Source organism: Sceloporus occidentalis, unplaced genomic scaffold (genome assembly GCF_023333645.1).
Source record: "Sceloporus occidentalis isolate IW3139 unplaced genomic scaffold, rSceOcc1.0.p SCAF_2, whole genome shotgun sequence".
NCBI lineage: Eukaryota > Metazoa > Chordata > Lepidosauria > Squamata > Phrynosomatidae > Sceloporus > Sceloporus occidentalis.
Window position 1 is genome coordinate 145,875,687 of NW_028316982.1, and position 72,089 is coordinate 145,947,775.

Genomic DNA, 72,089 nt, shown 5'->3' on the forward strand with positions numbered 1-72,089 from the left:
CAGGAAAACACTATCCAAGCCCTCCCTGAGACGGATGGCCATCCAGCCTCTGTCTCAAGACCTCCAAAGAAGGAGACTACACCACTCTCCAAGGCAGCAGCATATTCCACTGTCAAACAGCTCTTACTGTCAGCAACTGCCTCCTAATGTTGAGCTAGAATCTCTTTTCCTGTAACTTGCATCCATTGTTCTGTATCCTGTTCTCTGGAGCAGCAGAAAACAAGCTTGCTCCCTCCTCAATATGACATCCCTTCAAATATTTAAACAGGGCTATCATATCACCTCTTAATCATCTCTTCTCCAGGCTAAACATCCCCAGCTCCCTAAGTCTTTCCTAATAGGGCTTCATGGTTTCAAGACCCTTCACCATTTTAGTCGCTGTCCTTTGAACACCGTTCCAGCTTCTCGACATGCTTTTTGAATTGTGGGGCCCAGAACCGGACACAGGATTATTCCAGGTGAAGCCTGACCAAGGCAGAATAGACTGGAATACAGTCGGCCCTCCTTATCCATGGAATTTTTATCCACAGATTTAAAGAGCAAACCTTGATTTTCCATTTTATATAAGAGACACAATTTTGCTAGGCCATTTTATTCAGTGGGGCTTGAGCACCCATGGACTTTGTTATCCGCAGGGGTTCCTGGAACCAAACCCCAGCGGATAATAAGAGCCCACTGTACTATCATTTGCCTCAATCTAGATACTACACTTCTGTTGATGCAACCAAGAATTGCATTGGCTTTCTTAGCTGAAGCATCACACTGACGGTCTACAAAGACTCCTAGATCCCTTTCACATGAAATTCCTAAGCAACCAGTCAGCTGCCAAGAATTAAACGCTGAGATTTTACTATTGAAATCAAAGGGGTCTTCCCGTTTCTGAACTTTGACTGCCAGTAAGTCTTTGGGGGTGAGGGTTTGACTCAACCACACGATTGGACTTGAAGGATCGCCAACTACCTCTTGGCAATGCTTCTTTGCAAAGGTTATCACAAATGGTCAAGAATTCTGGAAGTCCAAATCATCTGTCCCAAGTGGGGAAATCTCTCCCAATATAAAGGAGATATTTGTGCAAAGCAGAAGGAGAAAGAGGATTCAGGCTGCTAATGTGGTGTTGGACTAGGAAGTAGGGAGGCAAGGGTTCAAATCCTGCCTCGGCCATGAAAACCCAGTGGGTGTCCCTGGCCAAGGCACACTCTATCAGTCTCAGAGAATAGCCATGGCAAAGACACCCCCCCTCCCCCCGAAGAAAGATGCCAAGGAAGCCGCCTGATAAATTGGAAACAACTTCAAAACACTTGGTCTAAAATTGGATGGAACCACAATAGAAGCGCAAAGAGGCCCCTGGCCATGTGCCGAATGCGAGGGAGGGGTGACCAACCTCTGCCTGACATCTGAAGTGCCTTCATCCATTTCAGCTTCCAGATCAGAACAGCCGTTTAAGAGCCCCAGAGGCTCTGGCCGGCCGGAATCCCTCTTTGGGAACTGAGCTGACAATGGGAAATGCCCTCACAGCAGCGATTCCATTTCAAGCCCGGGCTGCTGCCACACTGCAGAATCAATGCAGCCTGACACCGCTTTTCCTGCCACGGCTTCATCCTATGGAAACCCTGGGATGCCCAGTTTGCTGTGGCACCAAAGCCATCTCAAAAACACTACACATCTCAGGCTTTCTGTAGCGCTAAGCCACGGTGCTTGAAGCAGCGTCAAACTGCATTCATTTCCACAGTGTAGATACAACCCAAGTTTCCAGTGCAGGTTTAACTTTGGGTGCGTCTGAACTGTAGAAATAATGCAGCTTGACATTGCGGTGGCTCCATCTGATAGAAATCCTGGGATGTGCAGTAGTTTGCTGTGGCACCAGAACTCTCTGAGAGAGAAGGCTAAAATATCATAAAAAACTGCAAATCCCAGGATTCCATAGGATGGAGGCTCAGCTGGTATGAAACTGATCTAATAATGGGATGTCGTGTGATGTAGACACAGCATTAATGAGTGCTCTAGTTTACAGTCTGGAGGAAGGATGCTTTTGCTAATTCCGCAAATCCCAATAAAAGGCAAGGGGCTCCCATCTTGTGACTTGATGGACACAAAGAAAGAGAGTTTCCCATGTTCTATGCCTTGGATCAGCCCCTCCTAACCAACAGCCTGACAGAAGAGAAAAGCAGGTTAGAAATACTGTAAACACATAAAAATAAAAATAACTTGGTTTGTTTTGGAGAATCCATGGAGAAGGAAAGGGAACTGATTTTATCAATACAATAAAACAAACGTTACGGTCTTATGCTATAAGACCAAATATCCACATCGTGGTCATAGTGGCCTCATGCAATTAGACTTAGAATTAGGAAAATTTCTCCTGCCAAATTCACTCTTTCAGTCTCAAAGGTGCTGCGAGAAACTGATTTTACAGAGTAACAAGGGCATATATCTTTGAGTCAACCATGACAGCTCAGCAGAACCCTGAGGTCTTATGAAGTCACAATGGGAGATCAGCTACATGGCTCAAAAGGTTCCAGAATGCATCCACTTGGTCAGATGGGCTTTGAGAAGCCAACATGGCTGGATCCAGTCGGCTTCTTCTCCTAGTTCTGCCGTTGTTGGTCTTCTGCCTGAGAGGACAAGAAGACCCCACTGTAGAAGAAGAATCTTTCCTTCTACGGATCTGCCATGGGGCCCTTGAGTCTTTTTGTGGATGTGGATTTTGGTGTTCGTGGATGTGGCTGGCTAAGCCACTCCTGCAGCCTTGAGGAAGACCAGCAGCGAAGTCAGAAGCAAGCCTTCCCTCTTCCCTCAACTTCACCAGGAGCACAGAAGGCAGCAGAGGCCAGGCAGAAGCAGGAGGGCATGGCAGGAGTAGAAAGCTTCAAAAGCCACTCCTCCAACCCTCAGGAAGACCAGCAGCCAAACCAGAAGCAAACCTTCCCTCTTCCACCAACTTAACCAGGGGCAAGGAAGGCAGTAGCGCCAGGCAGCAGCAAGCGAAGGAGGAGTGGCAAACTTCAAAAGCCACTCCTGTAGCCTTCAAGAAGACCAGCAGCCAAGCCAGAAGCAAGCCTTCCCTCTTCCCCCAACGCCACCAATGGAACAGAAGGCAGCAGAGGCCAGGCAGCAGCAGGAGGGCGTGGCAGGAGTGGTAAGCTTCAAAGGCCAGTCCTCCAGGCCTCAGGAAGACTAGTAGCCAAGCCAGAAGCAAGCCTTCCCTCTTCCCCCAACTCCACCAAGGGCACAGAAGGCAGCAGAGGCCAGGCAGCAGCAGGAGGGTGTGGCAGGAGTAGGAAGCTTCAAAAGCCACTCCAGCAGCACTCAAGAAGACCAGCACCCAAGCCAGAAGCAAGCCTTCCTTCTTTCCCCAACTCCACCAGGGGCACAGAAGGCAGCAGAGGCCAGGCAGCAGCAGGAGGGCATGGCAGGAGTGGTAAGCTTCAAAAGCCACTCCTGCAGCCTTCAGGAACACCAGCAGCCAAGCCAGAAGCAAGCCTTCCCTCTTCCCCGAACTCCACCAGGGGCACAGAAGGCAGTAGAGGCCAGGCAGGAACAGGAGAGCGTGGCAGGCATGGTAAGGTTCAAAAGCCACTCTTCCAGCCCTCAGGAAGACCGGCGGCCAAGCCAGAAGCAAGCCTTCCCTCTTCCCCCAACTCCACGAGGGGCACAGAAGGCAGCAGAGGCCAGACAGCAACAGGAGAGCGTGGCCGGAGTGGTAAGGTTCAAAAGCCACTCTTCCAGCCCTCAGGAAGACCAGCAGCCAAGCCAGAAGCAAGCCTTCCCTCTTCCCCCAACTCCATGAGGGGCACAGAAGGCAGCAGAGGCCAGGCAGCAGCAGGAGGGCATGGCAGGAGTGGTAAGGTTCAAAAGCCACTCTTCCAGCCTTCAGGAAGACCAGCAGCCAAGCCAGAAGCAAGCTTTCCCTCTTCCCCCAACTCCATGAGGGGCACAGAAGGCAGCAGAGGCCAGGCAGCAGCAGGAGGGCATGGCAGGAGTGGTAAGGTTCAAAAGCCACTCTTCCAGCCCTCAGGAAGACCAGCAGCCAAGCCAGAAGCAAACCTTCCCTCTTTCCCCAGCGCCATCAGGGGCATAGAAGTCAGCAGAGGCCAGGCAGAAGCAGGAGGGCATGGCAGGACAGGTAAGCTTCAAAAGCCAATCCTCCAGCCATCAGGAAGACCAGTAGCAAAGCCAGAAGCAAGTCTTCCCTCTTACCCCAACTCCACGAGGGGCACAGAAGGCAGCAGAGGGCAGGCAGCAGCAGGAGAGCGTGGCCGGAGTGGTAAGGTTCAAAAGCCACTCCTCCAGCCCTCAGGAAGACCAGGAGCCAAGACAGAGGCAAGCCTTCCCTCTTCCCCCAACTCCACCAGAGGCAAAGAAGGCAGCAGAGGCCAGGCCGCAGCAGGAGAGCATGGCAGGAGTGGTAAGGTTGAAAAGCCACTCTTCCAGCCCTGTGGAAGACCAGCAGCCAAGACAGAAGCAAGCCTTCCCTCTTCCCCCAACTCCACCAGGGGCACAGAAGGCAGCAGAGGCCAGGCAGCAGCAGGAGAGCGTGGCAAGAGAAGGATGCCATCATGCCTTTCCAAGCTGTGCCACTCGGACGTTGGGTGTGGACATTTCCCCATTTGGGGCAGGACAATCTCACCGGTTCCACCCAGGCTTAAATTGTCTCATCCAGATCGGGCTGCCTTTTCCGGGTTCAAGTCACCGGACGCATCTCTGCACCAATGGGGAAGACGAGGGGAGCACTAGCACCCAAACCTGGGTATGGATTGAACTCTAGGGCTTCAACTCTCATAATCCAGCTGGGTGCTTTGAGCGCTGGCTGGATTCAAACCTCTGCTTAACCAAAGAAGGAAGTAACGAAGAGGAGGAAGGGGTGGAAGGAAGAAAGGAAGAGAGAACTGTATCTCCCAGAAGCCCCTGCCCACTATGCCCTTCCATCCTGCCACTGCTGGTCAGTTGGCTGGCGCTTAGGAGAGCCCAGCCAACTGACCAGCAGTGGCAGGATGGAAGGGCATGGTGGGCAGGGGCTGCTGGGAGATATAGTTCTCTCTTCTTTCCTTCCTTCCTTCCTTCCACCCCTTCCTCCTATTTCCTCTCCCTCTTTCCTCTCCCTCTTTCCTCTCCCTCTTTCCTCTACCTCCTACCTCTCCCTCTTTCCTCTCCCTCTTTCCTCTCCCTCTTTCCTTCCCTTCATCTCCTTCCTCCTCTTTCCTCCTCTTGCTTTCCTTCCTCCTCTTTCCTCTTCTCCTTCATCATCTTCTTCCTTTCTTTCTTTTTTAAAAATATATTCGTTATTAAATTTTTAAAAAGAAATAATATATAAAATTTAAACACACACATACAATTCATTTTCTTTCATAACAAACCACAGAGAAATCTAATTATATGTCTAAACCATATCAATTCTTCATTCTTTTTACTTGACATCTCCTGCCTTCTAGTATTAAATGAGGTCTCCAGACATTATTAACAGTCAAATATATTTCTTACAATCTAAAAGTAAATCTACTGCATTTTCAAGAAGTATCTACAATCGCATACATGATTGTAAAGTCCATCTATTTGGAGTTGCTTTAAAGTACAGTAACTATTTAACAAATATTTTTATCACTACAGTCCAAAAGTAAAGTCTTTTCCTCATTCTGTTTTTTAAATTTTTATCAAAGGCTCCCATTGCTTTTCAGACGTATTCATTGAATTCTTCTTTAATAAATGTCTTAATTCATCAGTTTCTATAACATCATACAATTTTATCAACCGGTCCTTTACATTAGGTATTGTCTTCATTTTCCATTTCTGAGTGTAAACCATTCTGCCAGCTGAAATCATATAAAATAGTAGTTTCCCATATTTTTGTTATAATTTATCATCTGAGATAATATTAAGTAAATACATTTTGGGGTCTTTTTCTATCTTTTCTTCTAATAAAATTTGTATTGACTTATGTATTTCATCCAGTATTTTTTAGTTTCAGCACATTCCCAGAACATATGAAATAGCGTACCGTGTTTTTTCCTCAGATTTCCAACAAATTTTCTTTGTGTTTTTCAACACTTTTGCCTTTTTAAAGGGGCTTTACCAACGTAAATATATCTTACAATAATTTTCTTTGTCATTAACACATAAAGTATACTTTAATCTCTTCACTCCTGGTTTCTCCCACTGATCAAAATCTATATTTTGTCCCAAATGTTGCACCCATTTCACCATCTGGGTTTTGACTCATCCATTCCCTAATTCATTATCTTCTTATTGAACTTTTTTTTCCTATTCCATATCCGCTTCGCCAATTGCTAAAGTCTCAACACCCATTATAAACCTTTCCCTAATCTGTCTAAAGTAAACCAGGTACAGCTAATACCTTCTGATATCAATTGCTTTGTGACTTTATTTGTATGCCTTTTGGCTTTTTGATCAATCAGATCTTCATACCTTACCCATTTTTCTTGGCTTAGCTGGACCCAGTTACAAAACACTTCCTTTTGCTTGTTAGAATCTAATTTAGTATAAAATAGATATCCATACCATCCAAAAAGAAGTTCTAGTCCCTTCCTCCCTCTCTCCCTCCTCCTTGCTTTCCTCCTTTTCTACTCCCTCCCTGTCTCCTTTCTTTTCTCTTTCTTTACTCCCTTCCTTCCCCCTTTCCTTCCTTCCTTACTTCTTTTTCTTTGTTCTTTCCTTCCTTTCCTACCTCCCTTTCCCTTCCTTCCTTCCCTCCCTCCTTCCCACTTCCCCTCCTTCCTTCACTCCTTCCCCTTCCCCAATTTCCTTCATTTCTTCTCCTTCACCTCCTTCCTTCCCTTCTTCCCCTTCCCCTCTCCCTGCCTCACTTCCCATGAAAGAGGAGGACTCCCAATAATTCAGAAGGCAGCAGAGGCCATGCAGCAGCAGGAGGAAAAGGCCGGGATGTAAGCTTCAAAAGCCACTCCTCCAGCCCTCAGGAAGACCAGCAGCCAAACCAGAAGAGAGCCTTTCCTCTTCCCCCAACTCCACCAAGGGAACAGAAGGCAGCAGAGGCCAGGCAGCAGCAGGGGGACATGGCAGGAGTGGGAAGCTTTAAAAGCCACTCCTGCAGCCCTCAGGAAGACCAGCAGCCAAGCCAGAATCAAGCCTTCCCTCTTTCCCCAACTCCACCAAGGGAACAGAAGGCAGGAGAGGCCAGGCAGAAGCAGGAGGACATGGCAGGAGTGGTGAGCGTCAAAAGCCACTCCTGCAGCCCTCAGGAAGACCAGCAGCCAAGCCAGAAGCAAGCCTTCCCTATTCCTCCAACTCTACCAATGGTGCAGAAGGCAGCAGAGGACAGGCAGCAGCAGGAGAGCATGGCAGGAGTGGTAAGCCTTAAAAGCCACTCCTCCAGCTCTCAGGAAGACCAGCAGCCAAGCCAGAAGCAAGCCTTCCCTCTTCCCTCAACTCCACCAAGGGCACAGACGGCAGCAGAGGCCAGGCAGAAGCAAGAGAGCATGGCAGCAGTGGCATGCTTTAAAGGCCACTCCTTCAGCCCTCAGGAAGACCAGCAGCCAAGCCAGAAGCAAGCCTACGCTCCTCCCCCAACTCCACCAAGGGCACAGAAGGCAGCAGAGGCCAGGCAGAAGCAGGAGGACATGGCAGGAGTGGTGAGCGTCAAAAGCCACTCCTGCAGCCCTCAGGAAGACCAGCAGCCAAGCCAGAAGCAAGCCTTCCCTATTCCTCCAACTCTACCAATGGTGCAGAAGGCAGCAGAGGCCAGGCAGCAGCAGGAGAGCATGGCAGGAGTGGTAAGCCTTAAAAGCCACTCCTCCAGCTCTCAGGAAGACCAGCAGCCAAGCCAGAAGCAAGCCTTCCCTCTTCCCACAACTTCACCAGGGGCACAGAAGGCAGCAGAGGCCAGGCAGCAGCAGGAGAGCGTGGCAGGAGAAGGATGCCATCAATGGGGAAGACGAGGGGAGCACTAGCACCCAAACCTGGGTATGGATTGAACTCTGGGGCTTCAACTCTCAGAATCCAGCCAGGTGCTTTGAGCGTTGGCTGGATTCATACCTCAGCTTAACCAAAGAAGGAAGTAACAAAGAGGAGGAAGGGGTGGAAGGAAGGAAGGAAGAGAGAACTATATCTCCCAGCAGCCCCTGCCCACTATGCCCTTCCATCCTGCCACTGCTGGTCAGTTGGCTGGCGCTTAGTGGAGCCCAGCCAACTGACCAGCAGTGGCAGGATGGAAGGGCATGGTGGGCAGGGGCTGCTGGGAGATACAGTTCTCTCTTCTTTCCTTCCTTCCTTCCACCCCTTCCTCCTCTTTCCTCTCCCTCTTTCCTCTCCCTCCTTCCTCTCCCTCTTTCCTCTCCCTCCTTCCTCTCCCTCTTTCCTCTCCCTCTTTCCACTTCCTCTTTCCTCTCCCTCTTTCCTTCCCTTCATCTCCTTCCTCCTCTTTCCTCTTTTTCTCCTCTTTTCTCTCCTTCCTCCTCCTTCATCCCCCTCTTGCTTTCCTTCCTCCTCTTTCCTCTTCTCCTTCATCATCTTCTTCTTTCCTTTCTTTTTTAAAAATATATTCGTCATTAAATTTTTAAAAAGCAATAATATATATAATTTAAACACACACATACAATTCATTTTCTTTCATAACAAACCACAGAGAAATCTAATTATATGTCTAAACCATATCAACTCTTCCTTCTTTTTACTTGAGATCTCCTGCCTTCTAGTATTAAATGAGGTCTCCAGACATTATTAACAGTGAAATATATTACTTACAATCTAAAAGTAAACCTACTCCATTTTCAAGAAGTATCTACAATCGCATACATGATTGTAAAGTCCATCTATTTGTGGTTGCTTTAAAGTACAGTAACTATTTCACAAATATTTTTATCACTCCAGTCCAAAAGTAAAGTCTTTTCCTCATTCTGTTTTTAAATTTTTTATCAAAGGCTCCCATTGCTTTTAAGACCTATACTTTAATCTCTTCACTCCTGTTTTCTCCCACTGATCAAAATCTATATTTGGTCCCAAATGTTGCGCCCATTTCACCATCCGGGTTTTGACTTGTTCATTCTCTAATTCAATTTTTAATAACATTTTATAAAAAGTGTTGGTTCTATGATTATCTTCTGATTGAACAATTTTTTTTCCTATTCCATATCCGCTTCGCCAATTTAGCAAGTCTTAACTTCCATTATAACCTTTCCCCAATCTGTCTATAAGTAAACCGGGTACAGCTAAGACCTTCTAATATCAATTGCTTTGTGACTTTATTTGTATGCCTTTTGCCTTTTTGATCAATAGGATCTGCATATCTTACCCATTTTTCTTGGCTTTGCTGGACCCAGTTACAAAACGCTTCCTTTATGGATGCCCATTTAGGAAGGACTGAACAACATTTAGGTTTAATATTCAACCAATACTCTTAATTGCTTCTTAGAATTTAATTTAGTATAAAATAGATATCTATACCATCCAAAAAGAAGTTCTAGTCCCTTCCTTCCTTTCTACATCTCTCCCTCCTTCCTTTCCTCCTTTTTTACTCCCTCCCTCTCTCCTTTCTTTTCTCCATCTTTACTCCCTTCCTTCCTTCCTTCCTTCCTTCCTCCCTCCCTCCCTTTCCTTTCATCACTTCCTCCCTCCCTTCTCTGTTTCCTTTCTTTCTTTCATGTCTTCCTTCCTTCTTTATTTCCTTCCTTCCTTCCTTCTTTCCCTCTTTTTTCTTTCCTTTCTTACCTACATCCCTTCTCCTTCCTTCCCCCTTCCCCTCCTTCCTTCACTCCTTCCCCCATACCTCCTTCCTTCCCTTCTTCCCCTTCCCCTCCTTCCTTCCCTTCTTCCCCTTTTTCCTTTCCCCTCTCCCTCCCTCCCTTCCCATGAAAGAGGAGGGCTCCCAATAATCCAGAACTAGACTCTGGGAGCCAGAGGCAGAGAATAATGATGGGTCTCTGCTGGTGCTTAGCATGGCCCTTCCTTCCTTCCGTCCGTCTGCCTGCCTGCCATCTGCAGCAGAGAATGGGATGATGATGATGAACCAGCTCCCGGTTGATGAGCCCAGCAGCAGGCCAAAGAGGCAAAACCAGCAGCAGAGAGTCCAAAAAGGCTGGCGAAAGACAGTTTTAGTATGGTTATTTTATAATAAAAAAAAATGGTTATGTTAAATAGTAATTTGTGTGTTCATGCTCTTTGCTGTGTTTTTTCTTCAGACCTTCTGACCTCCCAATTTCTCAGCTGCTTTTAATAATGTACCAGTTTCTCTTTCCCTTTTCTCCTTCATCCTTAGCTTCCTTCCATTGCAAACTCCCCAGATATCCCAGTTAATCCTTTCCCTTCCCACTGTCTTGAATTATCTGTATTCCTGCACGGCCAAAGAGGATTGGCTTATATCACCCTTAGTAGTACCTTTCAGTTCTAGGATCCTATGTATTCCTGCACCGCCAAAGAGGGTTGGCTTATATCACCCTTACTAGTAACTTTCAGCTCTAGGATCCGATGTATTCTTGCACGGCTGAAGAGAGTCGGCCTATATGGCCCTTAGTAGTAACTTTCAGCTCTCGGATCCTATGTATTCCTGCACGGTCTAAGAGGGGTCGGCCTATATGGCCCTTAGTAGTAACTTCCAGTTCTCAGACCCTATGTATTCCTACACAGCCAAAGAAGGGTGGCCTATATAACCCTTAGTAGTAACTTCCAGCTCTCGAATCCTAAGTATTCTTGCATGGCCGAAGAGGGTTGGCCTATATGACCCTTAGTAGTAACTAAGGATGCGAGTGAACAATGGAGATTCAACTCAGATTCCTCCTGGATTATTTTCACCGTGTGAATAACCCCCGAGTTTTTTTAAAAAGATCCGCATCATCGGTAGTGTGAATAATCTTTTTTTCTAACAGCCTTGTTAACCAGAGGTTGGATGGCCATCAGTCGGGAGTGCTTTGTTCATGTCTTCCTGCATGGCAGGGGGTTGGACTAGATGTAATATTGGCCCTTGCGGTCTCTTCCAGCTCTATGCTTCTATGAGATTTGTTCAGAATAGGTTTGCCATGGCCCTCCCCTGAGGCTGAGAGAGTGTGACTTGTCCAAGGTCACCCATTGAATCCAAGGCCAAGGGGGGAACTGAACCCTGGTCTCCAGAGACATAGGCCAACACTCAAACCACTCTGGCACTCAAAAAGCATGTAGAGAAAGCAGGGCTGACTTCCCACTCTGCAGGCGTGCTTGCCTTCAACTGGCTGGGACTGGCATCCAAGTATTAGGATGGTGCGGCTCAGCTGCAAGCTTAGGTTTACTTCTCCTGGGAACAGGCACCTGGAGAGTTCAGAAATAGTGGTTTCTACACACGTGCCTACCGAAATAATTACTTTATTTATGTGTCACCTTGTTTGTTATTGTTGTTGTCGTGTGCCTTCAAAGTGTTTCTGACTTATGGCAACCCTAAGGCAAAGGTATCATGGGGTTTTCTTGGCAAGATTTGTTCAGACTGGGTTTGGCACGGCCATCCTCTGAGGCTGAGAGGAACCCAGTGGGTTTCCATGGCCAAGCTGGATTTGAATTCTGGCCACCAGCATCCTAGTCCAACCCTGAAACCACCCACACCTTGAAATAATTATTTGATTTATCTGTCTCCTAGTAAGTAAGTAAATGTTTTATTGTGGTAATAGGCCAGTATATGATAGCTGATTCCAATACGATTACAAACATCTGAACATTTAAAAAACATAACAAAGTAAAACAAGGCAAAATTACCTGTGAAATCATAAAAAGAAGGCAATTCCAAATTAGTATTTAGCTGACAGAGGTGGGGCCTTTCTAACCTAAAAGGGACCGGCACTTCATTATTATACGAACCCTTAATAACTCCGTGTCTCAATTCAGCGAAGGCATCCAAGGTGACTTACAAATGGTTCATGAAAAAGATTCGGGTTGCCATGTAGGCCCTACACCAAAATACTGTGCTGAACTATGACTATAGTAAAGATTCTGTTCTAATACAATAACGTTCAAAACAATGGCCCCATGCAAACAGGCCAAAATAAAGCTGCTTTGGGTCACTTTGGAGGTATGATGTTTAAAGATGCATGCTTCCTAAGAGGCCAGAAGCCATGCCAAAGGCACGCTCCAGTCCTAAGGTCTGGAGTGCAGCTTTGGTGCAGCTTCTGGACTCTTAGGACGCATGCATCTTTTGCTCCAAAGTGACTAGAAGCAGCTTTATTTTGGCCTGTCTGTATGGAGCAAATGATAACTTTATTTGACCAACCCAAATGCACATTGTACATGTAGCTGGCTTTCAAAGCTCCCCTGAATTCTTCATTAGACAAAGTTGTTGAAAATCATCCAGGAGAAAAATTGTTATAAAATGAAAATGTTAGTCACAGAAGTTCTAAATACCATTTTAAAAATGCCGTTTTGGGAGTCTCTGCATGAGAGAAAGGAGAATGGAAAACTCTGTCCCTGTTTAGATCCCCATTCAGCTGTGAAAGTAGCTAGGTGGCCGTGGGCTTCACTGTTTGGCAACTTAACAGCCCTTGGCTGGTTGAAGGTGGAGGGCAAAGCACCGGTTTGAACTCCTTGGTGAAAAGATGGCATTAAAAGTGAAAAACAAACAAAATTCTGTGGCTAGCAGACTATTTTTAAAATGCCACAGTATCCTGTAGTCTTTGGCAGGAAGGATTAACCAATTGCCCATCGAGAAGGATGTTGATCATTTTGGTGAACACTTATGTCCAGTAATAGATTCCTGAGACTGAATGTAGAAAAGGGCGATCACAAAACTGGCTTCCTGTGTATCCAAAAGAGAGAAGGGAATTAGATGGCAAGACAGAAGGCAGCAGAAAAAGAGGAAAACCACATTCCAGATGGATAGCTGAAGCCATGACAGCAACACTAGAGCAGGGCAGTAGATGATCATGGGATTTGGCAGTCTCTCGTTCGTAGGGTTGTCATAAAACAAAGTTGACTTGATGGCAGTTAAGAACAAACAATATGTCGATAGACTGCAACTCCCATCATGTCTCACAATTGCCTATGCTGCGTACGGCTGCTCTGACTTGTAGTCCAAATGCATCTAGAGGCATCTGAAATTTGTGTGATAGGGAGAAAGCCACCTTTTTTTCCTTCTTTTTTCTCTTGTAAAAGGTACAGACATTCTGCGAAGAAATAAAAGCAGGAACGCTGTGAAGAGTTCTTAAAGGCGGATCAAATTTGCTTCAAAATGTCCTCACTTTTTAAGGTTGACATCTCTTACTAATAATGCCCAGCTCCATCACACAAGGGGTTTGAGGAGACTGCTCTAAAGCAATAATTGCGTCTGATGCAGGGAACTGGAAAGATGGGGTATTTCCCCCCAGTGTGCCAGGGACCAGTCCCCTATTTGTGCCCATTGACTACAACTCTTTGCTTCTTTCATGGAAACTCACAGCAGACCAGCAGCTAAGATCTCACAGATTGGCTCCAAACGCTCCAGGAACCCATGATGATACAGTCTCAGCGCTGTCTCCCAACAGCATCCTTGAGCCGACTCAGAACTCCTTTTCAGACAAATAATGAAGAGAATGGTGGGATACAGACCGCTGCTTTGCGACGGTCTCCCGCCGGCGCCATTTGCTCCGTGCGGGAGCTGCAGCAGCCAAACCGCGCGGCTCCCGCACGGAGCAAAAAAGAAGCTCCATTTCGGAGCTTCTTTTTGCGGTGCCTTTATGACATCGCGAGGCGCCGCTGGCGCATTCGTGACATCTTAGGCGCCGCAACACGTGTGGACGCTATGCGTCCAGTACGTAAACATGGCGGCCCCCATGTGGAAGGGGCGCCACCATGTTGTACGTATTCTATACATACTAGGGTTAGGGGTGTGTGGAAGCACCGCCCCTTCCTAACCCTAGTACGTATAGAATACGTACTATATGGCGGTTTGTACCCCGCCAATATTTGTACAGAAAGAATTTTCTTCACCATTGAGGTCTAAATGACATATGATAATGGAGATCCTTGACAGTGATCTCCTCACCCAAAAATTATAAGTAGTGGGGGGGGGGGGATGTAAATACACTCATCACTCCACATTTGCTGAGGTTAGAGGCGCAGGACCCCCGTGAATACAGAAAAACTGCAAATAACAAAAACACTTGTTTTTACCTGAGAGAACACCTATCTAGGAATCTCTAGGTCCTCCAGTGCAACTCTGTGGTCAACATCTGCTAGACCTTGACCACAGAATTAAGCTGGAGGAGCTACAAATGTCTAGTGGAGTGTTCTCTCTAGGAATCTCTAGATCCTTCAGTGCGACTTTTGGTTAATGTTGGCCACAGCGTTGCATTGGAGGACCTAGATATTCCTAGAGAGAACATATTAATAAAATCCATGAATAATCAAATACCCAAAAGTCAAAGTCGCAAATGTGGAAGGACGAGTGTGCAAATGGGTCTGATTGATATCACATTTGACTGAGTGGAGGGAGGAAAGGACTAAACACATTTATGGGCCTTCAAATAATTTCTTAGGGCGACCGTAATGTGAAGGAGGGTTTCTGGGCAAGAGTTGTTCAAAGGGGGTTTGCCATTGCCTTCCTCTGAGGCTGAGAGTGTGTGACTTGCCTAAGGTCACTCATTGGATTTCCAGGGCTGAGTGGGGATTTGGACCCTAGTCTCCCAGGATCCTAGGCCAACACCCAAACCACTACATCACACGAGCTAAACACAGGGACCCATCAAGTTCAGGTCTCCTCTACGCTTGTTGTATAGGGTATGTTTTTTAAGTTTGAATAGTGTGACTCTACAGAAACCACCTATCCCATTCTTAACACAGACATCCAGATGAATTTATGTTGTTCATGATTTCAGAAATTAGCAATTCTTTTTTAAAATTTTGCTTTTCAAATTGGTTCTCTTATCACTCAGTTTTTACATGTGAAATAAATCACAGGTAACTATTATGAGGGTGCGTTCCTACATTTCTTCCTGTTACATAGAAAAGCTATAGATGGGATTTGGGTTATAGTATCTACTTAGTTAATGTGAGATAACAATTATGATAAGGAGTCTAGAGTGGGGGAAAAGAAAAATAGTATGGGGAAGCTTAGCTATTGCTGAGTTACACTAGAGAACTAGAACAAGACTACTTTTCAGTTCTGAAAGGGACTACAGCACTCCAGTTCTAAAATATAGAGATAGAGCTTGTCGTAGTGATGGGAGATTGACACTGGATGATCAGGTGGCCAATTTTTTGATACTATTTCATATGATATCCAAATCACATTTGGAAATTGCTAAATTCTTTTCTACAGAGATATCCCTGTACCAGGGAGTCCAAAAGTCCAGTTTTTCCCAAAGGGAGGATAGCACTGGTGCAGGCGGCATCATGACGCAACTTTTCAATTTCTGGCAGAACTTGCTGATCCAGAGGCTCTACACAGAAAATGCTTCATATTATTATTTCCCCTGCACTTTAAGTACTCTTACTCACCCTTTGTCATTTTTCTTCTTCTTCTTCTTCTTCTTCTTCTTCTTCTTCTTCTTCTTCTTCCTATTATTATTACTGTGGGTCCTTGTTATCTGCTGGGGTTTGGTTCCAGGATCCCCCCTGGATAGCAAAATCCATAGATGCTCAAGTCCAATTAAATACAATGGGGTTGGTAGCACACCCGTCCCCTCCAATACAGGCCCCTCGGAGGACTCTGCCTGTTGAACCCAGGGGACACTGCAGGGAGCTGCTCAGCTGTGCAACTCCTGTGTAGGAACAACTGTGGAGCCTGATCGCTTTAACATCTGCGAGGAGGGAGGGGTGTGCTGGTGAGAACGGCACACTCAAAAGCCGGCATGCTGGACCTCTCCCCTCCATTACAGGCCCCCCGGAGGACACTGCCTGCTGAACCCAAGGGACGCTGCAGAACAATAATCCATATGTTGCCCTACAACTGCGTTCGCCGGCTCCCTCCCCGTTTCTGACCCCAGGACTCAGCATATGTGCATTTGTTTTTGCTTTGTGCCCCAGGACTTGGTTTGTGTTATCGGCCCTGAGGAGCACTGAAGTGGGGCTAAGTGGGTTGGTGTATGTGATTGGATAAGTTTGTGATAGCTTGAGGAATGTCCTTAATACAGGTTCTCCTCCAGTTATTAATTACGTCACACACTGGTTATGGGATTGGTGGAGAGGTGGGGTGTATTTTGATCATGTTGATGGAGCTCAAATTGAAGTAGTGTGGGGCAAGAGGAGATATAGCGGTAGGAGGGTGGAATCACAATATAAGGGAAGACAGGATCGATATTTAATACCTATCCTGCCCTCCATCCACCCTGCTAACCCAATAGAACCGAGGGTCAGTCCAATCGTACCACAGACGCTGTCTCTGCTCCTGTGCAATGCCAGGTCAATCAAGAATAAGATCCACATTATTCACAACCTTCTGGAGGATAGGAACTGTGACCTGGTTTGCAATACTGAGACCTGGCTGGCGGCAAAGAGTACTGCAGTGAGGGCACAGGCTCTCCCAGCCGGGTATGTTGTTAAGGAGCACACCAGGTTATGTGGGCGGGGGTGAGGGTGGAGGTGTTGTCTTCCTCCATAGAAACACTCTTACCCTAACCAGGAACCCCGTCCGGAAGATGGACTTCATCGAGTGTATTTACCTGATCCTGAAGGCTAGGGACAGTCTTCCATCCACCCCGTGTGCTAACAGACTCCCTGGCCGAGCTGACACAGCTGGTCTCGGAACTGGTGTTCGAGTCCCCCAGACTTCTTGCTCTGGGGGACGTCAACATCCCTTTCGAGGCTGGCTCTCAAGATCTGACAGGTGCAGCTCGGGAGTTCATGGCTTCCATGATGGCTATGAGCCTGTCCCAATTAGTCTTGGGTCCAACGCATTGCGCGGGTAATACGCTCGATGTCGTCTTTAGCACAGACGGGGACAATCCGTGGGCAGAGGTTGGTGGTACCTCTGCTCTATCATGGAGGGATCATTTCCTGGTTGAGATTCGACTTAAGGCATCTACCTTAATCCCCCCCGGGGGTGGAGGACCTATTAGAATGGTCCACCCTCGAAGGCTGATGGAACTCAAAAGGTTTCAAAAAGCCTTAGAGGGGCTTATGGTTGGATCTGACAGCGACTCTGTTGATGCCCTGACTGACATCTGGGATAATGACCTTTCCAGGGCTATATACAGCATCGCTCCTAAGTGTCCTTTCTGGCCCGCTTCTAATAAGAAACCCTGGTACACGGAAGATCTCAGGGAAATGAAGCAGGCTGTGCAACGACTAGAAAGCAGCTGGCGGAGACACCACTGTTTGTCCGATAAGACACTCCATCGGGCTCTTTTGAAGTCTTACGGAGTGGCAATAGGTGCAACAAAACATTCTTTCTATGCTGCACGTATTGCGTCTGCGGAGTCGCATCCAGCAAAGCTGTTCAGGGTGGTTAGGGAGCTAACTCAGCTCACCCCCGCCCTGAACCCTATCTTAGAACCAACTAAGGCCTGCTGTGACAACTTTAACAACTTCTTCGCAGATAAAATCTCTTGGATAAGGGCTGATCTCGACGCTGGCACTTTATCAGAGACAATAGTAGAGGTGTCCAGAACTTCCCCTGATAAGAAACAACTATAGGCCGGTTTCACTATTGTCATTTTTAGGTAAAGTGATCAAGAGAGCGGTTGCCTTCCAACTCCAAGCTGTCTTAGATGAAACTGATTATCTGGACCCATTTCAAACTGGCTTCAGAGCGGGTTATGGAATTGAGACTGCCATGGTCGCTTTAGTCGATTATCTCCGTCTGGGTATCGACAGGGGAAGCGTGACCTTGTTGGTGCTCTTGGACATCTCAGCGGCTTTCGATACAATTGACCATGGTATCCTTCTGGAACGCCTGAGGGAGTTGGGCATCGAGGGCACTGTGCTCCAGTGGTTCCGATCCTACCTCTCGGGCAGATGCCAGATGGTGCAGTTGGGGGACACTTGCTCTTCTAAGAGGGAACTCACATTTGGTGTCCGTCAGGGTGCTATTTTGTCCCCCACTTTGTTTAACATTTACGTGAAACCGCTGGGAGAGATAATCCGGAGACACGGGATGCAGTGTTATCAGTATGCTCATGACACCCAAATATGCTTCTCTGTGCCCCCGACTGATTCAGTGACTAAGGATGGGGTCTCTCCTCTGAACACCTTCCTGGAGTCGGTAAAGGGCCGGATGAGGGAAAACAAACTCAGTTTGAATCCAGAGAAAACGGAAGTACTGGTGATAGGTTCCCCAGGCCCGGGGAAGGAAGTTTATCTACCTTTCCTGAATGGGGTCACACTTCCCCTGAAGGACGAAGTACGCAGTCTAGGAGTACTTCTGGACTCGTCTCTGCAGTTGACATCTCAAATAGATGCAACGGTGAGAAGTGCTTGCTATCAACTTCAGTTGATACGCCAGCTGCGACCCTACCTGGGCCAAAGGGACCTTGAAACTGTGGTACATGCTCTGGTAACCTCTCGCTTAGATTTCTGTAATGCGCTCTACGTGGAGCAATGCTTGTACCAAGCCTGGAAGCTTCAGCTAGTACAAAACATGGCAGCCAGATTGGTCACTGGTGTTTCCAGGTTTGACCATATAACACCTATTCTGAAAGATCTGCACTGGCTGCCTATTTGCTTCCGAGCACAATACAAGGTGTTGGTTATTACCCATAAAGCCCTACATGGCTTGGGCCCGAGTTAATTGAGGGACCGTATCTCCCCATATAATCCGCCCCGCACACTCAGAACAACCAGGAAGAACTTGCTAGAAATTCCATCATCTAATTATGCTACTACATCCCAGAGGGCCTTCTCAGTAGCGGCCCCACAAATCTGGAACAATCTTCCCGAGGAACTCCGCCTGATCACCTGTCTAAAAACATTCAAAAAGAGGCTAAAAACTTTCCACTTCTCTCAAGCCTTCCCCTCTGAAAAATGAAACTAGTGTACTTTGATCCCATCAACTTTCTGCCTCACCGTTTCGAATGATTGTTTTAGATTTGTATATTGTATATTGTGGGTCCCTGTTATCTGCTGGGGTTTGGTTCCAGGATCCCTCGTGGATAGCAAAATCCATGGATGCTCAAGTCCAATTAAATACAATGGCATTGGTATTATTATTATTATTATTATTATTATTATTACTGTGGGTCCTTGTTATCTGCTGGGGTTTGGTTCCAGGATCCCCCGTGGATAGCAAAATTCATGGATGCTCAAGTCCAATTAAATGCAATAGGGTTGGTTGTTATTATTATTATTATTATTATTATTATTATTATTGTGGCTCATTGTTATTTGCTGGGGTTTGGTTCCAGGATCCCCTATGGATAGCAAAATCTGTGGCTCCTCAAGTCCCATTAAAAACAATGGCATACTGAAATGGTGTCCCTTATATAAAATGGCAACATGAAGACTTGCTATTTGGAACTTATATTTTTTGGACTAATTTCAATCCATGGATACTTCAATCTGTGGATAAAAAAACCCCGTTTGATATTGAGGGCTGACCGTTTTCGTGTGTTTAGCTTGCATTTTGTCCTACATTTTTCTTGAAGGCCCTACATTTCACGGTGCCTGTCCTCCTTTCTCTTTAGAATATCTGGTCACTTGGGTACCATGGCCTTCCTAACAGATTTCTTCTCATATATTAAGCACTGGTGATCAGATGTTAGGATTTTGATCTCATAAAACATCCAACGCCGCTGTGATCCTCAGGGGAGGAACTACTCTGGATCCCACCACCTTCACACTTAATCAGAATGAGGGACAGGGCCTTCTCTATGGCTGCTCCCAGGTTCTAAGAATATGGCTGCAATTTGGCATGGGACTTGGGTCTTTGTAAGGGTACTTACATGTGTGGAGAACATAATTAAGTACTTTTGCAATATTCGTCTTCACTTCAGGGGCTACTGTGACATTACATCATCGAGACAACCGCTGTGCAATAGTTGAGGGTGGAGTGACTCATGCACCACGGACCCAATGTGCAACAGGCACTGATGGGCATTGAGGCAATCCTGATAGTCATCCAGATGCTAGCTAGGAGGTGCCAGAATGCAAAAGGGATGCCTAATGTGGATTCTCAGTCTTGCTGCTATTTAATTATTGCCTTTTTGTAATCCTAAAATCATAGAGTTGGAGGAAACCCCCAAGGACCATCCAATCTAACCCCATTCTGCCATGCAGGAAAACACTATCCAAGCCCTCCCTGAGACGGATGGCCATCCAGCCTCTGTCTCAAGACCTCCAAAGAAGGAGACTACACCACTCTCCAAGGCAGCAGCATATTCCACTCTCAAACAGCTCTTACTGTCAGCAACTGCCTCCTAATGTTGAGCTAGAATCTCTTTTCCTGTAACTTGCATCCATTGTTCTGTATCCTGTTCTCTGGAGCAGCAGAAAACAAGCTTGCTCCCTCCTCAATATGACATCCCTTCAAATATTTAAACAGGGCTATCATATCACCTCTTAATCATCTCTTCTCCAGGCTAAACATCCCCAGCTCCCTAAGTCTTTCCTAATAGGGCTTCATGGTTTCAAGAGCCTTCACCATTTTAGTCGCTGTCCTTTGGACACCATTCCAACTTCTCGACATGCTTTTTGAATTGTGGGGCCCAGAACCGGACAAAGGATTGTTACAGGTGAGGCCTGACCAAGGCAGAATAGACTGGAATACAGTCGGCCCTCCTTATCCATGGATTTTTTATCCACAGATTTAAAGAGCAAACCTTGATTTTCCATTTTATATAAGAGACACAATTTTGCTAGGCCATTTTATTCAGTTCGCCTTGAGCATCTGTGGACTTTGTTATCCGCAGGGGATCCTGGAACCAAACCCCAGCGGATAATAAGGGCCCACTGTACTATCATTTGCCTCAATCTAGATACTACACTTCTGTTGATGCAACCAAGAATTGCATTGGCTTTCTTAGCTGAAGCATCACACTGACGGTATACTAAGACTCCTAGATCCCTTTCACATGAAATTCCTAAGCAACCAGTCAGCTGCCAAGAATTAAACGCTGAGATTTTACTTTTGAAATCAAAGGGGTCTTCATGTTTCTGAACTTTGACTGCCAGTAAGTCTTTGGGGGTGAGGGTTTGACTCAACCACACGATTGGACTTGAAGGATCGCCAACTACCTCTTGGCAATGCTTCTTTGCAAAGGTTATCACAAAGGGTCAAGAATTCTGGAAGTCCAAACCATCTGTCCCAAGTGGGGAAATCTCTCCCAAAATAAAGGAGATATTTGTTCAAAGCAGAAGGAGAAAGAGGATTCAAGCTGCCAATGTGGTGTTGGACTAGGAAGTAGGGAGGAGGCAAGGGTTCAAATCCTGCCTTGGCCATGAAAACCCAGTGGGTGTCCCTGGCCAAGGCACACTCTCTCAGTCTCAGAGAATAGCCATGGCAAAGACACCCCCCCTCCCCCCGAAGAAAGATGCCAAGGAAGCCGCCTGATAAATTGGAAACAACTTCAAAGCACTTGGTCTAAAATTGGATGGAACCACAATAGAAGCGCAAAGAGGCCCCTGGCCATGTGCCGAATGCGAGGGAGGGGTGACCAACCTCTGCCTGACATCTGAAGTGCCTTCATCCATTTCAGCTTCCAGATCAGAACAGCCGTTTAAGAGCCCCAGCGGCTCTGGCCAGCCGGAATCCCTCTTTGGGAACTGAGCTGACAATGGGAAATGCCCTCACAGCAGCAATTCCATTTCAAGCCCGGGCTGCTGCCACACTGCAGAATCAATGCAGCCTGACACCGCTTTTCCTGCCACGGCTTCATCCTATGGAAATCCTGGGATGCCCAGTTTGCTGTGGCACCAAAGCCATCTCACAAAAACTACACATCTCGGGCTTTCTGTAGCGCTGAGCCAAGGTGCTTGAAGCAGCGTCAAACTGCATTCATTTCCACAGTGTAGATACAGCCCAAGTTTCCAGTGCAGGTTTAACTTTGGGTGCATCTGCACTGTAGAAATAAGGCAGCTTGACAGTGCGGTGGCTCCATCTGATAGAAATCCTGGGATGTGCAGTAGTTTGCTGTGGCACCAGAACTCTCTGAGAGAGAAGGCTAAAATATCATACAAAACTGCAACTCCCAGGATTCCATAGGATGGAGGCTCAGCTGGTATGAAATTGATCTAATAATGGGATGTCGTGTGATTTAGACACAGCGTTACGGAGTGCTCTGCTTTACAGTCTGGAGGAAGGATGCTTTTGCTAATTCCGCAAATCCCAATAAATGGCAAGGGGCTCCCATCTTGTGACCTGATGGACACAAAGAAAGAGAGTTTCCCATGTTCTATGCCTCGGATCAGCCCCTCCTAACCAACAGCCTGACCCAGGAGAAAAGCAGGCTAGAAATACCGTAAATACATAAAAATAAAAATAACTTGGTTTGTTTTGGAGAATCCATGGAGAAGGAAGGGGAACTGATTTTATCAATACAATAAAACAGATGTTATGGTCTTATGCTATAAGACCTAATATCCACATCGTGGTCATAGTGTCCTCATGCAATTAGACTTAGAATTAGGAAAATTCCTCCTGCCAAATTCACTCTTTCAGTCTCAAAGGTGCTGCGAGACACTGATTTTACAGAGTAACAAGGGCATATATCTTTGAGTCAATCATGATATCTCAGCAGAACCCTTAGGTCTTATGAAGTCACAATGGGAGATCAGCTACATGGCTGAAAAGGTTCCAGAATGCATCCACTTGGTCAGATGGGCTTTGAGAAGCCAACATGGCTGGATCCGTTCGGCTTCCTCTCCTAGTTCTGCCGTTGTTGGTCTTCTGCCTGAGAGGACAAGAAGACCCCACTGTAGAAGAAGAATCTTTCCTTCTACGGATCTGCCATGGGGCCCTTGAGTCTTTTTGTGGATGTGGATTTTGGTGTTCGTGGATGTGGCTGGCTAAGCCACTCCTGCAGCCTTAAGGAAGACCAGCAGCGAAGTCAGAAGCAAGCCTTCCCTCTTCCCTCAACTTCACCAGGAGCACAGAAGGCAGCAGAGGCCAGGCAGAAGCAGGAGGGCATGGCAGGAGTAGAAAGCTTCAAAAGCCACTCCTCCAACCCTCAGGAAGACCAGCAGCCAAACCAGAAGCAAACCTTCCCTCTTCCACCAACTTAACCAGGGGCAAAGAAGGCAGTAGCGCCAGGCAGCAGCAAGCGAAGGAGGAGTGGCAAACTTCAAAAGCCACTCCTGTAGCCTTCAAGAAGACCAGCAGCCAAGCCAGAAGCAAGCCTTCCCTCTTCCCCCAACTTCACCAGGGGCACAGAAGGCAGCAGACGCAAGGCAGCAGCAGGAGGGCATGGCAGGAGTGGTAAGCTTCAAAAGTCACTCCTCCAGCCCTCAGGAAGACCAGCTGCCAAGCCAGAAGCAAGCCTTCCCTCTTCCCCCAATTTCACCAGGGGCACAGAAGGCAGCAGAGGCCAGGCAGCAGCAGGAGGGCATTGCAGGAGAGGGATGCTTGAAAACTCCTCCATCTCTCAGGAAAACCAGCAGCCATTCATGAGGCAAGCCTTCCCTCTTCCCCCAACTTCACCAGGGGCACAGAGGGCAGCAGAAGCCAGGCAGCAGCAGGAGGGCATGGCAGGAATGAAAAGCTTCAAAAGCCACTCCTCCAGCCCTCAGGAAGACCAGCAGCCAAACGAGACGCAAGCCTTCCCTCTTCCCCCAACTACACCCGGGGCAAAGAAGGCAGCAGAGGGCAGGCAGCAGCAGGAGGGCATGGCAGGAATGGTAAACTTCAAAAGCCACTCCTCCAGCCCTCAGGAAGATAGCAGCCAAGCCAGAAGCAAGCCTTCCCTCTTCCCCCAACTCCACCAGGGGCACAGAAGGCAGAAGAGGCCAGGCAGCAGTATGAGGGTGTGGCAGGAGATCAAAGCTTCAAAAGCCACTCCTCTAACCCTCAGGAAGACCAGCAGCCAAGCCAGAAGCAAGCCTTCCCTCTTCCTCCAACTCCACCGGGGCACAGAAGGCAGAAGAGGGCAGGCAGTGGCATGAGGGTGTGGCAGGAGGGGAAGCTTCAAAAGCCACTCCTCTAACCCTCAGGAAGACCAGCAGCCAAGCCAGAAGCAAGCCTTCCCTGTTCCCCCAACTCCACCAGGGGCACAGAAAGCAGTAGAGGCCAGGGAGCAGATGGAGGGTGTGGCAGGAGTGGTAAGCTTCAAAAGACACTCCTCCAGTCTTCAGGAAAATCAGCAGCCAAGCCAGAAGCAAGCCTTCCCTCTTCCGGCAACTCCACCAAGGGAACAGAATGCAGCAGTGGCCAGGAAGCAGCAGGAGGGCATGGCAGGAGAGAGTTGCTTCAAGACTCCTCCATCCCTCAGGAAGACCAGCAGCCAATCAAGAGGCAAGCCTTTCCTCTTCCCACAACTCCACCAAGGGCACAGAGGGCAGCAGAAGCCAGGCAGCAGCAGGAGGGTGTGGCAGGAGTGGTAAGCTTCAAAAGCCACTCCTCCAGCCCTCAGGAAGACCAGCAGCCAAGCCAGAAGCAAGCCTTCCCTCTTCCCCCAATTACACCAGGGGCAAAGAATACAGCAGAGGGCAGGCAGCTGCAGGAGGGCATGGCAGGAGTGGTAAGCTTCAAAAGCCAATCCTCCAGCCCTCAGGAAGACCAGCAGCCAAGCCAGAAGCAAGCCTTCCCTCTTCCCCCAACTCAACCAGGGGCAAAGAATGCAGCAGAGGGCAGGCAGCAGCAGGAGGGCATGGCAGGAATTGTAAGTGTCAAAAGCCACTCCTCCAGCCCTCAGGATGACCAGCAGCCAAGCCAGAAGCAAGCCTTCCCTCTTCCCCCAACTCCACCAGGGGCACAGAAGGCAGCAGAGGCCAGGCAGCAGCAGGAGAGCATGGCAGGAGAAGGATGCCATCATGCCTTTCCAAGCTGTGCCACTTGGACGTTGGGTGTGGACATTTCTCCATTTGGGGCAGTACAATCCCACCGGTTCCACCTAAGCTTAAAATGTGCCATCCAGGTCGAGCAGCCTTTTTCTGGTTCAAGTGACCAGATGCAGCTCTGCACCAATGGGGAAGACGAGGGGAGCACTAGCACCCAAACCTGGGTCTGGAGTGAACTATGGTCTCCAAATCTCAGAGTCCAGCCGGGTGCTTTGAGCACTGGCTGGATTCAAACCTCGGCTTAACCAAAGAAGGAAGTAACGAAGAGGAGGAAGGGGTGGAAGGAAGGAAGGAATAGAGAACTATATCTCCCAGCAGCCCCTACCCACTATGCCCTTCCATCCTGCCACTGCTGGTCAGTTGGCTGGCGCTTAGTGGAGCCCAGACAACTGACCAGCAGTGGCAGGATGGAAGGGCATGGTGGGCAGGGGCTGCTGGGAGATACAGTTCTCTCTTGTTTCCTTCCTTCCTTCCACCCCTTCCTCCTCTTTCCTCTCCCTCTTTCCTCTCCCTCCTTCCTCTCCCTCCTTCCTCTCCCACTTTCCTCTACCTCTTTCCTTTTCCTCTTTCCTCTCCCTCTTTCCTTCCCTTCATCTCCTTCCTCCTCTTTCCTCTATTTGGTCTTCTTTTCTCTCCTTCCTCTTCTTCCTCCTCTTGCTTTCCTTCCTCCTCTTTCCTCTTCTCCTTCATCATCTTCTTCCTTTCTTTCTTTTTTAAAAATATATTCGTTATTAAAAAATTTTAAAGGAATAATATATAAAATTTAAACACACACATACAATTCATTTTCTTTCATAACAAACCACAGAGAACTCTAATTATATGTCTAAACCATATCAACTCTTCCTTCTTTTTACTTGAGATCTCCTGCCTTCTAGTATTAAATGAGGTCTCCAGACATTATTAACAGTGAAACATATTACTTACAGTCTAAAAGTAAACATACTCCATTTTCAAGAAGTATCTACAATCACATACATGATTGTAAAGTCCATCTATTTGTGGTTGCTTTAAACTACAGTAACTATTTTAGAAATATTTTTATCATTCCAGTCCAAACGTAAAGTCTTTTCCTCATTCTGTTTTTTAAATTTTTATCAAAGGCTCCCATTGCTTTTCAGACGTATTCATTGAATTCTTCTTTAATAAATGTCTTAATTCATCAGTTTCTATAACATCATACAATTTTATCAATCGGTTCTTTACATTAGGTATTGTCTTCATTTTCCATTTCTGAGTGTAAACCATTCTGCCAGCTGAAATCATATAAAATAGTAGTTTCCCATATTTTTGTTCTAATTTATCATCTGAGATAATATTAAGTAAATACATTTTGGGGTCTTTTTCTATCTTTTCTTCTAATATAATTTGTATTGACTTATGTATTTCATTCCAGTATTTTTTAGTTTCAGCACATTCCCAGAACATATGAAATAGTGTACCGTGTTTTTTCCTCACATTTCCAACAAATTTTCTTTGTGTTTTTCAACATTTTTGCCTTTTTAAAGGGGCTATACCAACGTACATATATCTTACAGTAATTTTCTTTGTAATTAACACTTAAAGTATACTTTAATCTCTTCACTCCTGTTTTCTCCCACTGATCAAAATTTGGTCCCAAATTTTGCGCCCATTTCACCATCTGGGTTTTGACTTGTTCATTCTCTAATTCAATTTTAATAACATTTTATAAAAATGTTGATTCTATGATTATTTTCTGATTGAACATTTTTTCCTATTCCATATCCGCTTCGCCAATTGCTAAAGTCTTAACATCCATTATTCTATCTTTCTTTATTTCCTTCTTCCTTCCTTCCTTTTCATTCCCTCCTTCGATTTTTCTTTCTTTCATTCATTACCTCTGTCCTTCCTTCCTCCCTCCCTCCCTCTTTTTTCTTTCCTTCCTTTCCTACATCCCTTTTCCTTCCCTCCTTCCCACTTCCCCTCCTTCCTTCACTCCTTCCCCCTTCCCCGCTTTCCTTCCTTTCTTCCCCTTCCCCTCCTTCCTTCCCTTCTTCCCCTTCCCTTCTCCCTCCCTCCCTTCTCATGAAAGAGGAGGGCTCTCAATAATCCAGAAGGCAGCAGAGGCCAGGCAGCAGCAGGAGGGTGTGGCAGGAGTGGTAAGCTTCAAAAGCTACTCCTACAGCCCTCAGGAAGACCAGCAGCCAAACCAGAAGCAAGCCTTCCCTCTTCCCCCAACTACACCAGGGACAAAGAATACAGCAGAGGGCAGGCAGCTGCAGGAGGGCATGGCAGGAGTGGTAAGCTTCAAAAGCCAATCCTCCAGCCCTCAGGAAGACCAGCAGCCAAGCCAGAAGCAAGCCTTCCCTCTTCCCCCAACTCAACCAAGGGCAAAGAATGCAGCAGAGGGCAGGCAGCAGCAGGAGGGCATGGCAGGAATTGTAAGCGTCAAAAGCCACTCCTCCAGCCCTCAGGATGACCAGCAGCCAAGCCAGAAGCAAGCCTTCCCTCTTCCCCCAACTCCACCAGGGGCACAGAAGGCAGCAGAGGCCAGGCAGCAGCAGGAGAGCGTGGCAGGAGAAGGATGCCATCATGCCTTTCCAAGCTGTGCCACTTGGACGTTGGGTGTGGACATTTCTCCATTTGGGGCAGTACAATCCCACCAGTTCCACCTAAGCTTAAAATGTGCCATCCAGGTCAAGCTGCCTTTGCCGGGTTCAAGTGACCGGACGCAGCTCTGCAACAATGGGGAAGACGAGGGGAGCACTAGCACCCAAACCCGGGTCTGGATTAAACTCTGGGGCTTCAACTCTCAGAGTCCAGCCAGGTGCTTTGAGCGCTGGCTGGATTCAAACCTCGGCTTAACCAAAGAAGGAAGTAACGAAGAGGAGGAAGGGGTGGAAGGAAGGAAGGAATAGAGAACTATATCTCCCAGCAGCTCCTGCCCACTATGCCCTTCCATCCTGCCACTGCTGGTCAGTTGGCTGGCGCTTAGGAGAGTCCAGCCAACTGACCAGCAGTGGCAGGATGGAAGGGCATGGTGGGCAGGGGCTGCTGGGAGATACATTCTCTCTTCTTTCCTTCCTTCCTTCCACCCCTTCCGCCTCTTTCCTCTCCCTCTTTCCTCTCCCTCCTTCCTCTCCCTCCTTCCTCTCCCGCTTTCCTCTCCCTCTTTCCTCTCCCCCTTTCCTCTCCCTCTTTCCTTCCCTTCATCTCCTTCCTCCTCTTTCCTCTTTTTTCTCCTCTTTTCTCTCCTTCCTCCTCCTTCATCTTCTTCCCCCTCTTGCTTTTCTTCCTCCTCTTTCCTCTTCTCCTTCATCATCTTCTTCCTTTCTTTCTTTTTTAAAAATATATTCGTTATTAAATTTTTGAAAAGAAATAATATATAAAATTTAAATACACACATACAATTCGTTTTCTTTCATAACAAACCACAGAGAAGTCTAATTATATGTCTAAACCATATCAACTCTTCCTTCTTTTTACTTGAGATCTCCTGCCTTCTAGTATTAAATGAGGTCTCCAGACATTATTAACAGTCAAATATATTTCTTACAATCCAAAAGTAAACCTACTCCATTTTCAAGAAGTATCTACAATCGCATACATGATTGTAAAGTCCATCTATTTGGGGTTGCTTTAAAGTACAGTAACTATTTCACAAATATTTTTATCACTCCTTTCCAAAAGTAAAGTCTTTTCCTCATTCTGTTTTTAAAATTTTTATCAAAGGCTCCCATTGCTTTTCAGACGTATTCATTGAATTCTTCTTTAATAAATGTCTTAATTCATCAGTTTCTATAACATCATACAATTTTATCAACCGGTCCTTTACATTAGGTATTGTCTTCATTTTCCATTTCTGAGTGTAAACCATTCTGCCAGCTGAAATCATATAAAATAGTAGTTTCCCATATTTTTGTTCTAATTTATCATCTGAGATAATATTAAGTAAATACATTTTGGGGTCTTTTTCTATCTTTTCTTCTAATATAATTTGTATTGACTTATGTATTTCATTCCAGTATTTTTTAGTTTCAGCACATTCCCAGAACATATGAAATAGCGTACCGTGTTTTTTTCTCACATTTCCAACAAATTTTCTTTGTGTTTTTAAACACTTTTGCCTTTTTAAAAGGGCTATACCAATGTAAATATATCTTACAATAATTTTCTTTGTAATTAACACTTAAAGTATACTTTAATCTCTTCATTCCTGGTTTCTCCCACTGATCAAAATCTATATTTGGTCCCAAATTTTGCACCCATTTCACCACCTGGGTTTTGACTTGTTCATTCTCTAATTCAATTTTTAATAACATTTTATAAAAAATGTTGATTCTATTATTATCTTCTGATTGAACTTTTTTTCCTATTCCATATCCACTTTGCCAATTGCTAAAGTCTTAACATCCATTTTAAACCTTTCCCTAATCTGTCTATAAGTAAACCAGGTACAGCTAAGACCTTCTGATATCAATTGCTTTGTGACTTTATTTGTATGCCTTTTGCCTTTTTGATCAATCAGATCTGCATATCTTACCCATTTTTCTTGGCTTATCTGGACCCAGTTACAAAACGCTTCCTTTATGGATGCCCATTTCGGAACGACTGGGCTACATTTAGGTTTAATATTCAACCAATACTCTTAATTGCTTCTTAGAATTTAATTTAGTATAAAATAGATATCCATACCATCCAAAAAGAAGTTCTACTTCCTTCCTTCCTTCCTTCCTTCCTTCCTTCCTTCCTTTCTTTCCTCCCACCCTTTCCTCCTCTCTTCTTTCCTCGCCCTTTCCCTTCCCTTTCTTTCTACCTCCTTCCCTCTTTCCTTCTTTTCTTTTTTCTACTGTCTCTCTTTCTGCTCCCTCCCTCTTTCCCTCCCTCACTTCCTTTTGTCCTTCCTTCCTTCCTTCCTTCCTTCCTTCCTTCCTTCCCCTCTTTCCTTCCCTCCTTCCCTCTCCCCCTCCTTCCTTCACTCCTTCTCCCATACCTCCTTCCTTCCCTTCTTCCCCTTCCTCTCCTTCCTTCCCTTCTTCCCCTTTTCCCCTTCCCCTCTCCCTCCCTCCCTCCCTTCCCATGAAAGAGGAGGGCTCCCAATAATCCAGAACTAGACTTTGGGAGCCAGAGGCAGAGGATGATGATGGGTCTCTGCTGGTGCCTGAGACTGGCATAGCCCTTCTGCTGCTGCCATCCTCCTCTCTGTCCAGGAGGCAGCTCCAGTCTCGGGGAAAATCTCCTTTTTCCCTCCCTTCCTTCCTTCCTTCCTTCCTTCCTTCCTTCCGTCCGCCTGCCTGCCATCTGCAGCAGAGAATGGGAGGATGATGATGAACCAGCTCCTTGTTGATCAGCCCAGCAGCAGGCCAAAGAGGAAAAGCCAGCAACAGAGAGTCCAAAAGGGCTGGCAAAAGACAGTTCTAGTATGGTTATTGTATAATAAAAAATGGATATGTTAAATAGTAATTTGTGTGTTCATGCACTTTGCTGTGTTTTTTCTTCAGACCTTCTGACCTCCCAATTTCTCAGCTGCTTTTAATAATGTGCCAGTTTCTCTTTCCCTTTTCTTCTTCATCCTCAGCTTCCTTCCATTGCAAACCCTCCAATTATCCCAGTTAATCCTTTCACTTCCCACTGTCTTGAATTATCTGTATTCCTGAATGGCTGAAGAGGGTTGGCTTATATCACCCTTAGCAGTAACTTTCAGCTCTAGGATCCTATGTACTCCTGCACAGCCAAAGAAGGATGGCCTTTTCAAATCAGGAAATAATCCTGCTTGTGCTGTGGTCATGACACTAGCACCATCAAGTACATATGCCTTGCTTTGTATTGTTTTTGCTTCTTTACCACTATATAAAGGAACGAGCCATTAAAATTAAAATGAAAATAAAAAGTGTACCACTCCTTTCCACAAATGCATCCAAAATGAGGGAGCCCTGGCGGCATAGTGGTTAAATGCCAACAATGTACCCACAAGGTTGTGAATTTGATCCGAGGATTCCAAGTTCCATTCAGCCTCCCATCTTTTCATAAGTCTGTAAAATGGGTACCCAGCTTGTTGAGGACAATTGGGTTACAGATTGTAAACCACTTAGAGAGTGCTGAGTTCACTGCTAAGCAGAATAGAAATGTATATGCTATTGCTATAAAACAGCTTAAATCCTCATCCTTGAGAACATACCCAGGGTATGTTCCCAAAAGTAAAAAAGGAAAGGGTTTTGTCGACTTTGCGTTCAGATTAATGTCACGTTATTTCTCACTGATGCAAACGTCATCTGAAAAACTACCCAGTTTTGCAGCTTATTTCTAATTTATGTTCGAGTTAAGTCTAATCATTGTTTGAAAAACAACCCGCTTTTGCAGATTTTTTTTTCACTTTAAATCATGTCTTTGCACGGGATCCACCCAGTATGATAAACTCCACAGTCAGTTCTGATTAACTTCCCTCAAGAGGGCATTCTGTAAAGAGGGAGTCATTATCAGAGTAGCACTCCGCTTAGCCATGTTCTTAGCGTCAGGGGAAGGCAACGGCAAATGCCCTCTGAACAAATCTTACTAAGAAAACACCATGATAGATTCGCCATAAGTCGGAAACAACTTGAAGAGACACAACAACAATAAACAACAATAGGCATTTTCCTCCAGAAATCTGGGATTCTATCCCCCTGTGTGAAGCTGGGAAGTCTTTTTCTCTTCTCCTACACTCTGAAGGTCTGTCACTGTCAAACAGAAATGGGCAGAAGTTTGTTCTTTGTGGCTAAAATATTGGCCTGTTACAGACAGCCAAAATAAAGCTGCTTCGAGTCACAGTGGAGATATGGTGTTTCAATGATCCATGCGTCCTAAGAGTCCAGAAATCGCACCAAAGCCACACTTCAGCCCTAAGGACTGGAGCGTGGCTTTGGTGTGGCTTCTGGACTCTTGCATCATTGAAACACCATACCTCCACTGTGACTCGAAGCAGCTTTATTTCGGCTGTCTGTAACAGGCCCCAGTTAGTACCAATTAAAGTAGTATATCAGCAAATCAATACATAGGTAAATCCCACTGATTCAATGGTCTTACTCCATGCAAGAAAGCGCTTTCAGGACAGCCTTTTATTTTTCAATTGCTCTGTTTTACTCACAGAATTTGAGAGGGAGTCAAAACATTTTATTTTTGATTTGTAGCTATCCCGTGTTTTCTCCTTGCTCCTGCTCCCTTTTTTTCTTGGCACAAACAATTTATTCAGGAGGGAATTTCTAATAGTTGTCTGGAGGACGGCAGGATGTATCTACAGTATACAGTTTAACAGTTTCGCATCACTTTGGATCCACTGATATATATATATATATATATATATATACGTGCAAAGAAAACCCCTTGATTTTGCTATTTTATTTGAGAGACACCATTTTACAACACCATTGTATTTAATAAGACTTGAGCATTCACATATTTTGGTATCCACAGGGGGTCCTGGAACCAAATCCCAGTGGATACCAAGGACCCACCTTACTTAGAATTCTGTTTAAATAAGCAGTAAAACTCTCTGAGAACAAATTCTAGATACTTTGCCAAATTACAAATCCCAGGCTTCTGTAGGATTCCGCTACAATAGTTAAAGTAGTATGACACTGATACACTGTGTAGTTTAAAAACACCCATAGTCTAAAGTGTGCTAGAATTGTGGAAGGCTGTTCTGTCCTGGATGACGTACTTTTGGCTTTCTCCTGCTTCATGTGCAAGAAATGAACCGAGTGAATAAAAATGGGCTGCCTTTTCCATTTACCATTTAGATACCTTTGGCCCAATCAATATTATATTATGATCTGGTCTTATAAACAATGGCCATGTACATACGGGCCCTGAAGCATGCCCTCATCACATGCTAGGGTTGCCTCGGGGCGGGGCTTCCAGATGCCCCTCAATCCTAGCATGTGATGAGGGCATCAAAATGGCGGTGCCCTGTACACATGGGCGCCGCCATTGTTACAAGGCGCTTGCATAATGAGTGTGCCAGTGGTGCACTTCTTCTGCCACAGGGAAGCCATGCAGTTTGGCTGCTGTGGCTTCCCTGTGGGGGGGAAAAGGCACTGGGAGGCCTCCCTTTTTGGGAGGTCTGTACCACACCAATATGACCAAATAAATCCAAAGCTCTTTTCCCCCTGGGAAACATTGTGGAAACATAGGGTTTATGCTAGGTTAGACCTATATTCCATCTAGGCAAGTATCTCTGACCGGTTCGTTCCAAGATTTTTGCCTAGCCTCTATATGGAATTCCTGAAATCCCCTGATGTTCTACCAAACAATAAGCTATTTCTGCTTAGCTACCAAAATCAGGGGAGATCAGAGGGGTTCAGGGTGACACGGTGGTAGGGAAAAAATCTGTTTTATTTAGCAACCATTATTAATACTCAGTGCCAGCAATCAATGCTGCTATTGTCCCACGTACACGAATATGTTGGTGAATTTGAAGGCCTTGTGGGCAGCAGTGTTCCCAAACATCAACTGCAGTACTTCAAGGCAAAGTTTAGCATGCTAACATTAAACACCCATGATGGAAGAGGCATGTGATTATTTTATGGAAGGCTTCACTTGACCTTACAGAGTCACATGTCCCAAGGACTATGTGGCTTAGGAGTGTTATGTCCCAAGTACAATGAAAAGACAACCCAATTGGTGATGTTTCCTAGGCAGTCAAATTGGGTTATTAAATTACCACCTTGTTTCAAATTCACACAAACTCACACACATACACAACCAGCACATGCAAAAAAATATTATTTACCTGTTTCCCTCCCTCTGATATATGTGCCCACTGCCTGTCTAGTTTAACTGAACAGTTCTTTGGTTTAATCTGCAGTGCAAAAATAATGCAGTTTGACACCACTTTAACTGCCATGGCTCCATCTTATGGAATCCTGGAATTTGAGGTTTGTTGTGGCACCAGAGCAATTGGTCAGAGAAGGCTAAATATCTCTCAAACCACTACAAATTCCAGAATTTCATAGCATTGAACCATGGCAGCTAAAGTGGTGTCAAACTGCATTATTTCTGCTGTGCAGATTAGGCCTTTGTGTCTGCTAACATATCATGCTCATGGAATGGCGTGAACTTTGATGTTGAACTATTTGCTAGGTCTCTCTTTGATGAAGATTTTTCAAGATAGTCTAGTTTCCAAGAAGCAGGGACGAAATAGGTGTGTCTAATGTCATGTCCACATCTTTTCTGGAAAGCTATGGTCTGTATAGACCATCCCTAAGGGGCAGGCTGGAGCCACCTTTATCTGCACCAGACTGGAGCTGTGGCAACTGCACGCCAAGGCCCTGATCTTTCTTTTCTGTGGCACAAAAAGGAGCTCCTTTTTGTGCCCTTGAAAGGGTGTCATAGTCGCCATTGTGTGGCTTTTCCGTGCTCCTTTGGCACTGTATCATATAGACACAGCAACAGAGGAGTGTCATGACACTATGTGCTGTGTGGAGTGGTGTACGGTGTCAGGCTGGTGTGGGGGTGGAGTCGGGGCTTGTGGCATGTGGATGCCATACCCTGACTCTGCCCCAGGCCGGCCTTAATGGCCAGTCTGTTGAGCCCTCTAGTCATCACATATTGTACTTGGCATCAGAAATTAGGATTCCAGGTAGATTGATGGAATCTGAGTGATAATGGAGAAGCTGTGATCAGTTTTCACCTATTGTGGTTGGCAGTTTTCCCAATGCTCTGACCACTCTCACATGCAGCAATTGTTAACCTCTAATAGAGTATCAAGAAAAGACCATATTCAGTGTTGAGGATATGTTAATAGATACATCTATATACAGTACTTGAAAGCGAAACGATCAGGAGTATATTGCCATTGGCTTCAGAGTAAAAGAAAGAGAGGAAGGAAGTGAAGTCAAGCCAGAATTAGCATTGTACAGAAAAGAAAACAACAGAGCCAAGAAGACAAAGGAATGTTTTATAGCAGGGAATCCTAAGAACCTATTATAGAGGCAAATAGTCTCTTGTGAAAATGCAGTTGGATTTTCCTCTATTTCTAAAAGTTGCCATGAATGCTCCTAAGAGCTGTGGGGATTGGGTGGAGAGAGGTTGGTACTGGATTTGACTTGTGTCTAACCAAATGCATGTATGAATTCATTATCAAGTCTACATACCATCCAAAATTTCACAGATGAAAACATGGACACACAGCTAGACAACATCAGAGTGGTCAAGATGGCAGAAGTTATTAATGAGGAGAAACACAAACTTGAGCATTGCAACTGCCTTGTTCTACCCTCATTACCTTGGGCTCAGGGACGTAGCCAAGGGGGGCCTGTGGGGTCCAGACCCCCCTTCCATTAATATAATGAATGGTGCGCGTGCCTGTGGTGTGCTGCCATGCCACCGCACTCAACCCTCCCTTCTCCAAATCCTGGCTATGTCCCTGTGCCACAGCAGCTGTCTGCATGGGCCTCCTACTGGGCTGCCCACTGCATCCACTGCCACCACAGGTCACTCACTTCTGAAGATAGAACAAGGCACCCAGTGACGATTGCATGCAGGCTTCCTTGTCCTAACCTCAGAACAAGTGACTTGTGGTTGCAGTAGATGCACCTGGCAGGATGCCCATGCAGACACCATAGTGGCATGGAAACAGAGGACTCCAGATGTCCAAAGAAAATACGGAGCAACAGATAACATTTCTTTTTATTAGTTCATGCTAACCTTCTTCCCCCCCAGTTCTGTTGTGGGATGTGCTAGATATTGTCTGGCTTGCCCACACCAGAACTGGTTTTGGGGCTGTATGTTGTCTGAACAGGAAGATGCCAGACAGGGGGATAGGGGTGCTCCTGGACTTGTCATTTCAGATGAATGCGCAGAAAGATGCAGTGGTCAGGAGCACCTGTTACCAACTTCGGCTGATATACCAACTGCAACCCTTCCTGGAGCTGGGTGAACTAGAAACAGTGGTACATGCACTGGTAACCTCTTGACCAGACTTCTGCAACGTGCTCTACATGGGGCTACCCGCCAAGTTCAGAAACTTCAATTGGTACTAAAAGTGCATGCTCCGCGCGTGCTAGGGCTAGAAAGGAGCGTCCTTTCCGGACGCCCCCAACCCTAGCACGCGTGGAGTGTGCACAAAATAGTGGCGGCCATTCCAGACGGCCGCTGCCATTACGACGTCATGACCGTGCCATCTCCAAACGAGGTGGTGCGGACGTGACGTCTTTGCACCGCGCGAGGGTGCCTAGAGCGCCCTTTCCATGGTGCAAGAAGGAGCTCCGAAACAGAGCTCCTTCTGGGGTTTGCGTCGCTGGGCGCAGCCTTTAAATGGCTGCGCCCAACGACGCAGAGAAGAAAGGGGCCAAGTGGCCCCTTTCTCCTCCTCCCCGCCGTCGCTGGGTGTCCTTGGGGCTTGAAACCCCAAGGACACCCCTTTCCAGGCCACGGGGAAGCGGCCTTTTGCCGCTTCCCGCAGCCTGCAAGCAGCGGATCGGGGTCTCGGAGGCTGCCGGTCTGGCAGCTGAGGCCCCAATACAGCGGGGAAAGGGGCGGGTGCAGGCCGCCCCAAACAGGCGGTCTGTAACCCACCAAAATATAGCAGCCAGATTGGATGCAGGGACATCTAGAACCGACCATATAACACCTGTCTTGAAATCTTTTCATTGGCTGCCAAATAGTTTCTGGGCATGGCACAAGGTGTTGGTTATTAGCTTTAAAGCCCTACATGGCCTGGGTCCAGACCACTTGCAGGCGTGCCTTCTTTCACACAATCATCCCCGCACATTAAGGTCTTCTGGGAAGAATTTGCTGCAGCCTAAAAAGACCAGATTGGCTGCGGTAACCCAGAGGGCCTTCTCATCCACCACTATGGAATGACCTACCAGAGGAGATCCATCACATTACCACCCTAGAAGCATTTAAAAAGGCCTTTCCAGATTAGCCTCCCTCTTTATTGTCTTACTGTTTTGATATGGATATCCCCTGTCTACCCCACAAACATAGATGCTCTCGCTCTAATTTTCTACCTTAATTTTAGCTTATGCTTTTTAGCCTATATTATAAGTTATTTTATATTGTTTTTTTATGATTGGGATGTGGGTTAGAGTAGGGGATCATTTTTAAATGTATATTTTATGTTTATTGTATTTTACTAGTTTTCCTCCTTGTAACCCGTCTTGATTCCTTCAGGAAAAAGCAGAATAATAATAATAATAATAATAATAATAATAATAATAATAAATCAAATCTACTAGGTTTCCCTTCACTTACTTGAAAGAAATATTAACCCAAACATTGTCATATTGCAGCACAGAAAAGAGTGACTTCAGCCTGTTGACTATTTTGGGTGGTCTTTCCTAGTGTTCACCTATAGTCCCCTAAGAGACAAGAAATATCTGTGGTTGCCTCCTTATGGGACTTTTCACTATATCTGGAGGCTACTGCTATGATCGAATATAGAGAAATGAAATGGTTTCCAGTCAACAAGAAGGTCTGCCAAAGTTGTATTCTATCACTCTATCTGTTTAACTTGTATGCCAAAATATCATATATAAAGCAGGATTTGACTCAGAAGAAGGAGGTGTGAAAGCTGGAGGGAGAAACATTAGACATATAAAATTGCAAATGACACCATATTACCAGCAGAAAATATCAGATTTAGAAAGAATATTGAAGAAAGTCAAGACTGAAAGTGCAAAGGCAGGTTTACAGCTGAACATTAAGAAAACAAAACTAATGATCACAGACAATCTGTATAATTTTAAAGTAGATGATGAAGATATTGAAATAGTTCAAGATTTTCCATACATTGGTGCAGTCATTAATCAAAAAGGAGACCACAAGAAATCAGAGAACTAGGACTTGGAAGGACAGCTATGAAGGATCTTGAAATGTAAACACTGAATACTAAAGTTAGGATTGTCAAAGCCATAGCGTTCCCCGTTTCTGTGTATGGTTGTGAGAGCTGGACAGTGAAAAAAGCTGAAAGAAAATCAACTCATTTGAGAGGTGATGCTGGAGAAGAATTCTGTGAATTCCGTGGACTGCTTTAAAAACAGCAACCAATAAATGAGTCCAAGCACAAATCTAACTTGAACTCTCCCTAGAAGTAAAAAATGGCTAAACTGAGGTTGTCATACTTAGGCCATATCATAAGAAGACATTGCTCACTATAAAAGACAGCTCTACTCTGTAAGGGTACTCTTGAGGGCAGTAGGAAAAGAGGAAGATGGCATACCACCTGGATAGATTCAACCAGAGAAGCCATAGCCATGGATGTGCAAAGGCTGAGCAGGGCAGTTGAGGACAGGGGGACTTGCAGGCTTTCATTCATAGGGCTGCCATAACTCAAAATCAACCTCAAGGCAGTTAAGAACAATAACATACTGGAAGCTAATGATACTTGTGCAGTGTCAGTTTATTTATAATATACAAGCAGAGCCTACTAAAAACAAGCAAAGTACTACAGTAGCAAGCACAAATGTTTGTCTTGTATTAGATTCCCAAACAGCCACTGCACAATAAGAATGCTTCAGCTTCAGTTTTTACTAAATCATAACACTCTCCCTCTGAATTCAAATGTCAACAAAACTGTTTGCTACCTCTCCAGATGGCTGAAAGCTGTGCCATACCAAAGTGTGGGGAGCAATTTCTAGCCATTAAGCACTGAATTGCTATCCAAAAATTATACTGATACAGGCCCCATTTACAATAAGCAGAACAGTCAACCTTGAAATATTAAGCACAATGACATTTTATGTGAAGGACTCTGGAGCCCTTCATGGACAATTCTCTTTCCTTCAAAATATGGAGAAATCTTTCCATATTTTCTAATGGGAAAAATAAGGAGCAACTATAGATCTCCCTTCGATGACAAGGTAAGTGTGGTGTGCAAGTGTGGTGTGAAATAACAAACAACTGGGCTTATCAGCTGAGGAAAAAAGACCAGTTTCTGTTCGTTGATGATTGTCAGCGTCTCTTGGAGAAAGCTCAGAGCTTCATATCCATGGGATCTTAGCATACATCATGCAACCAATGCTAGACGAATGAGGGAAACACAATGGAGACACAGAACCACAAGATATAAATACAGTCGGCCCTTCTTATACACGGATTTTTTATACTTGAGGGGAGAGAAGCAGGCAAGAAACAACAGGCCTCTGCCTGCCAAGTTGAAGAGCCCTCCCCCCGACCACCATCTTGAGGGGAGAGAAGCAGAGGGTTGTTTTTTTTTTTTGGTTACTTGCTTTGTTTTGTATATGCATATGTATGCTGTGAACCGCTTTGATCGTAGGAAAAGCAGTATACAAATAAATCATATTATTATTATTTTATTATTATTATACACGGATTTAAGCATACACGGTTTGAAAATGTACCAAAAAAGTATAAATTTACCTTGATTTTCCATTTTTTACAAGGGACACCATTTTGCTATGTCATTATATGTAATGGGACTTGAGCATACACGGATTTTGTTATACATGGGGGATCTTGGAATATAACAAGAGTCCACTGTACTGAATGGGTGATGCACACCTTCAATGAAGAGGTATTCCATTTTTTAAACAGCTGTTCATTCTCCTCATTCATTATCCAGATGCTACCCTACCCCCCAAAAAATCTATGGGGAAGGTGGAAGTGGGTATTAGGCAAAGGAGGTTTCAATAGGTGGTAAAGGGGAATTTATGGACTAGGCTCTTGTCCAGTAGTGATACATTCTAATCATCTTTTCCCGCAGGGAATGATGGGGCTAGAATAGAAAAGCTTTTATTCCCTCCCCACCCTTGTCCCTGATGGTCAGATATCATTTCTGTTTAGATGGGAGAATGGATGGTTTTCTCCCATAATCTCTGCAGCCATTCACTCAAAACCACAAGGTTGCGAGTTCAAGACCAGCAAAAGGGCCCAAGCTCGACTCAGGCTTGCATCCTTCAGAGGTCACTAAAATGAGTACCCAGACTGTTGGGGGCAAATTAGCTTACTTGCTGTTCACCGCTATGATCTTTGGAATAGCGGTATATAAATAAAACAAATTATTATTATTATTATTATTATTATTATTATTAATTCTCATGTCTGCTGTTTATAACCTCTTCCCCAGGGTGACTCTAATTATCCTGGGGATGAGGGAGAAATGGAAGCAGGCCAGAAGTGGACTGGTACTGTACCCTTCCTGCCTTAAGTCAAACATTCACAGATATAGATCCATGTATGATCTCATATTCCACCTCCAAGCACACTCAACTTCTAACAGTAGCCTCCATGCATTTGAGGAAGTGAACTGTAATCCAGAAGAATTTATGATATTAAACCTATTGGTTTTACAAGTATAACATAACTCTTTGTTTCACTGCAGTGAACTGACCCTTTAAAAATCCTCATGAAGGTTTCTAAGGAGATTATCACATTGAGTTTAAGGTGCCTTATCCCTGACAAGATGCATTCAACCGCAGCCGGGCGAATGCAACCCGTATACAGCCCAGATGTCAGCCAGCCTTATCCTGTGGTTTTTCAAAAACAGGAAATCACTACTGGTGTAGATCCAACTCCCCATTATTTCCAGACTGACTGAAATTTGAACGGCGCGTGATAATAAAGAGTCCTCTCATTATCACAGCCTTCTTTCCAGATAACAAAGAGTTAAATGTGGGAGAGACATACAATTGCATGTTAAGGAGGCCCAGCATCATATGTGTCAAGATACCTATTGCCAAAATGATGGGCAGTTGGGCAGACATGAGAACCCTTCCAGATGATTCTGAACAGAGGTTACAAAAGGCCTGAGGGTACACACCTTGGTAATCTCCAAGTAAATCTATTGCACTACTCTGTATGTGGGGCAACCTTTAAAGACTGTTCAAAAACTTCCTGGTTAACTCATAACTTTTACTGGAAAGGAGCTCTTGGGAGAATGCAATACATCTGCACCATCTCCTAATTTGTTTCAAAGTACATAAATTAATTTTCAAAAACATAAATGTCACCTCCCACCACTGGGCTTCAGAAATTATGAATTTTGAGAATATGAACTATACTGGAACAGAACATGATGGTATTCTTTCAAATTAATTTAATTTTTAGAAATAAAAATAAAATAGATCGTTTTGTGTAATAAACTAAACCACAGCATGTTCTGTTTCAAATTGGATTTATTTGATTTAGACTTGAACAGCTGGTACTGCAGAGAATAAGGAGAATAGGAGGAAAAGGTGTTAAAATTCAAGCTAGAACTTGGTCCAAACAATGAGTGCATCATGTACTCATTCGCATATATAACTGAAGCAACGACTACAGTGATTAATGAAGGAATCATGCTAATGAGATTATCAGATGTTGAGCTATAAATCACTTTATATTTGTTTTATGATACTAACATAATTCAAGTGTACAAGATGCAGTTGATATGGATGAATCAAAACAAAAACAATTCCAGTAAAATGCAATGCTATAGTGTTTTACACAAATATATTCTGAAAGATTCAGTTATTTATGCAAAACAGTTAAAGCAGATCTGTTTCAAAGTATAGCTGAGCATGGCAATTCATACTCATGGACTGAGTTGTGCTATAATATTTCATAGACTATAGATTAAGATGGCAGCTACCCCATTCAGTTTAATGAAACTTATTTTTGCATAGTTTCAGAAACAACAACTGAAAATGCCAGCCACAGATGTTGGCGAAACGTCAGGAAGAAACTCTTCAAGAACATGGCCACATAGCCCAAAAAACCCACAAAAAAACATGGATGCTGGCCATGAAGGCCTTTGACTTCACAAACTTAAGTATGTTTGACCCCAAATCCAAATGCTAATCCCACTGAATCAGTTAAACCTAACACAGATGTAAATCTTCTGTTGATCTCATTGGTCTACTATAGTTGGGACTACAAATGGATTTAGAATATATATATATATATATACACACACACACACACACACACACACACACACACTAATCCAACAAACAATAAACAACATAGCATTTCAACCAAAACAAAACAATACAAACCAAAAAGTAAAACCAAAAGTAAAAAAGTAAAAACATTAGTCTAATCTGCACTGCCAAAATCATACAGTTTGACACCACTTTAACTGCATTGGCTCCATCCAATGGAATCCTGGGGTCTCTAGTTTATTGTGGCACCAGAGCTCTGACAGAGAAGGCCAAATATCCCACTAAATTACAAACCCCATAATTCCATAGCATGGAACCATGACAGTTAAAGTGGTGTCGGAGTGCATTATTTCTACAATGCAGATGCAGCTCAAGTCTAACAAATATATAAACAGTCAGACCTTTGTATCCTCAGGGGATCTTTTCTGGACCCTCCAACAGATATGGAAAACATGGGACTTCAAGTCCCATTGTCCCTAATGGCGGTGTGACATGCCACTATTAGGGACAAAGGAGCTTGCTGTGAGGCTCCACTGTACATGCACTTTCCACATCAATGTTGTCACCCTGAGATTCCTTCCCCTTAACTCAAGGATTGGAGAAGAGAGTTGAGCTCCCAAGACATAGGAACCCTATTTGTAGACTGCAGGTCCCTTCATCGGATGTCTCCTAAAAAGCTGATGCCAAATAAAATTAGTCTTTACAGGGCCACAGGACTTACTCTCTTCTCTTATACTGTATACATATAGTCCATTCTATGGATGCCAGTGTTATGCAGGTAGCAATGACCTCTAGAGAAGAATGATTCCCTATGCATTATATCCATATAACTGTTACCATGCCATATATTTTATGAGCACTACACACAGCCCCAGGCTTTGGACTAGACTGTCTGAGTCCAGCATAAGTAAGAAGATTTTTAATAAAAGCTGCAATAGTCCTTTTCCTCTTTCGTTCTTTTCCTTAAATGCCTCTGTAAGCTTTGCCTTAACAGAAAGCTATTTTTATCCTTCCTCTGCTCTCAAACAGGTGGTCACATAAAGCCAATTTACTTCTTGAAAAACCAAATTACAGGTCAAGGCAGATATCTAATGCAATTCTTCTGAGTCAGTTTATCCCCACCTCATGCGTTCTTGCAAGACTTCTGCTCACATTTTGTCTGCCTGTGGTCAGGCTGAGCAAGGACCACTGAACTTCTCAACCAACAGGAAGCAACCTTCCATGACTGTATAGTATTCTAAGGTCTTTTATAGCACTGCTACTTCTCCAACAGAAACCCCACCTTCTAGCTTCAGAATTCAGAAGTGCATATGATGCAGATCCATTTACGGATCTTGCTTTTCATAGGCCTAATCCAAATGCTTTTTCTCCCAGGCCAGTGGAAAAAGACAAGACTATTATGAATGAGAATTAAATTATAGCATGAAAGGTGACCATCTAAACATAAATGATTGGAGAAAGGGAAAAGACTAACTCTTCTTTTCAAACATGGGGCTATGTAGTTATAGCACTATTTGTTGCTGTTGTTGTTGTTGTGTGATTGCAAGTCATTTCCTGCTTATGGAGACCTTAAGGCAAACCTATCACAGCATTTTCTTGACCAGATTTGTTCAGAGGGGGGTTGCCTTTGTCTTCTTCTGAAGCTGAGAGAGTGTGACTTGCCCAATCACCCAATGGCCTTCCATGGCTGACTGGGGATTTGAACCCTGGTCTCCAGAATCATAGTCCAACGTTGAAAACAGGGGCATCACTAGGTGGTGCAGGGGGTGAGGACTATACTAGGTGACATCCTAAAGCAGGTGTGACACTACTACTCCCCAAACATCTGCCTTTTGGCAGAGATGGGCTGTGACACTTGCCTGAGTCCTTTTAAAATGCTGGAGTTTAACAGAAGAGATGATGTGAGTGGGATGAGGCTCAATGGGAAGAGAAGCCTTAGGGCTTTAAAATATATTTAAATTTAAAATTTAATTTTAATTTAAAAAAATATTATTTTAAAATTTTCTTTAAAAATCCCATCTTACCAAATTTTTACTTTAATAACATTAAACTATATGTAAATACATTTAAGCTGTGCATATGATATTGTAATTTAAAGGTATAGTTTTAATTTTGCTAGTTATTTATGTCACAACTGTTACCATTACATTCAGTGATCTATGGGAATTACAATTTATTGGTAACATTAGTACAAAAAAAAAACATTCCTAAGGGTTCTGTGTGATGTGGTATGGGAGGAGGTCAATTGGGAGCAGGGAGTGACACCATGAGTTACCGCACCGGGTGATGCCGATGCCAGTGGTTGAAACCACTAGACCAAACTGGCTCTTGACATAGTACTACTATTCCTCTTTAAACTTCCATGGTCCATTTTGTGTCATCCTGTGGTTTGTAGTCTGTTGAGACACTCGAATGCCCTGTCTGACATTTCTAAATGCCCTTCCCTAACCTGCCAATCCAGGAACGCACAGGGCAGAACCATGGCAGTTAAAGAAGAATCCTGTAGTGTGGATAGGCCCAAAGTCTTTCCCCTGTCTTTCCCAAAGGACCCGCATGCCTTGACCATGAAATGAGCAACACTTTTCTCAAATTTTCATTCTTTTTTCCCAGATGGAACCCCTTTGAAGAAGAGGGTGGAGAAAGAAGAATCAGGTGCGTATTCCTCTCTCTTCCCTTCAACCCTAGAATAGCCTTCAAAAACAAAAGTATTGCTTTGCTCCTCGCAACCTAGGTTGACGGAGGCCAGGCTCCATTTCATATCCTCCCTAGGTGTTTCCTAGAGTTTTAATTTCATTTTAAAAATAGCATTACAGAAATTTAGAAGCAAATTTGGCTGCACTAAATTCAGTATAGTCAATGGGAAAGGAATTAAATGGTCAAGGGAAAGCAATGCCATTAGCAATGAATGGAACTATAGTACAAGTTCCTTTTCATTCAGTATCAAAAATCAAGATCATAATCTATATCATATTAAAGTCAATTTAAGTACCCTTAAATTGGTTGATGTATACATACATAAAAATTTAATGATAATCAGAAATGGGTGAGAGGATTTTATTTCTTAATGAAAAGGAGGAATGTTAATGAATGCAACAATGTTTAATAAAGAATTAATGTTTAATTAATTTCAGGTACTTTTTACTCTATGCGCTTCCCTAACCTGCCAATACATTACAGTACAATCTTACGCGCATTTAGCTAAGGTTTTATATATTTTAATTTTATCTTTGAAAAACTTTTAAAAGATACCAAAACTTTGCAGTCTCTAAGTATTTATTAATCTAAGAAAAATAGCTTCTGGCTTGGTGGCAGTGGTGAGCCCATATCCTCTCTTGAATCTGGAGATAAACTTGTATTATGTTTATTTAGAGCAGAATATTGCCAAAAGTAATCACTTTTAGCTCCCACTGAATTTAACAGCAGTAATGTTTGTTATGTGTTGAACATCTGAAAAACCTAAAGACAAAATAAAACAAATGGCAGCATGCCAAAGAGAAACAAGATGACTGGGGGGGGGGGGGGGGGGATGAAAAATTGTGATAATAATTTTATTAAGAGAAGAAAAAACATACCAAACTGTAGCTATTAGTATCAATAAATTATGGGCTAAGTAAGGTTTAATAGATAACAGCAGCAATTCAGTTCTGACAAAATCTGGAATAAAAAGGTTTTTTTAAATGCATCATAATATCCAGCTTGAGAAATGAGGGGTAATATTAACATGGCCAATGGATAAAGAAGCAAAGGAAAAACTATCTGTAGAATAGATAAGGAATATGGGTTTTAAAAGCTTGCATTTCGGAGAGTGAGAGAAAAGTCTGTCTGAAAATATTAAGGAGACACGTTTAAAGATTAGAGAGAGAAGAAGAAAATAGAATGGAACAAAACAAAGGAAAATCATTGGAAGTTCCTTACTGGGGAGCCGAGTTTGTGCTACCATAAAGGCACAGAGAGAGAGGAGGAAGTGCCTAGGGTCTCTTTCATGCTAAATAGGAGAATCATAGAGTTAGAAGAGACCACAAAGGTCATCCAGTCCAACCCCATGCCATGCAGGAATGTGCAATCAAAGCACTCCTGACAGATGGCTATCCAGCCTCTGTTAAAAAACTTCTAAAGAAAGAGGCTCCATCACTCTCCAAGGCAGCGTGTTCCATTGTCAGACTATGATTATAGCACCGTGGTTCCACTTTGAACTACTGTGGCTGCATCTTATGACATCTTGGTGTTTATAGTCCAGGAAGGCACTAGAGGAGCTCTCTGATTGAGATTCCTAAATGCCTGCCCCCCCACCCCCCAAACTGTAAATCCAAGGATTCCATAGGATGGCACAATGGCTGTTAAAATGGAATCATGGTACTGTCATTGTATAATATGAAAGAGATCCTTTTTTCTCACAGTAATGATTTCTAAGCTCTCCTGCCTCCCAGGAGACCACCCTTTGAGCTAATAATCAATGAGGATTTGTTCCTGGGGGTGGGGGTTGATCTTGAGAGGCAAGACTGGGAAATATAGTTCCATCTTTGGTCCACCTCTCGGGTCTATCTGCCAGATTATGACATGTCCTCATGGCCAGTTTATACTGATTGGTTGCTCAAGTAAGACTTTTCTATTGCACACAACATTTTTTCTCATGCTTTTGCCATTGCTGCACAACAAAATAGTTGCATGTTAGTAGGATTGGAGAGGAATTAACCCACTAGCATAACTAAGCAACATGCCTCCTCCACAGTAATATAGATTTTTGTATGTGTATGCTTCTTGCTGCTCTTTTTACACATCTTATTTATTTATCTGAGCTTTATGGTGAGACAGCCAGCATGGCCTAGTGGCTTGAGCACTGGACTCTGGAGGCCAGGATTGAATTGCCAGCTCAGCCATGAAAGCCACTGGCTGACCTTGGGTAAGTCACAGGCTCCCAGCCTCAGGAGAAGTCAATGGCAAACCTCCTCTGAACAACTCTTGCCAAGAAAACCCCATGATAGGTTCACCTTAGAGTCATCATAAATCAGAAATGACTTCAAGGCACACACGTGTTGAGAGCACTGAAGTGGATCCATTTCTGGGGATAAAGAAGTTATCGTTACCTACTCCCCAAAAGAGAAGTAGGATGTCTTGAGAATGGAGTTTCAATGCATTGGCCTTACATGGGAGGCTGAAATGCTGGCCTCACACCCTAGTTACATAATGGACCCAGGGAATCATATACACAAGCAAATTATTTTAGGTAACAACAGAAAACAGAATGACAAAGGAAACAGAATGCAAAAGGAAAGGAAGAAAATTAGAAATGAGAATTTCTAATGAATTTGAGGCAAAAATACAAGAAAAGGAAGGAAAACTGCAGCTAATTTACCCTGAAAGAATTAGGCACAGGAGTTATCTTAAGACATGATGAGGCCTCAAGTTATGTTAAGCTTAAGAGCATCCATAGCTGCCCAAACTAAAAGTGAACAACATGATCACAGGGCCACAAGCACACTTCAAAGCTCTTTTTGCGGTGCTTGACTCCTGCAGAAACTTCAAGTAAAAAAAGATGTGTGCGTGTGATTTGCTTTACCTGAAAACCTCCACAAACAGCAATTCACTGTTTGAATAGGCTTCAGAGACCGGGGTGAATGGTTGGGTTGGTTGGTGGGTCATTTTTGGTAGTACCATATGGCCTCAGGAGCAAAAATGTGGGCTTTAGTCCTGCCACAGTTGACCACCCCTGGCCTAAGCAATGGCTATCTCAGCTTGTGTGTGGAATCCAGCACTGGTTGGACAGAACAAAAACCTGGAGCAGAACAGTTAAGAAAGGAAAAAAAACTCAACAAAGGGCAGGAGAAGGAGAACACATAAATTGTGAGATGTTAACATGTTTTGCAGTGGAAAGAGCAGAAGAGACAAGGATAGAGTTACACCAGAGAAAGACATAATGTTATTAGGACTTGCACTAATGACATCAATTCAGCGACCTGAGTGCATGAACAAAGCCATCAGTAAATATGACAAATTATGCATAGCGTTGCCAAACGTAGAATTATCATAACATTTCAAAAAGTACATTCAGCTAGAGGAAATTATTTTTCACATTGAACATTTGATTATATTACCTGAACAAAGTACTTGTTTGGTAGTCTACTTCATATGACAGAGATTGAGAATGATTGTTGCTCTGTAGATATATATAATACCAGTAATTTTTTTTAAAAAAATATAAACACAGAGACATTTCAAGAAGGTCTCACAACAATAAGTTATCAAGGATGACAAGAAACAAAATTAAATTTTGATATAATGAATGCCATTCTTTTTGCCTATTAGACTGCAATCTATCAGAGACATTTCAAAATAAGAACATTATTCTCTTTCCACTAAATATAGCAGTTAATGCACAACCTTCAGAAAGTAAGATGTATTTATAGACATGCTCTCTTTTACACAAACAATGTGAAAATAATAGATTGTTGAAATATGCCTGTTTCCAATTATTATTATTATTTTTTGCCATTTCTAATTTTCAAAAACTGGTTATATTACTAACTACAGCTCAGAATTTTTCTGCCTGTTGCTTATAATGAGTTAAATCTTGTGAGTCTGTTCAAGAAAGGATCAACATATCCAGTGTTAGATAACAATAACAAGCACTACAGCTTAGGAAATACATAAGCCCATTCTTTCTGTTCATCTTGTGTTGGTTCTAATAAAGCTATATTTGCATAGCTGTATAGTAAATATTAATAGTAGCGACACTCTAATATTAACAGTAAAAACAGGCATTTTGATCACCTTGATTTTGTTCTGCATTCAAAAAGAACATGCAGCCAACCAACATGCTTTAGAGATACAGACCCCAAAATACATACATCAGCAATGTCCAAACTCTGGCCCTCCAATTGTTTTGGACTTCAGCTCCCAGAAGCCTTAACCACCTTGGCCAATGGTTTGGGATTCTGGGAGTTGAAGTCCAAAACACTTGGAGGGCCAGAGTGTGGACATCACTGGCATACATATTGTTGACTTAGATTGTTTAGAGAGGCCTTATTTTGTACAGAAAATAAACTATAGAATTCATTTCAAGCCCAGTTTCCATTTCAATCTTCAGAAGTAACATGCCAAGATAATTGCTGCCAGAACTTGGAAAAGTGCCCTTTTTTGGATTACTAATCTCAAAACCTTCCAGTCAGCTGAGGCTTCCCTCCGGTGGAAAAACAGGCGCCGGCAGGCCGCCCTTTTCGGGTGGTCTGTACCACACTATCTACCATGCTGGTGTTTTTTATGTTAATAACACTATTATGATGTGAGCTTCATGAAGCTCTACATAGATAACTGTGTGTGCCCCTGAAAAGACCCCCAGTCACTCTGTCTGATGTGGGTGCAGCGAGGCACCCTGTTTCTGCATCAGACACGGTGACTGGGGAGCTTCTCAGATGGATCACATGCCAGAAAGTTAAGGAGCAGCCCTGTGTTCTGGGCAGGTGCAGGGACAGGTTTGTGAACACCCTCCAACCCAGGGACTACCCTGGGTGCGCATCTGGGACAGAATAGCACAGGCTCAGCCAGTGTTATCCCGCCTCATCTGCTCCAGCCCATTATTTGTGAGAGAGGAGTAAAGAGACAGATATCCCTAAAAGAAGTGTACTATCAATCCACCACTGAAATGACCTAATTATCTGTTAGGCAGAAAATTACACTGAATGTCAACATATCTACATGCCAGAGAACAGATTGGTACAAACAACAAATAGTATGTACATAGTATAATTGACTATATTTAAATAAACGTGCTCTTCTCAGAGGATTATTGCTGAAAGTCATACTGACTGATATTTTTGTCACTGTTATCGTCACTACTTCCTTGTAAAGGGCTAGTTAATTTTAAAAAACACTAACAGATTAGAGTCTGAAGGTCTTCTCAGGAGAGAAAAATAAAACAGTAATTGTTTGCATATGTCAATCCATTTAAATGACTACAATTTAAAACTGTAAATAGTCTGAAATTGTCAGTTGGCAAAAGTAAATGTTGTGCATGTCTACATTTGATCAAATGGAAGCCACTTAAATTAAAATTTAGTCCAAGACCATTTCCACTTAGAGGTATGTGCCCTTGATAAAATAGGAAGGATATACTGTGTTTGTTTCTAGATAGAAAATCTTAATATTTTACACTTTAAATTTTGTCTAAATTAAATTATATGAATTGAATGTCATTCCTATCAACAACTCTTATACCAAGGAACCATATTTAGGGTTGCCATAAGTGAGGACCTCCAAACCGGGACAAATGTAGGACAAATGCAGGACAACATTTTCAAATGTAGGACACATTTTAAAAAATGGAGGACACGCAAAAAAATTCAGGCTTTTTTAGAAATGTTCATATAAATCCATGTTTCTTAGGCATGATCAAAATGGACGACATTTTGACATTATTCGTAGACAGATCACGGAAATCTACTTCCCTTTCTGGCCAACCCCCTCTCCCCATTCCAAACAGCACATTTGAGCATTGATCATGGCTTTATTTTAACATTGCCTCTTGCATATTTCAGAGGCTTATTCCACAAACAAACCCTTTGGTCAAGGGACTTTGGTTTTTCTTCATTTTGGCTTGTTTTGTCTGTATTCCTCCCCACTAAATAAAGGAGACATGAAATGGAGTTAATGGGTACAAGTTGTTCAACAAAAAAGTCTTGTGAGACTCTGTAGGCAAGAGGTGCACCATCTTAAGAACTGCATTAAGCACACTTAGGCTGCTGCCACAATGCTTTCACTCTCATCACTCCATCCTATGGAATCCTGGGATTTGTAGTTTGTTGTGGTGCCAAGGCTGGGCTTTGAAATCTCAGGCATAAGAGAGGCAAAAGGCTTGGGCTGCATCTACACTGGAGAAATAATCTGGTTTGAGACCACTTTAACTGTCTTGCCTGAATGCTATGGAATTCTGGGAATGGTGGTCTGTTCCAGCACCACAGCAGAATGGCAGTTAACCCCTGGAAAGCTCTCTGACCAAGGTGACCAATGCCCTCACCCCAAAATGTAGGGCACCCAAGCAAAAAAAATGTAGGACATGGCCAAAAATAAAAGCTAAAAACACCCATGTAATTATAAATCCATGCTTCTTAGCCATGATCCAAAAGGAGGACATTTTGAAATTTGACAGAAGAGGACATGTCCTGGAAAAGGAGGAAGATGTCTGGTCACCTTGTCTCTGGTCCAAAACACACTGCAGAAAGAAAACAATGCTGGACTGAAATGCCCAGAGTTCCTCACCAAAGCTGCATCCACACTGAGGAAATAATCCAGTTTGAGAGTGACTTAACTGTCCTGGGTTAGTGCTGGGGAATGCTGGGAATTGTAGTACACTGTGGCCCCAGAGCTATCTCTGACAGGGAGTCCCATAACCCTCCAAACTTAGTTGAACTGCAGTGCCCAGAATTCCTCCCCAGGTGCATCCACACTGAGGAAATGGTCCAGTTTGAGACTGCTCAGTGCTGGGGAATCCTGGGAATTGTAGTCTATTGTGGCCTCAGAGCCATCACTGACAGAGAAGTTTCAATGTCTCCCAAACACTAGCATTCCCAGGATTCCCTAGCACTGAGTTAAAGCAGTCTCAAAGTGGGTTATTATTCCTGCAGTGTGTGTGAGAGATATAAAAGCTAGGGACTGGATTCATTTGGAGGATCTCTGTGTCCAAAACACACTGCTTGGACTGCCAGGGCTCAGTGCTATGGAATCCTGGGAATTGTAGTTTATTGCCGCATTGAGCTTTGGAAGTTAAAGGGGTCTCAAAGTGCAGAGAGGGGGTGGGGGAGAGAAAAGCCAGGGAGTGTGAATGAGCTCTGAGAGGAAGAGGAGGAGGAGGAGGAGGAGGAGGGAGGGAGCCAAGGGAGGTGGCCAGGACCATCAGCCTCCTCTCTTCCACCGAAGACTGCTGGCAAGAGGCTCTGCCCCCGCCTCCTCTGTGGACCATTCAGCTTCCTTTTGTCAAAAGAGCTCTGGTGCCACAAGAAACTACAATTCCCAGAATCCCATAGCACTGAGCCATGGATGTTTAAGGGGGGGGGGGGTCGAACTATTTCTGCAGCCTTTGCTACCCCAAAGCCTTCTATTATTTACCAGCAACTTGCAAGGCAAAATCTCTTCCTTCCAAGCCATTGAAAACCAACCCAAGTGGAGGGCTGATTGCTTCTTTCCCATTGGTCAGCTTCAGGAGAAATTTGCATATTACAAGGAAAGGTGTTTAGGGCCTCAAAAACGACCCTGTGATAAAGAATTACAACAATACTGAGTGGTAGACATTTAAAAGATGAGGAGGCATTTAGACTCCCAGGGAAACAGGAACGATTGATGGCCTTTTTTTTCTTTGCTCACTGTAACCTGAAAGTAATGCCTTTTGCAGGGTATATATACCAAGTGGGCTGGCAATAGCTCTGAGTGGCAGCTGTCTTGAAGCCCTGCTCTCTAGGCTTAAGTCAGGCAGGGAGGCCGGGAGGGTGGCACACAGCCATGGGGAGGGCTGGAGCTGCCTCCAGGGCCTTGCTAGGGGGGGAGGTCCCGGGGGAGGGGCCAAACTGGGGTGGGACTGTGTGGCCCCACCCCAAACCGGGAAAGTCCCGCCCCCAGGCGGGATATGGCAAGCCTAACCATATTGCTTATTTAAGGACTGAGCTTAACATTACCTAAAACTGCAGTAGTTGCAACGTTAGCAAGTATATTTTGCTGAATTCATATCTCTGTGCAAGATCATGAGCTTTGCTTACAGAAGGCCCAGGGTATACATGATAGCAAACTTAATACTGGATTGCTTAATACTGGGTTGCCAGGCCACAGGGTGCTGGCTGAATAAAACAATTGTTGGGTAAGTGCCTGGGCACCCATCTTCACCATTCTCAGGTGGCATCAGGGCTCACTGTCTCAATCTGAAGATGTCTAGATGTGTTTTGTACTTGTGCAACATTAGCATACCAAAAAGCTTGGAATGAATGAGTGAAGGAAACTGGGAAGGAAGCCAATGGATAACATTTGATAACATCTCTGCATTGGTAACATTTGAAGCAAGACAAGGAGCAGAGTGTCAGTGTTGTACTCTGTGTTGCCATATGATCTCACACTCATTTCCAAAACCAGATGTCCAAAGCAGTTCCCATCCCTTATCAAACGTTGCTTGCCTCATCCCTGTGATATCACAGTGAACCATCCTCTCGAGGTTTTCACCCTGAAATCTCAGGGAAAGGAACACTGCTGAGATGGCAACCCTAGTTTAATGTCATGTGTCCTTTAGCCCACAGAAATAGAAAACCAAAGCAACAACCATCTCAACCACTCCAAATGCTGATTAGTCAGCTGAGAAAAATTGTTAATCAACAAGTATCAGCATACTTGAGGAAGTAGACTATGATTTCAACAGACCAGCAAGAAATGCCAGTGTGAGGGCAGAGTGGGGGCGTGGTGACTGCATGCTGCCCGCCCCCACACTGGTGTCATGCCAGCGTTATGCCGCACACCCCAATACACAGCAGGTGGCATCATGCCACGTCTTTGCCACTGCGTGTAGACACGCTGCACCAAAAAGCCACAGCGGCTATGGCATCCTTTCCGAGGTGTAAAAAGAAGCCACTTTTTACAGCTTCTTTTTGCACTGCAGACCTGCTGGGTTGGGGGTGTGCCGTGGGGTTGCCACATCCCCAACTCAGTGCTTACAGGGGCGGCACAGAGCTTTGCACAATATTACTTTGCATACTGATATGCCAAACTAACATGGCTATGTCTCTGAAGAATTAACACAGTCAGAGTCAAAAAGTTCCCCGAAACCTCTGAAATAATTTCATATTTGCCAGATATGAGAGGAGAAGGAGTGTGCCAGACTTCTTGAGAGGGGAAGTTTTATAAATGTTGTGTTCCTCTGTTTAATAATAATAATAATAATAATTATTATTATTATTATTATTATTATTTATACCCCTCTCTTCAGCCAAAAGGCTGTTAGAGCGGCTTACAGTTTGTTAATTAGACAGGCCCTAACATAAAAATCTGCCTTATACCAGGTCTGTCTTAGTACTGTGCTGTATATTCTAATGTACCGAAGAATTAGTAAAATTATTCAGAGAAACAAAGGACTTTATCATGCAAGCCTCTTTCTCAGCTCAGCATCATGGCAATCACATTATTAAAATACAACAGAAACATACGAGATTTGGAGCTTTCCTTTCTACATCTCTCCTCAATAGTGCAATGGGGCTTTTGCCGCCATAGAGTGTCCCCATGTTCTCTCTTCTTCGTCCCCCTTGACACCGTCTCCCTGCCCTATGCCCAACTCAGCATGCCTTCTCTACCACCATCACCTGTCCTGCCAAATGACACCTCTCCTCACAATGAGACTACAGTATTTCTCCTTTGGCAGATAGAGTGGGAAAGGAGAAATGAAAGTTTAAAAACCCCAGCCTGCTCTGGAATGGAAGGAGGAGGGAGGAGAATTAGCTTTGTGATAGGATTGGGTAACCTTTGGACCATGTGTACCAGTGTATACCAGTACTGACTGGGAAGACTCCAGGTTTTGAATGAAGAAATTTTTATTTAGAAAAATGCAGAGTACAATCACACAAACAAGGTAGCAATTCATAAAAACACAGTATACAAAGCTAACCAGAGTGAAAATATGGAAATGGGGTAGTGGAGTTATTATGGGTGCACAGTGGTGTTATAATTATCTATCCGATGAGAAGACCATGGAAAGCTGGAGTGGCTCAGACTGAGAAGTCTGAGGGTGACACAGAACATACACAGAGTGTGGCTGTGTTTACAGAGGTTAGGTTTTGAAACCATATTTATAACTTAAATCTAGCCCTAGGTGATGGGCTATCTCTGGCCAGTTAACAAAGACTGAAAGACTTGACCCAGGAATCAACAATGGTATGCCAGACTGGGTTATGGCTTTAATTTTAGTGTAACAAAAACAGTGATTGGATCAGGATATCCCTGGGATGGATGGATGGATGGATGGACGGAGAAGTTTGGCTGGGGACAAAACAGGGTACTTAACTTCTTTGGTTATGAAGAGATCCTTTTCCTCAGGTTTTGAGAGGAGATGCAGATTACTTGGGGGAAGGAAGGGACTCTTTGGACTTGCTGGTTTTGTTTACTTGGATGCAGTGACAGGGGGTGCAGGGGATGCGGACTGCACTGGGTGGCACCACAGAAGGGGTGATGGCCAGTTGGCCCCGCTGCCCCCACTCTTGGTTTTCCTCAGGAGAACCAAACTGTGGCAAGGAGCTAGGCCAAGCACACACATGGCCCCCCTCATCTTCTTCCTGCACCTCCTGAAATATGAAAATGTGAGTACACCAAGAAATACAGTGTAGGGTGTGTAGGGGTGCTTAACAAGGGACACCGTAACAGCAAAGCAGCAACACAACAGCCATGACGTCATGTGATTATTGTCAAAAATACTATTATTTAGTTTTAGTAGCAGATTTAAAACCTCATATGATAATATCCAGATTTAACCCCTGTCTTTCAGGATTACTAAGGCAATTTCATGAAATCTTGGCCATCACTCTCATACCCACCATGTCCAGATTTGGCAGGGACAGACTTGATTAATCCTCTGTCATCCCCCCTCTTTTTTTTTACTTTTTAAAAACTTTTTTGCATTATAGTACTGTAAAATGTTCCAGTCCCTCTCTCCTTCTCTCACTTCTCCCTTTGCCCTTAACTTCCTAAATTGCTGCAAACTAATTTCAGTCTGCAAAAGCTGGTTGTTTGTACTTTAGGTGGCTCTTATTACAGCTTTTTGATCTAAAAGTATCATTGGCTGCTCCTCAAGAGTTCATTTATTCTTCTGTCACAAGGTTGCCATGGCAATTTTGATAAAATGTTTGATGAAAGTGACATTGTGTATATTACTTACTTCAAGCTCCAAATTCTGGTTCAGTTGGTCCAGGAAGAGAAATACAGCATAATGTGTCTATCTGTAAATACCCATCACAGCATTTCAAACAGTTTTGGTCTCCAAAAAACTAAGCCTAGTTGTGATTAATGCTGCAGTTCCTTAACTGCAGTGGGTCTTACTTCTGAGGAGACATGCACAGGTTGTCTGAACACAGTAAGACAAAGCCCATACAGACAGGCCAAAATAAAGCTGCTTCGGGTCACTTTGGAGGTATGCTTTTTAAATGACACTTGCATCATAAGAGGCAATAAGCTGCGCCAAAGCTGTGCTCCAGTCCTCTTAGGATGCATGCATCATTTCAAAAGCATATTGCCAAAGTAACCCAAAACAGCTTTATTTTGACCTGTCTGTATGAGCCCATAGTTAGCTTAGTTGTGACTACTGTATATACTCAACTATAAGTCAAGAAATTTATGTCCAGAAATTGACCTAAAATCCTGGGTTTACTTATATACAGATCAATACAGTAATACTGCTTAGACATCCTGAAAGAAGTAAGGCCAGGACTTGGCAGTGATTTCTGAAAAAGCTGTTGAAGCAGGAGGTTTTGTGTGTGTGTGTGAGTGTGTGTGTGTGTGTGAGAGAGAGAGAGAGAGAGAGAGAGAGAGAGAGAGAGAGATGATTCCCTTCCTGATCTGATTTTAAAGCCTTCTTTCCCCATTAAACAAAACATTCCTTTTAACTCCACTTCTTTCCCTTCCCAATCCGATTTTAAAGCCTTCTTTCCCCATCAAACAAAACACCCCATTTCATTCCAATTCCCTCTCTTCCTAATCTGATGGTAAAGCCTTTTCTCCCCATCAAACAAACATCCTTTTTCTCTTCAGTTCCTTTCTTTTCAAGCCAAAGTTAACCTTCTATCCCCATCAAACATCCCATTTTCCCCCAGTTCCTTCCCTTTCCACTCTAATGTTAAAATCTTCTCTCCCCACCAGACAAACATCCCATTTCTCACCAGTTCCTTCCCTTCTCAGTCCAATGTTAAAGCCTTCTCCTCCAGCACCAGGGAGATGGTGTTAGGTGGTCAGAGGTCCAGAGAAGTATAAAGAAAGAGGAAAGTGGTGTTTCCCCCTTTACATCCTTTGTTATAGCCCCCTTTTATCCTTGACTTATCCACAGGTCATATCAAAATGTTGACCCTAAAACCTTCCCTCGACTTATACATGAAGTCGGCTTGTACACGTGTGTATACAGTAGCTTACATTTAATGGCTGATTCAATGTGACTTACACAGAAATCTCATGCATTCCTCTTACTTTTTAATATCTGTGTGGGTTAGACATCTATAATACAAAATTTCTGGCCATCATACAAAATGATTTAAAACATGATGAAAATATACTTTTTTAAAAATCAGAAAAGGAATCTGAAAAATACAACCCAGCATAAATAAAGAAATGCATCACTTTTAACATAGTAAAAAATAAAATAGGCAGTTAACATCTGTAATCCTGCTGCTGAGCTCAACAGGAAACAATAAAAGAACAAAATCTGTAAGCAGGAAACTTTTATTAGCATTGGAAAGGACCTGAGCTGAACAGAATTCACTTCCTTTGAAATTATAGAATTGTCGTACTTACTCACTGTAAACTGCTTATGGCATGCTAGTTCACTGATAAGTGGTATAGAAATGTACTCGCTATTGCTATTGCTAGTGCTATTACAATACTATTGTTATAGAAGGATCTTGGCCTTTGTCGGATATTATGGTGCTATATCAAGCCGTGTATAGAACCTGTGTTTTAATTCTGTTTCCAATTGACTATAAAAATTCAGTGACAAAGAAGTTTTAAATATTTCTAGCACAGAAGCAACTCTAATAGGTTAACTGAAATATGAGGATTTCAAAAATGCAATAATAACTGTAGGATTTAAAAACAGAAGCTGAAACCTCCACAAGGACTGAAATGTCACTTCCCTAGTTTTAGCCATGGATGGGTATCACACAGCCCTCCGAATGTTATTGGATTGCAGTGCCCAGCAGCCCCAATCTGTATAGATAATAGTGAGGAATTTTGCTGGAGGCTGCACTTCAGGAATAGCCAAAGAGCCACACAGTTCCTATTCATGTTTTAGTCCTGTACCTGCTCAACAGTTATACCCCTTTTATTTTAATGTTACTTACTTCCAAGTACATGGGTATAGGATTACATCCCACATTCTTATTAACTTTATTTGGATCAGGAACAGCATAACGTCTAAACTGCATCTCCTCTCAAGCCAAAGCCAATCCAAAATATTGTGTCACCTAAAATGAATGACAGAATGGTATTTCCTCCCCACTTCATGTACAGAGGTTGACTGGGCTAGCTGTTAGGTCTTGCTTGAATGGGATAGCAAACATTCTCCTTCATGCTCCATACAGAAAGCTAGTTAGGTAAGCCCAAGAAGGGTGTATCCAAAAAAGAGGAGCATCTGGAGAATTCACAATGAATGCATGGAAGGCTAACACACCAGTGACCCCTAGTATATGCTGCGTGAGATTATTGCCTCACTCTGGGACTATACAGACCAGCACTTTGTGCCAGCCTGTGTACAGAGTGAGGGCTGAGCATCAGCATGCTCCAAGCCCTAACAACGATGCCCGGGCGCAATTTTGGTGTGTGCCCTTCTAGATGGCGTGCACCATGATGACACACCTCTGGTGCAGTGCTCAAATGACAAAGCACCAAAGGGGCGCCATCATGGTGCGCCAGCACGCCTATGATGCCTCTTCCAGGGAGTAAGAAGAAGCTGCTTTTCATGGCTTCTTTTTGCTCCATCCAAGGAGCAGATCGGTGCCGCTGCATGCGATTGCTGTGGCACTGATACGGAGTGAAAAGGGGCAGCTGCATGCCGCCCATCTGTATAGTCCCTGAGTCTAATGATAGGGCGAGACATGCCCTAAGAAACTGCAGTCATTTTGCCTCACTGCTTTATATATCTAATATCAAGTACTTCTTGATGAAAAAGAATGAAAAAAAAAGTCCTGTTGACAGGAAGCTGGATACAGAAAGAAAAGAAAATTAGTTTGTCCAGCCTTGGAGTTTGCTATTTCTGTTCCTGAATTGAAAAGTCAAAATAACAACACCCTAGAACTAGACTAAAGGTCAATCTCTCTCACATACAGTCTATGCTTTAAACATAATTATCCAGTTTACCAGTGAGTTAATAATGAGAATGATGCAATCCAATAAAAACAAATTATAATGTCAGAGTTTAAAAATGAAAAAAAAAAGACTACAAGCCAATAATTGTACAATTATTTTTAGATTTGCACTTACTTTTTTAAAAAAGATATTGAAAAGCAACAGGCTCATTATTTTCATGCCTCCAGGGAGACATTAAGAGATATTTAATGAAAATGTCCAGGTACCTGTCAAATGAAGTTTTATCTGTATATGGATTAGAAAAAGAAAGGAAAACAGCTCATCATAATGCTATTCAACTAACTGGAACCCTTTCAAGTAATAGCTATCCTCTGTGCCATTTTATTTTAATAATGTTCAGATACTTGAGTATATATTTTTTAAAAAATAAAATGTCCAAGCTTGGTTACAGGATTTTCTACTTCTCCCTTCACTCTGCAAACTCTATTTGTTCTCCATAAATGTGTCTCTAGGAGGTGGAGGATCCTTGAAACTTGGAAGTATCATATGGTTATGGAGACTCGAAGCAGGAGGATATGGTGGAAATTCGCCCTCTTCCTTACGAAATTGAGATGGACTATTTAAGATCTACAGGCCTAAATACCTTAAAGGTACCAGATCCACCTGATCTTGGAAACTTAGCAGGGTCAGTTCTGGTTAGTACTTGGGTGGAAATCCGCCAACAAATACCAGGTGCTGAGGGCTATATTTCATAGGAAGCAACCATCAGAACCACCTCTGAGTATTCCTTGCCTTTAAAAACCATATGAAATTCACAGGGTCACCATAAGTTGACAGATGATCCAAAGGCATGCATGCATTAAGATCTAAGACATGTGTCCAAAAGAAATAGATATTGAAGATTCAGAGGATGGTCCAATCCATCTCTTTCTGTCACTCAAGAATGGTGATGGCAGAGACACAAACAAGAGGATCAAATAAAAACCTTTACTTCCTAGTAGAATTGTCACCCTCCATGTGTGGCCATGGGCAAATTGCTGCAGTTCATTGAGCTTGTTTTGTTATTATATTTGTCATGGGGATCACATCTATCGGAATTCAGAGGGTGACTTGAGACCTTCTCAGTCACTCTTCCACACATGCTCAAAAATGCCTTTGGCATGGTAAAGGAAACAATTAGATGACATGGCTGCTAGGGCAGGTGTCTGCATGGGAAATTCTGGCATGAGACGGCAGTCATCTTGATAGAAAGAGTATCTTGATCACATTTAGAACATGCAAATTGAATGAGCTAAGAATGAGCACCAGAAAGGGTGACAGAAAAATAATAGCAACATTTCTTCAAAAAGAATGCCAGTTTTATTTAATTAAGACATGTGCATGTTTTGTTTTGTTTTGGATTTGTGTGTGTGTGTGAAAATGATTTGATTCATTCCTGGTATCATCATTGACTGTTTCATATTATGAAGCTATAAGGCTATGATAAATCACTTGAGACATATAGCTTATTTACCTCCAAAACAAAAACAAAACACTAACACCCTCTGGTTCAAGTTCAGTGCCAATATATATATAAAGTGACAGGTGGAAGAGTTTATTGATTTGATCCAAAAGACATCAGATTACATGAAAATTAAATTTGGACTGCAAAACCACCATCTGGAAAATAACAGGATACAAACAACAGAGTACAGCAACTGAATAAGGATGAAAAGATCAAATTAAGTCAGTGAGTGAGGATATTGTGTATCATGTACAACACTGATCTCTAGGGCTGCTGTGACTGTCAGTGGCCACCCTCAAAACAGTTCCTGCTGTTGTTGTGTTTTTTTAAAATAAACATTAAAGGGTTTCATCTGGCATAAAGTTCAGTCACACTTTCCTGTGTGTTCCCTTATGGTAGTAGACTCACAACTCAGCACTGTTTGTGTTTTGAAAACTGGTCGTCCCAATTTCAACCCTCATTACCCCTGTGTTTTAAAAGACTGCTCAGTACTGGCCCAAGACATTTTGCTACACAAAATGGTCCTAGTGTTTATTTTTTAATTATTTTATTAGATTTTAATATTATACTTAATAATTAAATTACACAAAGCAATAGAAAAACAATAAGTGCACAAAACAAAAAACAAAGACAATAGAGACTTATTCCTATTCTCACCACCCATTCAAATTGTCTTCCTGCTCCTCACTGGCTACAGTAAATTAATTTGAACCTAATATACCTCTAATATATAGTAAATTATCAAATATACCCTGGAGATCAGGGCTTGATTCCCAACTTGGCCATAGAAACCCACTGAGTGACCTTGAGCAAGTCTTGCATGCTCACAGCCTCCGAGGAAGGCAATTGAAAAACCTCCTCTGAACAAATCTTGCCAAGAAAACCCCATGATAGAGTCGCTGTAAGTCAGAAACAAAAATATTGAAGGCATTACAAAAATATTGATGATGTAAGATTGTAAAGACGTTTTACTTTACTAAAATTATTTAAAAAAAAAAAGATGAACCTCCCAAACTATGATAGGGCTTACATCAAAATCCAAGTTAAATAAGACTGATGGGAAATAAATTTTAAAAGAAAATGACAATACCACTATTATGATGAAACAGTCCAATATTTCAAATGACACATCAGCCTTACTCACTCCTTAAAGTATATAAATATGTGCCAATTTCATCCCTCTCTACCTCTAATTCTTTTGCTCTCTTCTCATGGAAAGTGATGATTCTGAACAGGAAAGCTTCTCTTAGATGTGGATGCTCTCCACACTATCAGGAACAACAAAAATCAAGGTCTTGAATATCATGGATGATATTCCCAAATAGGGGAAGCTCTCCTACGCAAACCTGCCACTCTCCATGTAAGGAAAACAACAGAATGAGTGGTACAGCCAGTGTGGTGTAATGGTTTGAGAACTGGACTAGGATTCTGGAGATCAGATTTATGAAGACATAGAAACCTACTGGGTGACCGTGGATAAGTTACACTCTCTCAGTATCAGGAGAAAGCAATAGTAAACTCTCTTTTAACAAATCTTGCCAAGAAAACCCCATGACAGAGTAGCCTTAGGGTCACCATAGATTGGAAATGACTTGAAGGCACACAATAACAACAAGAGACAGTGTGAGGGCAGGGTTGGTACACCTTCCTCTTGGTATGTTGATCCAACGTTATTACATAATAAATGAGTAGGGCTCCTCTGTGGAGTTAGGCATACTATCCCCATCCTTTCAAACAATGGTTTAGGATGATGGCAAATGTTTTACAGACCTAGTGCCCAAACTGCAAGCCAAAACCCACTTTTTATCTCAAAGTGCCATGTCCCTCTGGCTTTCTAGTAACAAACTCTGGCAAACTCTGTGCTGGGGTGACAGCATGTGTGCCCACAGAAAGGCCATGAGTGCCACCTCTGGCATTCATATCATAGGTTCGCCACCACTGGTGCATTAAGAATGTGCCACAAATTCATGTAATGTTGTTCCATTATCATCCTATTTTCTTCCCTCACAAGCTCAAATTTTCTACCCTCCTTCCTGGGAAAGAAAGAGTTTTTGACAAATAACCCAATTAACATAGCACTATAATTTTTATTTATTAAACTTGTGTTAAGTTGTTAACACAGGTTTAATAAATAAGAATTATAGTATTTAATAAATAAGAATTATAGCATTTTCATCTGTATTTTCAGATGTCTTTGAAGTGTGCACTGCTGATCAAAAGTATGTACCCAATAACCCTAGTCTTCACTTTCAAAGACCTCAACAATTTAGGAAGCAATTATTTGTTGGGTCTCCTTCTCCCATAACACAAGTTCAACATCTGAGGTCTTTCTCTGGATTTCCTGGTTGCAGTGATTGGAGAAAAAGAGTGTGTTGTCAGTGGCAGCTCCTTCCCTTTGCAATGCCAATCCTATCCCCATGTGCGCACACACTTGCCCCATTATTTTAGCTCAAGCTCTAGTTTCCTTCAAGAATTACTAATCTGTTAGATCAGTTTTAGTTTTTCATGTCTGCTTGAATGGAATGTCACTGTTTTAGGTTATTGTGTCAGTTTGTATGACCTATTTTATTTTATTTTACATTTTTTTTCCATTGTATCTTACTACTTTGTTAGCCGCCCTGGCAATGTAAATGAATGTTGGAGGTGTGGGTTATAAATTATATATGTGAATGAATAAATGGTTTCAGGCTCTAAAACAGCAGGAGAGCTAAGAATCATAGCTCATAACCCATTTAAGGCAGGGGAGTTCCAACACTTATCTTGCTATTTACAATAAAGGTTCTTGAGAAGGTTGTGAAAGAAAATTAGTATTTATATCAATATTTGATCATATTTCCCAACAACAGGGTTACTGAGAAATCTTGCACAGTGTTTGCCATAAAAGATGTAAGGGATTAAAGCAAGATGCCCCCACACAGCCTGCCTTGTCATTTCTGAAAGTATGAGTTCTGGTTGTCAAACAAGCAAGACCAAATTAATATGGCACCATGCAATATAGATAAAAGGCAGGGGAACACAGAGGCTGCCTTTATATTTCACTTTCATGTCATTCTTTTTGTCAGCATCTTTCAGTTAAAGCAAACTTCAGATGGCTGCCAGCTGCTAATGTGAGCAACCAAAGGATCTATGCAGCCTGATGTCCTACATGTTTATTGAGAAGCATGTCCTGCTGTGCTCAGTGGAATTTACTCTCAAGTAAATGCACATGGGATTGTAGCCAGTGGGATTAAGAATTACAGTGAGTGAGATTCCTTTGGAGCATACATGTCATGGAGTATACTTATATTGCATAACACATCTGTTTATTTCGGTCATTTGTGTTGACTTTGGTGCTGTGAGCTTTGCTATCACATACACTGCAAAAACCTCTAAATTGAGTTTTCAAATTGTCTTGAAAAGAGTAAAGTAAAACAAATGTAATTTTTTAAGGAACTAGTCAAGAGTGGCTGTGTGAGTGCCTGCATCAATTTGGATTCAGCCCCAATTAGTTCAGAATAATTTGGACATCTGGTCCAATTCAGACCCCAAGTCTGACTCAACATTAAGAAATTCAATTTTTCACGCTTGCTTGCTACTGATTTGCACTGGAAAACAAAAAATGATCAGGCAAAGAAAGACAGCTGCTTTCATTCAGTGTGGTTAAGAGAGACCACAGCTTTAGGATCCACATGGCACATGGCTGTAATCCATCTAAAATAGAAGCTTCTGATTTCTTACAGCCAAACATGAGGAGTGTATGGGGACGCATAACAGCCTTGACAGACCAGCATAAAAGGCCAGCATTGGGTTGGAGTGGGGGAGTGGCATCCGCATGACGCATGCCCTGACTCTGCCCCCATGGTGGTGCGACACTGCACACTCCACCATACGGCAGGTGGCATCACAGCGCTCCTGTGGCGCTGCATCCAGATGATGCAGCACCAAAGAAGCGCTGAAAAGCCACAGTGCAGGCAGCTATGGCACCCTTTCCGCGGCACAAAAGGAGCTGCTTTTTGCAGCTCCTTTTTGTGCCATGAAAAGGCCAGATCGTGGCCGTGGCATGTAGTTGCTGCAGCCCTAATCCAATGAAGACAGAGGTGGCTGCAGGCCACCCCTTATGGGCAGTCTGTTCAGCCCCTTAGTTCAGAGGGAGGCTACAAATATTTTGTAATGATAAACTATGGTCTGAAAATCCAAATTCAATTAACAGATAATCTATACTTTCCACTACATCCCATCTCATCTTGTGAGAAAAGCAGTGTATAAAATAAATAAATCCAATGATAGTATTCTAGAAATCCACCACTATACCACCATAATTATCTTTTTGTTGTTGTTGTTGATATTGTCATTGTTGTTGGTATTAGTAGGTGCTAGTGGTGCAACTGGTAAATGCTGTGATCAAAGAGGCCACGTTTCTTTTACTGACATTACTCATTTAGCCAAGTTTCTCTTTTATTATTTCCCTCTAGGTTAGATTAAAGAAAGCCAATACCATACCACATTGAAATTAGTCTTAAACATTTGGGCAATTGTAAATGAGCAGTGAATTGCAGATTGCATAGGCTGACAGCAAAGAAAGACCATGAATGTGATGTGAATGAATGAACGAACCTAGAAAAAGCGTAGCAGTAAATTTCTGTTTGAATAATGTATTTGATAGGAAGTACTAGGACATCAGTGAGCTGTAGAGGAAAAAAGAATGTAAAAATTGTATTGTAAGCTTGGATGGAATGGGAGTGAATCAATGGGTCTTCTTGTTAACTCTCTAGATGTCAGAACTAGAATTTGGGACTCAAATGACTACTAATCTTGGTCTCCTTTACCAGGAGGACACTTTTCACCACAATACCAAGGAGCTGGTGATTGCCATGTTTTGCATGTCCTTTGCTTTCTCAGTTACGAACAGACACATTGTGCCACCATTTTCCTGATCCAGAAGTCTGGATCTGCTGTGGGGAATGAATCCCTCAGTAGTTCTGGTGCAATTGCCAAGTGAGGTATTTAACTAGGGCGCAGTACAGGGCTCAGTATAGAGACGCCTCTCGTTGCTGCGTAGCAAAAAAAGATCACTAAAAAGCGGCTTCTTTTTGTGCCCCTGCAAATAGCTTGTGGTGGCGCAAGCACATGGCTGCTGCGCGGCTCCATTTGCATGCCGTGCAGCAGTGACATCAGTGCTGCGCAAGCCATATATTCAGCACCACACAGCGACGATGCCCTCATCACATGGAAGGGCCGAGGGGCATGTGGGCGGGCACCCCTTGCACATGATGAGGGCGTCCTTCAGAGCCGGTCTGTACTGTGCCTAGATTACTGCACTGCACTCTTATAATGCTGCTATTCCAATTTAACTGCTCAGGCTGCCTCCTGTTGCATTCTGAGTTTTGCAGTTTAAGGAGAGACATTTAGAATTCTCAGCCAAAGAGCTCTTAAACCTTACCGAACTACAAGCCTCAGAATGCAACAGGAGGCAGCCAGAGCAATTAAAGGGGAAGAGCAGCACTATAAGAATGTATGGTGGTAATGTGATAAGCTGTGTGTCTCAGTCTATGCTCATTCTGTACACTTACAGATAAATGCATCTATTACAAATTTTCAGTAAGTCTCCTCCCAGTACAAACAGTGACTTGGATTAAGGAACAGAGAGCATGCTTAAGAAATTTGCAGATGACACCAAATTAGGAGGAGTAGCTAACACTTCAGAGGACATGATTTAATAGATTTAGAAAGTTGGGCCAAAACTTAAAAAAAAACAAAAACGAATTTCAACAGGGAGAAATGTAAGGCAATGCACTTAGGCAAAAAAATTGAAATGCACAGATATAGGATGGGGGACACTTGGCTTAACAACAGTACATATGAAAGAGATCTTGGGGTTCTAGTAGACCACAAGTTGAACATGAGTCAACAGTGTGATGCAGCAGCTAAAAAGCCAATGTGATTCTCCTTCTTTGGGAATTTTTCAACAGAGGCTGGATGGCCATCTGTCAGGTGTGTTTTGATTGTGTCCTGGTGGCACAGTAGTTAAATGCCTGTAATGCAGCCACTCACTCACAAACTGCAAGGTTTGGACCCTTCTTCATCCATCTCTACAGCTATTTCTCTCTTCTTGCTCCATCCTTTACAGAGTTGCCTGGCGTCTTGGTTTTTATCTGTACTCCTTGAAATTTTCTTCTGAGGCAGCTCTGTTATTCCTATGAAGTTTAGCAGTATTTATCCAATTCCTCTAGCATCCCAGTGTAGCATCAACTCTGGGTTAGCAGAGATCTGCATGCCCCAATGGTCTCTATTGCCATGCTGGTGGCAGGAGTCATACTGGGGAAGATTTTGTGGCAGTGGGCTGTTCTTGCCTTTTCCTCCTCCTCCTTTTCTGCCAACACTATCTTCTCCTCCATTGCCATCAGGTCTCCAGTGCTGCTGCCTGCTGGCCACCATTACCTTCACTCTGCATTGCTCCCCTTGGGTGTCAACTGCAGTCCACACCAAAAATACCTTTTTCAGTACTTTCACAGTTGCTGGCTCATGTCCCACTGCCATAATTGGGGCTCCTTTGCAACAGTATCACTGCCGTGCCTGAGTAAATCACCATCAAAAGTCATAATGCAAAAGGGGGTAGGGAGGAGAGGGTGAAAAGAAGAAAGACAACCACTGTCAGCTCATCACCAGACTTAGCATCTGATCTCTGATTCAGTAATGCTCTGTGGCTGAAGAAAGCATACAGAGAAATGTCATCATATTTGTCCAATTTATTTTTAAATTTTTGCATTTATCGTGGCATGAAAAAAACTATGGTTAATGCCAGGAAATGAGGCTGAACAAATTGGAAGAAGGAGTACGTTTTGAATGGTGATGTCCTGGAACTCTCTCTAGAGTGTAACAATGTCCCCAACTGATTTTCTTCCTCTTTCCTTATATATACACATAAATAAGCATATTTCCCTGAAATAAGCAAGGCACAGAGGCAATTGTGAAATAATCAGCTGAGAAACAGCTTCAAGAAACTAGAAATTAGTGATGTGTTTAGGGAAATTGAGGAATGCTATCAAAATCAATTTAAATGTTGCTCTTCTATTGATTTGATGAGATAGTTTTTACTTTTGAATTAATAATATTGTGGATTTAATGTTTTCTGGGTTGTCTGTTAGGTCCCACTAGCAGGATTTACATTTTTATATTAAAATGAATTATATAAGCGCACAGTAAACAGAAACAGCAGTATTTTGAGACATTTGTCTAAACTTATCCAAAGGAAGTTTGAACATTTCTAATGAAGCAATGACTTTAATCACTTTCCCTCCAAAAAAAATTAGATTAATAGTATGACAAGGTAATTTATGAACTAGTTTGGTTGGTATGACAGACATCTTTTCAGGTAAGTATGTACGATTAATCTTTTATTGGTATTTTGGGGTTATCTTGGCTATATGACAAAAAATGTATTCTGTGAAGAGGAACAAAAACTTTATGGACCTGTAAAAGGTGGCCTATTAGATTTTTCTAGTATTGCAGTGGAGTTTTTTCTTGTTTCTGTTTGGAAACAGAAAAAGCAAGGGTAGGGCAAGAAAAGAAAAAACAGAAAGAAAGAAAGAAAGAAAGAAAGAAAGAAAGCTAGTTCATGATGACATGACAAATGATGAATCATAAATTAAGCATATATATATATATATATATATATATATAGCATTGATATGGAAATATGTTGAGTACACATTCAAATACAGGTCTTGCTTCTTCAGGCATCTGAGTGATGGATAGTGAGTGTTAGATTGTATAATTGTTATTTTAATTAGGTATTCATAGAAACCCATCATGGCACTGAGGGAGTATAGAAGCACAGAGGCATGAACAGCTCTGCTGTCCCATGACTTAGTCTTGGTGAAGATGAAAGCTACTTTTATTTGTTTTATTTAAAATAATAATAATAATAATAATAATAATAATAATAATAATTTGTAAATTAGACATTTCCCTGCCCTCTCCCAGCACAGGATTCAAGGCGGCAAAGAGTTCCCCTCAACAGAAACCATAAAGTAGTAAGGGGACAAGCAACACATATCTTCTAGCAAACCACTCCAATCAAACTAAGAACAAATGCACTGGTGTCCTGTAACTATCTTTACTCAGCATTTCATCTGTATCAAGAAGGAGATCACAGTTCCGGGACAGGAGTGAACTCAAGTTTCCCAAAGGTCACAGAGGCCTGTTACAGACGGGCATGAAAATACGCACAGAGCGCATACTAGGGTTAGGGAGGTGCGGTGCTTCCGCACCTCCCTAACCCTAATACGCGCTTTGCGTGTAAAAAATGACGGCTGCCATTCCAGACGGCCGCCGCCATTTTTACGTAGCGGATGCTGTGCTTCCGCACGTGTTGCGGCGGTTATGACACCACGAGTGCGCCAGCAGCGCTTTGCGGCATCATAGCTGTGCCGCGAGAAGGAGCTCTGTTTTGGAGCTCCTTTTTAGCTGCAGGAGGGAGTCGCGCAGTTTGCACGCAGCGGCTCCCTCGCGCAGCAAAGAGCAGCACCGGCAGACCGCCGTATTTCGGTGGTCTGTAAAGAGCCAGAGAAAACAATCGGTTAAATTCAAAATTAGTCCTGCTCACTAAAACCAACAGTACAAATTAGATGTGACTAACTCAAGTCCTTTGACTTTATTAGATCTGCCATAAACTTGACTAAAAGTGATTCCATCCCATTAAATCTTTGTTTTCATCAAATGGGATGCTGTGGACCCATTGAAGTTTGACAGTTGCCAGTGACTATAATACCTTTCTAGAAAAAAGTGGATTGACCCTTTCCATCTTCACAAATCCTTATAATGTAATCCAATACTTGGTTTATTTCTACAGTAAATAAACTAAAAATAGAGCTTTCTCTCTCTCTTAGTTTATATTAAGCAAAGCCCCAGAGTCAATAATAAATCACAGAAAGCAAATGATGGAAAAAAGAATCTGTTACACTGAAAAGTTCTACAAGGTCAAAAGGCCAGTTCCCTTTGCAGGAAACAAGAATAGCAAGAAACAGAAAATGAGAATCGTAAGGTCAGTCGACACACTCAACTTCTCTTTCAACCTTAGTCTCCATAATCCAGCAATCACATTGTCATCTTCATCATTTTTTCCCTGCAAAGGAAGAGAAAGTCTAGAGAACGCCTAACACAGATGATTTGTTTGAAACCCTCTGCTAAAGCCAAGACACTGTACTTCAGCACTGCTTTATTTAAAAAACTTTGGCGGGTTACAGACCACCATTAAAGTACGCGCGGAGCGTGTACTAGGGTTAGGGAGGGGCGGTACTTCTGCACCCCCTAACCCTAGCACGCGCTCCGTGCACACAAAATGACGGCGGCTGTTCCACACGGCCGCCGCCATGATGGCGTCACGAACGCACCGCCTCCAAACAAGGCGGCGCAGACGTGACGCCATTACTCCGCGCGAGGGTGCTTAATGCGGCCTTTCCACGGAGCAGGAAGGAGCTCCAAAACGGAGCTCCTTCCTGGTTTGCATCGCTGGGCGCAGCCTTCAGACGGCTGCACCCAGCTACACAAGGGAGAAAGGGGCCCCTTTCTCCTCCTCCCCGCCGCCGCGGGGTGTCCTTGGGGCTTGAAGCCCCAAGGACACCCCTTTCCAGGCTGTGGGGAAGCAGCCTTTTGCTGCTTCCCCGCGGCCCGGAAAGTGGTGGATCGGGGCCTCAGCGGCTGCCGTTCTGGCCACTGAGGCCCCGATACACCGGGGAAAGGCGCGCCTACAGGCCGCCCCAAAGGGGCGGTCTGTAATGTGCCTTTGTTTCCTTTAGCTGGTAATTCAGGTGAACACCTGAACTCTACTGAAAGGAATGAGACTCTCACAGAAACCTCACTGAACCTCAGAACTTTATGAACAAACAGATAGAGCATCAGAGAATTTGATTAGCTGTATTCCATCTGTAGGCTTGAGGACTACTGGATTAAAAAAATAGTGGTTGCTTTGTTGTGAAAAGCAGAACAACCTCATCATGGTGGTATAAGAACATACCCCTAGCCTTTTCATGTTATTTCGGCTTCTGGTACCTAAGTTTCTGTTGAAGAAGTGATGCCCAGGAACACTACTTCTTAACTGAAGTATACCTTCATTGTGAGTGCTGTCTTTTTAAAAATTGTTTCTTGTATCACACTGTTGCATTTTAAAGCACTGTAGCAATTCATACTACATCTTAGGAAATTTATCCTTGCTTCTCTCAAAGTGGGAGGGCGTGCTGACTCTATGGATGTGCCACTGTCCATGTTGTCTGCTCAAGAACTCAAGATCTCAGAATCCTTCACCTAGCAGGTGTATGCTGGGTGGGGCATTCTGGGATTTTTCTGGGCTAAAATGTAATTTTTCAAGTTCTAGGAGGGCATAAACACTCCAAACAGATAGAGGAACAAATAGAGAAAGAAATAATCGGTAGCTGTAATTATTACTATCAGTCAATGAAGCCACATGGCCCTCATGGCAGACACAGGAATGTGTCCTCACATTGGACAAGCATTGTTATGTGAGGTCAGATAAACAAATCAATATAGCATGTGATGTAGGAAGACTAGGTTTGTATTCCTATGTTGCCTAAGTAACCAAGTGAGCCTCCTGGGCTACGTCTGCATGGGCATCTTGGAGGGTTCTGGTCTTAGAGCTTCCCCATTACTTGGGCACGTCATTGCAATGCCAGGTGGCTGTTTGCACATGTGTCCGATTATGCTGGCTGGTGCCACTGCCACTGCCACTGCTGAGCATCGCTTGCTCTGAGGTCATAACCAGGTGCCTATTGATCATATGTATAGGCACCTTATTCTGAACTCAGAGCAAGGGACATGCAGCAGCTGCAGCAACAACAGCAATGCCAGATGATACAGTGGGATGTGCATGCAAACAGCTACCCATCACTGCAACAGAGGTCTCTGAATCCTCCAGGAAAATCTGGAGGAAAAGGTGCCTATTATAAAAGTTTTAAGTGGGGTATAAAGTGCATTTTGTACTGAGCTGGCTGGACATCATTTGGGCAGTTTGCACCAGAACCGGGGATTGGGCCCTGTGGACTGTGCGCCAAGAGGACAGGAGGAAGACATTTTATTTGGCCCATGAGGACAACCCCCTTGTCTTCCCACACAGAGCTGCTGAGGTTTCCTTTCCCAACCACTTGGTGCCTCATCATCAGAAGGTAGGGAGCACTGACCTAGGGACCTTTGATACATGTGTGCCTCTCCAAATACCTGCTGGTGACATCAAAGTCACAAGCAACTAAAAATTTGCTGTTTTTCAAAATGCCATCCAAATTATACTGCCTCATTCTGCCTGATAGCGGAATCAGCACAGACTGTGCATTATTCTTGACTCACTCACTCACAGAATTATGTTTTCTTCCACTTCTAAGCCTTCTATGTTTCCTCATCAGTACGTCTTTCTTTTTCCACCAAAAATATGTTAAGGAGGTAAAGACAGAATACTTATACAATGTCTTTAGTGCTAGGAGCTGTCTATCGGAAGGCACACCAGAACTCATATCAGTGTGAAACTGTGAATATAAATTTCAGAGGAGATGGTACAGCTGAGTGAGTGCCATGTTGTGATAGCAGGCTGTCAGTGAGCTCAGCTTGATAGTGCAAACTGAGTCTCTCTGCCTTTCAAAACATTTTTGCAGTTTTGTGGTTACGATTCATTTATTTGCTTGAACCCCCTCCAAACAGGCGGGTTTAAATCCCTTTACCAAATTTAGAGCTAATCAGCCCTTGTTTCCAATATTTGTCACATAATTACATGAAATAAACAACAGAGTAAATATATTTTCATCTGATGTCAGTTAGGTACGTGTAAAAGAAGAGCAAAAGCATTTTAATGATTTCTAACAACCACCTTTCATGTTGAACAGGAGATGGTTGTAATCTGCTTGGATTCCAAGTGATTAAGCGGAATATAAATTAATATTATT